At 44.2% G+C, this 70,963-nt stretch overlaps 3 protein-coding genes across 3 annotated transcripts in view; 1 reads left to right on the top strand and 2 right to left on the bottom strand.

Annotated features, from left to right (window-relative positions):
- Positions 1-5,786, bottom strand: part of LOC309676961 (uncharacterized protein) — a gene marked incomplete at its 5' end in the record, with an annotated part of 10,991 nt that extends 5,205 nt beyond the window's left edge. The window contains 5 exons of the mRNA XM_082489627.1: positions 658-771; positions 1,262-1,330; positions 1,646-1,770; positions 3,025-3,159; positions 5,580-5,786. Coding sequence (XP_082345753.1) covers positions 658-771; positions 1,262-1,330; positions 1,646-1,770; positions 3,025-3,159; positions 5,580-5,786 — 650 coding nt within the window. The remainder of the gene's footprint in view (positions 1-657; positions 772-1,261; positions 1,331-1,645; positions 1,771-3,024; positions 3,160-5,579) is intronic.
- Positions 5,787-11,352: 5,566 nt separating this feature from the next.
- ZDHHC7 (zDHHC palmitoyltransferase 7) lies at positions 11,353-34,855 on the top strand. Its single transcript, XM_082489538.1, has 8 exons — positions 11,353-11,485; positions 18,283-18,368; positions 21,644-21,966; positions 24,711-24,835; positions 29,527-29,623; positions 30,089-30,170; positions 31,425-31,555; positions 32,620-34,855. Exons 3-8 carry the CDS (start codon positions 21,661-21,663, stop codon positions 32,794-32,796), a joined length of 918 nt encoding a protein of 305 aa, XP_082345664.1. The 5' UTR covers positions 11,353-11,485; positions 18,283-18,368; positions 21,644-21,660; the 3' UTR covers positions 32,797-34,855.
- Positions 34,856-38,801: 3,946 nt separating this feature from the next.
- LOC309676669 (hepatocyte nuclear factor 4-beta-like) lies at positions 38,802-62,425 on the bottom strand (the record flags this gene model as incomplete). The annotated part of the gene is made up of 11 exons (XM_082489274.1): positions 62,346-62,425; positions 62,119-62,239; positions 55,442-55,613; positions 53,470-53,564; positions 45,609-45,715; positions 44,358-44,513; positions 43,724-43,811; positions 42,766-42,918; positions 40,788-41,024; positions 40,014-40,127; positions 38,802-38,938 (listed from the first exon to the last, which is right to left on the bottom strand). The coding sequence occupies exons 2-11, from the start codon at positions 62,231-62,233 to the stop codon at positions 38,802-38,804; spliced, it is 1,374 nt and encodes a 457-aa protein (XP_082345400.1). The 5' UTR covers positions 62,234-62,239; positions 62,346-62,425.
- Between the last annotated feature and the right edge of the window lie 8,538 nt (positions 62,426-70,963).

Genomic DNA, 70,963 nt, shown 5'->3' with positions numbered 1-70,963 from the left:
TACTGCTACATCATGTCTATGAGACACCTGAGAATGAAACGGCAACAAATTCCCACCCTGACAGCCTATAAAAATGCCCTCTGTTTGAAAACACACCGTACTACCACAGTTGCTGCTTAGAAGTCGGCAGGTGTCACCAAAGACAACACGCTACCGGTACACGTTTTCTGCTGGTATTTAGACAACACGCTACTGAGACTCATTTTTTTTTCTTCCCGCGTTTTCAGCCGTCCGAAGCTCGCGTAGTGACTCAAACACCAAGTTTAGCCCTCCTTTCACATGATTATTACGTCCTTTGCTTAGACATACCTGCACCATTGACTTTGGAAACTGGCTAAATCGGGTTGTTAGCCATGAAAAAAAAGACAGAATAAGAAATATTCCCAATGCTCAAGCTTTTACAGACCCCAACCGTGGGCAGGTCCCTCCACCCACGCACCAGGAAGACCCCGTCTGTGTGCAGGACCCTCCTTAGAGGTTGCCAGGTCTGATGTAGCAATGAACCCAGGAGGCACCTACCAGGAGCCATGTCCTTTATTAGCTCGCTTCAAATTCAACCCACCTTCTAAAATCACCTACAACAACACAGGACAGACTCTGAAGAGATCTGTAGAAAAATTACTGTTAACCCCAGAGGATATTAATCTCGCCTCTCACTTTTTGACCCTCTGGAAGAACTCGATGGTCCACGGTTCCTGGGCAAAAGCACGCGCAAATGTGCCGGGGTGGCTGTCGACGCTAAAGTTAAAGACTTCTGTGAAGTTCTCCCAACTAGGAAAAGAGGGGAAAAAAATAAAAGACATTAGTAGCTTTCAGGTCGTACCAGACCAAGTTGTGCACTCGCTACTCTGACAATGGCAACCTTTGTATTCTGTCGTTATTGGAAAATTGGTATTTTCGCATTATAATATCTTACTACTTTTCAAGGGAGCAAATGAAAGGAATCCGAGATGAGCAACAACGGCCTGAAGGAGTCGACAGATTACGCAGGAAGGGCAGGCGGCAGGGCAGAGCGGCAAGCGAAAGCACGCCGCTCTCTCTCGTGTAGTCCCTTCAGAGGGACAAATGCAGCATTACTCCAGAAACGCTGCGCTGCTTTGACAGCAAACCGTTTTTTACCAGGCAAATCGAGTCCGTCAACAGAAAGCGGAGGCAAGGGCTTCACGTGTTACTTTGGGCACGTGACCCTTTGACAACAGTAACCAAATCTCTAACCGTGAACTCAACTATACATCCCAAAGCAAAAGTGAACTGCTCTTACTGGAAAAAGAATTTAACCGGTACGAGTTCGCCTTCCTCTTCGCTCCACTGCTGTCGGTAGGGTCCTTTTCTGTAAGGCAAAGCACTACAATTTCGTATCGCTCCTAAACAAACAGCAAAACGTTTCTTACGTGTTTGGAAGTGGATGCGATAGGAGACACCACAGAAGAATGACGCTACTGTGTGCTAAGGTAGAACAGTAATGCTATATTACACCCCTACACCGAACACAGATATTACGAGCTGTATTTTCATTCCATAAAAATCAATGCGTGCTGTTGTTACCAAATAGCTTTTGGCTCAAGTCGGTTAAATCTATTGCCAGATAGTGTTCAAACAGCCTTCATCTTAAGTGTAGACAAATGAAATCAGAGTGCCGCAGTACCTGAGTAAGCCATCAAAGCTTATTTTCCAGCATCTTTGGGGCTCCAAGTATTCAATAGTGAGCCCTCCTCCACTCCAAATCTCTTCAGATTCATCACTCACCATCATGTTTGGATGTTGCGGGTGCTAAAAAGACATTTAAGGAAAACATTCGCTTAATTCAACTGTGGGGATGCAACGCGGGTGAATTCCTGCCCTGACGGTCCTCTGCAGGAGGAACGTTCGGTTGAACTGGCGTTTCAGTTCTACCCGCTTCTGGTAATACGATTATTGGAGAAGGGAAATTGCATCTAAACCACCTGAGTTCTAAGATAATACATGATTGTTTCAGGTAACACAATTGAACTACTTGTGCGAAGGGAGGTCACTGCAAGAGCTCAGCTCCTTGCGCTCGTGACTCCGTTGGGTCTACGGCCCAGCTGACGCCAGGGCTCAGGGGGTAAATTTATTTTTAGGCTAAATTTGATGAACGTCTACAATTTCTAGTGCATGCAAGCTCCCCAAACTCTTCAGCTGCTCTTTGAAAAATACATCTTGTGTCGTAAAGCTGCCACTTTTAGAAAAGAGAGCTTCTGCCTGTAGCCGTAGGGAAGGGTCTAAAAAGGTCCTGAACTTGGCTGGGCGTTCGAAATGACAAAGCCGCAAAGTAGTATTGCTATACTAAATATTACTAGAAAACCAAATAATGCGCTTCTCTAACCAATCTGCTCTGGTTTGGTTTTCGGCAAATAGGACGTCTCCTGCTTTTTCTGGTCATGGCCACTCCGCAAAACAAATTTGTGAATGTAAAGATAGTCAGTTGAGTGCAAAGGGGTTTATGTCAGATCTTCCCTCCTTCCTTACTACAGGCTCAGGTATTAACAAAAAAAAAAATCCACAGGCAAAATATATGGTTAATACTGTCTTCCCTTTAGCAAGAATGAAGCAGATGTACATACGACTCTCTAAAAGCTTTCCTTTCTCTTTCAAAAGAGGCGATTCCAGAATGTTTTTTATAGCATTGACTCATTAGAAAAGGGGGAAAATCAACCATGACCACACAACGTACCTTATTAACCACGTGCTGCACAGTGCCAGAAAGACTGAATGCTCAAATTCCTTCCGGGAGACTTACCAAGACATAGTTTAGAAAATACACTATGTTTTGGGCACGTTATGGGAAAAAGGGAATGAGTCTCAGGTGCCTACTCCTAAATTTAGACATCACCAGCAACCCGGCCAGATCTACCACTGTCTGCAGTCACAGCAGCGATGCCCTACTGTTAGGATCGTAACGTAGTGAAGACGCAGAGGACATGAATTTTTGCTGGGCATCCCAAGGCAGGTTGAAGGGAGGAGTTAGGCGCTGCTCTTGAACGTCATCCCGCATCCACCACTTACTTCAAACTCTCCTATTCCGTCCACCCTCAGGAAGAGCCACATCTCACAGACCCCGCGCGGCCGTTTGGCAAGACGAGCAATCACAAAGGTCTTGTTGGTCTCGGCAAAGCCGGTGAAGTAAACCGAATCCAGCGCCTAGGGAAAGGGAAACGGATTTCAGCTCCAGCTGCAGGCAGGAAGGGAGGGGACGAGGGAGGGCGAGTAATTCTTTGTTTTCCATGGGGATCTTCTCGGGAATCAAATTTTACTTTCACTTTTAATATTTAATAGCAGGCACGCCAGTGAGTGAGGAGCCAGGGAGTTTCGCTGGCAGCAGTGAAGCCTCACTCATAACACAGGACGGTCCGTGTGCTCAGAAAACATTCAGTTAATCCGGAATAAAACGCATTCATTGACACAAAACCATTTTTCCGTTCTTGTTTGTCCATTTCCTCATCAGGGCAGACGGAGAAAGCAGAGAGGGAGCAGCTGAGAAGCAGTTTCAGAGAGGAAACCTAATTATTGCGTGATAGCCACAGACAAGGTAAAATATTATCTGAATTAAGATGATTATTTTGCAATGAGAAGTTCCCTTGACCAAAACCCTTATGAAATGTGCCCTCAAAAAGAGCGTCTGCAAGGAAGAAATTGAGCCACGAACATGCTGTTTCCCCCTCCAGCTCCAAATCGCATCTAAGACAACTTATACTTAAGAGAAACACAGAACTAAGAATGAAAAAGGAAGAGAAAGAAAGTCAGAGGAAACCCAACACTTCACTAAGAGGATTAGCAGCTGGGCTGGCGGAGGGCCACTTTACATCTCAAATCTCAAAACCCGTTGGGCACAGAAGTCCGCAACTTCAAATTCAGGTGTATATTTTCATGCATTTGTGCAGAACTTCAAAAGCTGGAAGGTGGAAATTAATATTTACGTACGCGTTTTTTGGGACATGGGTGAAGTTCTTCTAAAAAACTATGCATCGTAAAACGCCAAAAAAAACTCTAAAATGAGATGGTTATTGCCTTTATGCACACAGATAAGAGGGGGATTTTGAGGGCACGGGATCTGGAAATCACGTAGAACGAACCTACTGGATGCCAGTGCAAAAACTCAGAGAGATCATTTCTGGCAGTATTTTCCAGATGTGTTTTTAGACCTCCCTTCGAAGTGCTGCTGCAGCGCGGCTGCTCGGAGGAGCGGAGGGGAAAGCCCAGACCCCTCGGCTGTTACCTCAAACCACCCTGGATGCCAGTTCGATCTGGAAGACGGTGCCACTCCTGCCCTAATAAATTTGGTAGAGATTGGCAAAACACTTCAAAACGCTCCAAGCAGCAGCTTAATTAGCAGAAAGGAAAAGCTAGAGAAAGCAGCCTCTTTTTTTAAAGTCTAAGCAGAAGCCTCTAATGCATTTGTTAAATAAGATGACTTCAAGATTCCCAGAAGGCCCCAGGGAATGTTAGGAAGTTAATTTTTCACAAAAATGACTTAGGATCCAAAATCTCAGCTGGCATATGCAAGCCGAATCGTGATGAGGCGAGGCAAACCCCAGGAAATCCGGTCTCATCAGCCTTTCTGCTTCCCCCCTCTCACCAAATAAATACAGCAACGCCCCCCCAAATCTCCCTGTCGGATGCAGGGAGAGCTTTCACAGGGCGGTACACGAACACGGGCGAGGTACAGGCTGTAGACTGAGGGTTTATTATTAATTAAGCGGACAAGTACACCTGGAAAATTAAGATTCTATCCACTAAGTGCGCTAAAATAAAAGGCATCTGTGTCCCATAGTGTGTCTGCTTTTCCCCACCGCTGTCAGCCTGACTTGAGGCGATCCTTCCCCCTGCAAGGGACAGCCAAGGTGGCATCCCCACCCCGCCCTCCCTGGGATGTGTAGAAGGGGGGAAAAGGATGCGGGTCCTGAGGCGCTACGGGTGAAGCAGTGGGGGTGCCAGGCACCGGGACGCAGGGGATGGGGGTTCCTGAGGGATTTGGGTCCCAGGGGGCCGCCAGGTGCTAGGTTGCAGGGAGGGGTGCAGGTCCCTGAGGGACGTGGGTCCCGCAGATGGAGGTGGTGTGGGTCCATGGGGGTACGGCTCCAAGGGGAGCCCGTGGACACACATCACCTCCATCTGCAGGACCGTATGGCATTGTGGGACAACACGGGTCCCAGGGGATGGGGGTTCCAGGGATTGGGGGGCGGGGGTGCTGGGGAACAGGGTGGGTACCAGGGGTGCAGGGAGATGGGGGTGCTGGGGTCCCTGGGAAACAGGGGGGGGTGCCTGTGGGAACAGGGAGATCAGGGTGCTGGGGTCCCTGGGGAACAGGGGGGTACCAGGGGTGCAGGGAGATGGGGGTGCTGGGGTCCCTGGGGAACAGGGGGGTACCAGGGGTGCAGGGAGATGGGGGTGCTGGGGTCCCTGGGGAACAGGGGGGTGCCAGGGGCGCAGGCTGCCAGGTATGGGGGAGGCAGGGGCGCCAGGGAAGGGGGTGTCACGGAGGGGAGTGCCGGGGATGGAGCTGCCGGGGGAAGTGGGGGTCCCAGGATTAGAGGCGCCAGCGGGGGCGGCGGGACACTCACGTGGGGGTCGTGGCGGAGCGGTCGCGGCCGCCGTGGCTCGGCGGGACCTCCGCCGGCCGCCCGCTGCCTGCAGGCGCCGTGGAAGAGCAGGAGGCAGCCCAGCACCCAGCGCTTCAGCGGCACCCAGGCGCCGGGGGCGGCCGCCCGCCGCGCCCCGAGCAGCGCCAGCAGCGCCGCCGCCGCCAGCAGCGCCACCAGCCCCGGCATGGCTCCCGCGGAGCGGCGCGGAGCGGCGCGGGGGGCGCGCGGAGCGGGGCGCGGAGCGGGGCGGTGCAGCGGAGACGATCGCCGCCGCCGCCGCCGCCGCCAGACGCCGCCGCGGTGCCCCGGGGCCGGTGGCGGTCATTTCCGCGAGCGGTTTGTCCCGGCTGGCGGCGCGCTGAGGCCACTCGGGGAAGTTGCAGCTGCTCCTCTTTTTTATTTTACTTTATTTTATTTTACTTTATTTTATTTTATTTTATTTTATTTTATTTTATTTTATTTTATTTTATTTTATTTTTTCTTTTCTTTATCTTTTCTTTTCTTTTCTTTTCTTTTCTTTTCTTTTCTTTTCCTTCCTTTCCTTTCCTTTCCTTTCCTTTCCTTTCCTTTCCTTTCCTTTCCTTTCCTTTCCTTTCCTTTCCTTTCCTTTCCTTTCCTTTCCTTTCCTTTCCTTTCCTTTCTTTCCTTTCCTTTCCTTTCCTTTCCTTTCCTTTCCTTTCCTTTCCTTTCCTTTCCTTTCCTCCCCTCCCCTCCCCTCCCCTCCCCTCCCCTCCATTTCCTTTTCCTTTTCCTTTTCCTTTTCCTTTTCCTTTTCCTTTTCCTTTTCCTTTTCCTTTTCCTTTTCCTTTTCCTTTTCCTTTTCCTTTTTATTTTCTTTTTCCTTTTCCTTTTCCTTTTCCTTTTCCTTTTCCTTTTCCTTTTCCTTTTTATTTTCTTTTTTTCCACCAAGAAACGCAAACTCTGACAGTTCCCCAGGAAAAGCACAGCCAAGTTTCTACAGGAAATCCTCCAGGATAAGCATTGTGGGGTAGAAGAGGTGGGATTTGGGGTTTCCCCCCTGCGGCTACCGCAGGGGCGAGGGGCATGATGATTTGTATCGCAGTTCCCGTTTTAGATTTCTGACCCTGTTTCATTGGGCTCTCAGTGTCAGCGGGTCCTCCGCTTGCTCCCGCTGCCAGCTCAGGCCAATGGGCAGGGAAAAGGCTCGGCAGCCCGTTTCCGCCGAGGCACCAAAAAGAAAATCGCAGCGGGCATCCCTTCAGTGTGTCTTGTAGGTACCATTTCTAGAAGCTGTATTTTTGAAGGCTTTTGGCTGGCTGCACAACAGGCTTTTTCATTCCTTTTGCTATTAGCGAGAATTTAGTCTCGTTTCCATACACTGAAATAAACCCAACCTCTCAGGAGTGGTTGAAGCGTAGTGGATCTCGCTTTGGAGAAGGATGGGGCTCTCGGAACCCGTGCTTTCCTTTGTCTTCCGAGTGGTTTGACTCCCCGTTAGCTTCACAGGCTTCTCAGTGGAATTCCTGTTCCTTGAAAAAGCATGTATTGTACATATTGATGCCCTGCCTCAACTGTCCCTCAGTTTGGTTTTATGACCACCTCTGCTGTGGTTTGTGTTTAACGGATCAGCGCTTACGGTTCTTTCGATTTTCTTCTCTGAATGCAACTTGTTTTTAATAACCCCCTTGGATCTGCTGCTTCTTTCTGCCCTTTATCTACTCTTTTCTGGTACTGATATGCACTTACTCTGCCTCTCTGATCATGTTTCTATCTATCCTTCAAAAGCCTTTAGTGCCTTAGATGTTCCTTTTACCTTCTTCTTAAAAAGCTTCCTGATTTTTACGCAGTTCCCCTTTTCTGAGACCGGGCACAACTGTTCTGTATTGCTTCCTTGCTATCCACAGGCCACAGCAAATCAAAGGTAGAAAGGAACTAAAAAGCAGAAGGCAATAGAATTAAGACAATGAGGTTCAGAAATTTATTTCTGTAAATCACCATTGCTTCAGTTAATATTCAAGGGGTACGTCTTAAAGTTAGCCACATAGAGTAGGCAGAGAGCCAGAGAGCTAATAAAGTTATTTTCTTACTTCAGATTGTGTCGTGGAGGGACTGAAAAGGGTCTAAAAATAGGAGACGTGTCACAATGTTCTCACCCTGCACCTGCAGCACAGCAGATACGGTGCAGTATAGAGAAAGGCTGCAAAGGGAATGGATTATGAAAAACAGCTTTTATTTTTAGTTAAAATTTAAACACGGTATCGACACGAAGCAATATTCAACGGGGAGAAATCCACACAAATGACAAACCTTTGGGACTTTACAAAGAGGCGCATAATTAAACCCTAACAGCACTAGTCTGCTTGAGACGTAAGGGCTGATGGTGAATGACGTATTCTCGTAAACTCTTCCTTTTTTCTCTGATGCAATCCGCGAGCAGCTTTACCGCCCTTCGCCAAACCGTTGGAATCCTTACACAAAATCATTTGAATTTCAGCGTTTGCGTTTCTGAGGGCAGGATAAATGGGGCACGAATATTTCATATGTTCCTCCAACACGCGAAGCATTCAAAAACTCCCGTAGCCTGAACAACGCATCTGTTCAGGTATCGTGGCTGTCTCTACGGAATCTATAACAGAGATAAGCTCCCTTCCTTCCTATGAGGACAGGAAACATGGAAACAATTTGCTTCGCGCAGCATTATGTTTCAACATTTCTTAGGTAATTTGTTTGAGGACTTGACGTTATCTCTGGCAAACAATTTATCTTGGCAATATCGTTTGCTGTGGAAATGGGTTCCAAACCAGCAGGACTCGCAGAAGAACCAAAGTCCTGACATGTCTGGTAATGTTTTTAGCATGGCAAAAAACAACGCTCTGCATATTAAAACAGGTCTAAGATCTGCTCCACACGCTTAGCAGAAATGTGGGGAGGAGAATATTCGACTGATTTGTTTAAGTTCAGGAGGAAATGAGAAACCTGCGACTGATGCACGGCGCTAAAAATACAGAGAACAAAATAAGCTGAATTTTAGAATTTCTGCTAACTTGCTCTTAAGCATCTGCAATGTTGACCATCAAACTTCTCATCGCGTTGTGAACATTTCCAACAGCACTGCCTCTTTTAAATCCCGCTGCCTGGCAAAGGAAATTGGTATGTTGAGACTATATTCCATCAGAAAAAAATACTTCAGCACCCTCAGAAATGAAGGGCCTGAAGAACCAGGTTAAGTGTTAAGCGTAGCTCTGAGATCCAAACTGGTTCTCAGGATCTTTGTGGTGCAGTGAGCAGTATTTGCTGTGCAAAGCTATCCAGCCTCTCTAGCTGTGTTTGAGCAGAAAGAAAAGCCAAGAGGAAAAAAAAATGCATCACGGACTCTTCTCCTCAAACTGCTGCCAGCGTAACTGGATTTTCTGAGCTACATCCAGAAATAATGGGTAGAGTCACATCTGTAGTAGGAGACCCAGACATGCCTGTGCTTCAAGAAAGCTCAGATCTGGGAGAGAATTTCCCAGTTTTGGCCTGTATTTAAGTTACATGTCATTATATGTGATTTTTCTTCAAAAATTTGTCAAATAAGTGTCCTGTCTATACACCTTTTCTCCCTGCATTTGTATCTGGAGATACGCTGTTTGCCAACGTCATATGGTCAGTATGACCAATGCTGTTCAGGGCTGCAAAAATAAGTGATGCACCATCCAGTGGACAAACGCACTAGTTACACTGCGGGGACAAGTTGTTAAACAGCAGTTCCACCGAAATCGATTGCAAAACTTCCACTGAATTAGAAACTCTCACAGATAAAGCATGTGTGGGAACTGCTGAAGTACACAACCTCCCGGGTGTGACAACATGCCGAGTCCTGTCTAGTTGATATCGCTAAAAAAAAACCCCAACACAGTACCTAACTTTTTTCTAACTTCTGGGTAACAGTGATGTATCGGCCATCCCGAGATAAAAGCATAAGAACAGCAACGCCCTTCAGTTTTCTCAGGGGTTAAGTTCACTATAATCAGCACTGTGCTCCCATAATACGTACCCAAGAAAAAATGCTTTTTCTTCATTTTGTTTTTATTTCTGGATAAATGACATCATAGTTATAGTAAGGATGAACATGGAGGGAGAAGGAAGTTTTAGAAAAAGAGCAGCTCTTATGATTTTGTGTCTATAGATGTTTACATACTTTGAGTAGCACAGATGTTGGCATTGACTAATTTCTTTTAGTGTGTGAAACGCAGCTGTTGGGAAATAGAAGACTACACACAAACCCAAGCTTTTCTGAGGTCCTTAGTATTTCAGCACAGAAGCATAAGGAAATGCAAAAAAAAAAAAAAAAAAACCCAAACCAAACCAAAACCACACATAACACATGTGGGCAGCTGTATTTTATTGTACTTATCAGCATACACACCCCTTACGCGCTTGCAGCCCATGTCCCACTAGATGGTGTTCATGCTACAAGAAAAAAACAGCATGCAGAAGTGTGGCCCAGCTGCCCTAACTTCTGTCATCTTTCAGCTTTTTTATGTTTTAAATGTACCCTCAGCTCACACACTACAAAATTTGCTATTTTCCATCTAATTTTTTAAAGGTACCAGGTATCTATTTTTCCTAACAGGCAGTGGAAAATACTAAATCATTATCATGAAGCAGCATTTCCATATTAAAAAAAAATAATTGTCTAACTACTGATGTTGAAGGCTAGGTTCACCAGATTTCGTAAACAGCCACAGAACAGGCTCTCAACTTGGGTGCCAAATCCTGAGACGCCCTGAAGTAACGAGGGACCATAGTGAAGTATCATAGAATCACAGGATGGTTTGGGTTGGAAGGGACCTTAAAGACCATCTAGTTCCAGCCCCCCTGCCATGGGCAGGGACACTTCCCACCAGACCAGGCTGCTCAAAGCCTTGTCCAACCTGGCCTTGGACACCTCCAGGGATGGGGCAGCCACAGCTTCTCTGGGCAACCTGGGCCAGTGCCTCAGCACCCTCACAGTGAAAAATGTCTTCTTTATATCTAGTCTAAATCTACCTTCTTCCAGTTTGAAGCCATTCCCCCTTGTCCTGTCACTACATGCCCTTGTAAAAAGTCCCTCTCCAGCTCTCTTGTACCCCTTTTAGGTACTGGAAGTCCGCAATACCGTCTCCCCCGAGCCTTCTCTTCTCCAGGCTGAACAGCCCCAACTCTTTCAGCCTCTCCTCATAGGAGAGGGGCTCCAGCCCTTGGATCATCTTCGCGGCCTCCTCTGGACCATGTCCTTCTTACGTCGGTGGCCCCAGCGCTGGAGGCAGCACTGCAGGTGGGGTCTCACCAGAGCGGAGTAGAGGGGCAGAACCACGTATCAGCTCCAAAACCGCCCCTCGCGACCCAGGTGTCACCTCAGAACCCTACCAATACCGTTTCAGCCTCAAATCACGATTATTTGAAAAACCTGAGGGGGGCGAAGGCCCGGCCACAGCGGCCGCGGCCACCGAACGGCAGCGACTTCCCCCCGCGGGGCGGTGCTGGGCGCCGCGTGCCGCACGCATGCGCACCGCCGCGCCTTTCCCCCGCCCGCCGGGCAGCCTGCGCCAAGGACGTCCCGCTCGGCGTGCGCATGCGCACAGGAGGACGCGCACTCCCCTCGTCCCCGCACTCCCTTCCCCGTTCGTGGGCGCCTGCGCTGCCCGGCCAGGGGCGAGCCCCGCCCGAGGCGGCGCCTGCGCAGTGCGGCGCGCCCGGCTTCCGCCTCCTGCGGCGCTGCCCTTGCCGCTTCCGGGAGTCCTCGGCTCCGCGGAGCGCCCGGCGGCGGGCACGGTGGCGGCGGCAGCAGAAGCAGCAGCGACGGCGGTCCAGCGGCGGGGGCTCGGCCCCGGCTCGCCCCACCGCGCCGCCGGCACGGCGCCGGCCGCAGCTCTGAGGGCAGCGGGGCCGCCGCCGCTGAGGTAAATCCACCCCCCGGTTCCCTCCCCGGGCCACCTTCCCCTCAGGGCACCCGCCGCCCTCGCCGAGGCTCAGCCCCGCGGGGAAGGAGCGCGGCGGGCCGGTGAAGCGGGGAAGGAGAGGGGAAGGTTGGCGGGGCTCAGCGTCCTCTGCCGGGGCAGGTCGGGCCGAGGGCTGAGCGCCCCGTCGGTCTCCGTCCCGGCCGGTGCGGGGTGTCGCTCCTTCCACGGGGCGTTCGTAGGTCTTGGCTGCGCCCTTGCCTCTTTTCGGGTCATTTAAGCGAAAATAAAAACCGGCAGCCATGGAAACGCGTGCGTGGAAGTGTCCCTGCGCCCCAGCACGGCTGTGTTGTGGAGTCGCCGCTGCCGCCGTGGGAAGGAGAGGGAGCAGCAACCGTGTGACACGGCGCGGACGCGCCGCGCGTGTCGGGAGCCCCCGAGCACTCGCTGCAGGGAGTTTGGCTGGTTCCTGTGGTCCCAGTTGTCCCTATTTCCAGGAGGGAAGAACAGCGCTGGCAGGAAGCGGGAATGCAAATAGTTCACGCTCTGAAAAACGAGAGGGCAGATTCGTGCAGGACGGCGCGTTCTGTGGTCCGCGCCCTCAGAAAAAGGATTGGGAAATCGTTGTCTATTTTCTGCTCTACATATGCAGTTGTATAATGGTATCAGGATGCTGAATTACAGCGATGTAACTTTGCTCTGATGAAGACATAATGAGGTTGAAGTCACTGTGACTGTTCACATTAGCAGACTTAAATTAGATCTTTTGAAGTGGATGCTCTCTGACTTTGAAAATTTACAGATAAAGTAGAGCTGTACTGATTCATTAGTAGATGAAATTGATGTAAAATTTTAGCGGTTTTAGATTAGAATTAAATAGCTGAACGCTCTTTGTGGCTGAAAGAAATTGATAATACTTTTCATCTCTCTAAAACTTCCTTGGTTTTTCTCTAAAGCATTGTATTTTGAATTGTATACATCTGATGGATTTCTTTTTTATGCCTTTTATGAAGACGTAGAACTTTTAAGGAAAGTAACTTGATAGGATTCTGTAGCAGTTGAAAGGCTGAAGATTAAGAATATAGAGGAAATGTGAGGTTTTATGTCTCTGATACCATTGAAACAAAGGCTTTAACACTCCTTTAAATGGTATTGAAAATTGCTAGTGAAAATAGTTCAGCTTTGATCTCTGACATTACTTTTTGGAACCTGGAAGGAAGGATCACGTGTGGATATGGATATAACAACTGACAGAAGAATGTGCTTGCCAGCCTGATATTGCAGTGTGATCAGTAAATGTGATACCCAAGCTATTTTTAATTGAGTGTGAGGATATAGCATATGTTGATAAATGCAAAAATTAGAATAAAAAATGATATGCTAAAGTAGAATATGATTCATCCAATTGCCATTCGCAAAGGAGTAAAACTTTCCACATAACAATACTGATACTGCTTTAAGCATCTAGCTTTCTGGAGTCTAATCTGAACTTGAGTTTGTGGCCCTGTTCCAAAATAGGTAAGATATAAAGCCCAGCCATTACTCACATAGATTGTGTTCGTGTCCTTCTCTCAGTTAAAGGTTGTTCTTTAATCCAGAAGCGTTCTGTCCTTGCTGTTGTAGCTCAGTGAACTCTTGGTGTATCGGATAGTGTATATCTTCGCTGGGCACGAGAGTCTCGTGAAATATATTTTCTTTGCCTTTCACATCTGTGGGCGAAATAAATCTGTTTTCTTAAAGGTACCTTGCTGAACATCTCAGATGTTTATTTGGTACTTACGGAAAAGTTAATTGGTATCATAGGTCTTACCGGCTTTATTGCTGATAGAAAAGCTCTTTAATACTTTTTATAAATATGTATTCTGAAGAAATGTATAGGTTTTTTTCTTTCATTTTGCATAACTTGGTTTACCCCGAATTCTCATTGCTGGGTTTTGAAGGTACTTACAAAGATGCCATTGGAATAAGGACATAAGTAATTCGATGACCGTCTTCCCAGTTAAACATCTGTACTTGTGCTTAAGTACTTCTTCTATATAACCTCTTTCTGAGATTATTTAGAAGAAGCATATCCCCTTTTCAGAGCTGAAAAGAAACAATTCAGTGTCTTTCTATGGCCTGGCACTTCTTGTTTAGTAAGAGACAGGCATAAGGAGAATCATTACAATTGCTTAAAACTTGGCTGTGTTCAATACATACTTACTGAAGATTGTCTCTTGAAGATTGTTCATATGTAAACAGCATCACGTTATTTATGTGTTTCCACTGTAAAGTGTCACTATATGCCTGCAGTAAAGCAGATATACGCGTCAGTACTCGGGAGGGCTACAGGGCATAAACAAGAAATTAATGAGATAAATATGGTACAAAATATATTAAGTTAGAGCAAAAGCACTAAGGATTTAGAGAGATGATGTGCTGGTTCACTGAGGGTATGAGATAGATTTGGGGCTATGTTGATAATAACACTTTGGGGGTTGTATCATGGGTTGCCATCACAAACTAGTTCAGTTGCTGTTTTCCAGAGTTGTGTGTGCACTGTGTTACCTATGTCCCGATTGTTGAAAATGGGCATATCTCTTTGTAATTACAGATAGCAAAAGTTGAGTCTGGTAGGGCTAAATTGGGGTAGTAGTTGACAGACTGGTTTTTCTGAATACTTGCTACTCTGGCAGTTCTTATACATGTTACGGTTGGTGAGAAACTTCAGCCTTGAAGCCCTGGTACCTAGCAGAGTTTCCTTGTACAGAGCTAACCCGTTGTTGGGGCTGAGCTAAAGGGTTTTCAGTACAGTTACTGATTGATGTAGTTATTGGAGTAGTTTTATTTGTTTGCTGTGAAGTTGATTGCTAGACCAGTCACTGGGAAGTTGAAACAAGCCACAGTTTACTTACTAAATGGCTTTGCAGTTTGGATTGCAGGTATCTGTAATAAAAAGTAGGTTACTCACTTGAATTAGGCATGATTGTGTCTAGACATTATCTGATGGATATTTAGTTGTCCGCCATGAATCGTCCTAATTGCCCATGGAATTGGATGCTCTAGTAGGTGTGCCCATTTGGTTTACTTAAAATTTTTGCAGTTAAATATTTAAGTTAATGTTTACACTGTAACCTTTTCAAAAGACTACAGTTCTGTGATTTTGATTTGCCATCAATGCTGTGCTTTCTAGGTAGGATTTAAATCCGTCGTATGTAAGCACTGCGGGATTGTTACTCTAGTGTGCAATGTCTGTTAGTGTCCCTACAACTATTGACTTACCAGTACGCAATCAGAAATTTTGAAATGAAAGCATTCTCTTTACTGTCTTGTAGCTGAAATATGAGGAATCTTAGGAACTGTTCATTGTACAGGTTGAAGGAAAAAGCGACCAAAAAAGATTTAGGCTTTCACAGCTGATGGATTTTTAGCATGTATATAAATTCTTACCTGTATATCTGTTTTTAAAAAAAAAAAAAAAAAAAAAAAAAAAGAAAGAAGAATTAGATATTTTTCCTACAACAATGTTTTTCCTTTCTTCCTCAAAAAAAGACAGGGAAAAGGACTGTGCTTAACCCTGAAATGCCCTTTTTTCATTGACAGTGCAGGGGCCTCATGATACAATAGTTGTATTGTGTCATCTGTCTTCCTAATGCCCTTGGTAACCTTCTTCTAGTAAACTTAGAGAAGGGAGATTTGCTGTTGCAGTGGATTTTCTTTAGCCCCATTAGAAAACTAAAAACATCTTAGGCACAGTCATTTTACAATACCATCTTTCCAGTGATCATAACTTTGTAATATAACTGCTTCAAAAATTCTTTTTATTCCAATAATAAGTCTGCATTTGGGGCCTACATTTTATTAATAATGAGGTGCAGGTCAGATGAGACATTCTCAACCTGAGAATTTCAAATAACATCTAAGAGTAGAATGGCAGCAAATTAGGCTTAATGTAATGACCTATGCAAACAGATGACATCTTGCATGAAACATTAAATAATTTAGTTTTATCTTCCAGTGCTAGATAAAGATTTTTAAACTCTTAAATTAAAAAGTGTTGCTTGGCATATTAGAGATTAAAGCGTCATGCTTTGTCCTGGAGTTCTGTGCTTTAAGCATGCAACAAAGACTCAATGTAAATTTGGTTAGGACAGGCACTGAAGCAAATAAATTAATAGCCTAGAGGAAAGCTGTGAGCATCTCAGTGGGGATGCTTAGCTCTTCATAAAGTCTAAGTGCTTTTCAAACATTGATCCTCTTCCTCTTGAAGGGGACCAAGGTGGGGGATAATGGTGTAGGCAGCTGGAGAGGAGAACAACATAGAGGAGCAGGGGAGATGGAAGGGGAGGGAGAAATCACGTGAGAGTGACTAAATCTATTATTCTCGCAAGAGCTGAACTGTGGTGGCACTTCTCTAAACCCGTAACTGATAAGGCTACGATAAACACTGAAATTTTGCACAGAATTGCATTAAGGATGAGAGAACTGACTAAACAAGTAATGTTACTGTCTTGTCAATGAATTTTCTGTTAACAATTTCAAATGATTACTCCGACTTTAACACTTCACCTGCAGAGGCTTAGCATGTCGTCTTCTATTGCTTGTCATCTTCGACTCAGAGAATGGGTGGGTGACACCGCAAATTAATGCGATACACTCAACCTGTCTTCCTCTTATGTGTTTCTACTTAGCTTCCACAAAACGCCATGTCAATGACAACTTAATGATTGTGGATTTCACAATATTGTGAAAACTTAACAAAAGTAGAAAAGCTTATTTATAAAGGAAAACAGAAAACAATCATTAGCTTCATGTAGTTATATGTGGGTAATAAGCATTGCATTACCTTTTAGGCTTGCAATAGAATATATGAGTTTGTTTAAATAAGACAAGAGGCTTCTCATTCTCAGGGGAGGTCTGCGTTAGTATAATTCTTCTTGAATTGGGAAAATTTGGAATTGTATACTGAAGAACTCCATCAGTAATGTTGTATATGGAGTATTTTTTTGTAACAAGCTAGTTTCAGTTTTCCTTTAGAAGTAAGTGACTAGTATTTTCTATAGCAGTTAAATGTCAGAATCCTTACATTACTCTCAAAATATAGTAGTTCAAATTAGCCTTCTAAACAAAAGAGTGCAGCTTCTGTGTCACAAAGCTTATTTTAAATACTAAAAACAACTGAAGAAATAAACTCGGGTACTTCTTTAATCAACTTTAATCAGACACAAATTTGAAATTCCTACTCCAAGCTAGTAAATTTATTTTGTACTATATAAAACAAAGCAAGAAAATCTTCCTTGATCACGTGTTGGGGATTTAATTGCCAGACAGATGTTATAGTTTGCAGCAGTAGGACTGGGTGAGACAATGGCAGTCAACGTTGAGGGGATCTCATCAATGCTTATAAATATCTAAAGTGAGATTGTCAAGAGGATGGGGCCAGACGCTTTTCAGTGGTGCCCAGCGACAGGACAAAGGGCAATGGGCACAAACTGGAACACAGGAATTTCCACCTCTTTACATTGAGGGTGGCAGAGCACTGGAACAGGCTGCCCAGAGGGGTTGTGGCGTCTCCTTCTCTGCAGATATTCAAAACCTGCCTGGATGCGTTCCTGTCCAGCCTGCTCTAGGTGACCCTGCTTTGGCAGGGGGGGTGGATTGGGTGACCTCTGAAGGTCCCTTCCAACCCCGATCATTCTGTGATTCTATTGTTGTGCAGAACAGGGCTCCCAACTTAATTTGCCAGAAACCAGTGCAGCAGTACTTTCTGTGCAGCGTGCATGTGGTCACTAACCTTTCCACTCAGAAATTCAGGCCCACATCTCTTCTGTTCTCTTCCCCAACTAGACATCTAACTCAAGGCTTTGTGCTGCAGTCCTCCTGCAAATGCCGTGTGGTGATTTCCAAAAATTAATTGCTAAAATTTTCAAGCTTTGAAGTGTGGTCGAAGTACCTGGTTTTCTAAATAAAATAAGTTCTTCCTCCTCTTCTTTCATTATGAAAAAGGAAATCTTCTACACTTTTAAAACTACTGATGCTCTCTTACTTTGCACAGTCTGTGTTGGATTTGAATATTATGTCCTTGTGAAAACGAAGGAATGGGATTCAACATCGTGGAACATTCTTATTATAAAATGAAGCATGGTTAGAATGGCTTATCCTAGCATTTTGTCCTTATACTGATTTATATATCATAAGTTGTATGGTAATTATTTGCCTATATGGCATAATTCTAGCAAAGAGGACTTTTTAAGTGCATATTCCCTTTGGGATAGTTGTAGGCCATTTTCTTTTATATACAGATTCTAGAATAAGTAGCTTCTTTATTTTAAATTGGCCATAGCTTGGTCTAAATCAGAGTTAAACCAATTTTTTTCCTATCTTTTCTTACAGTTATAAAAATAATGGTAGGCATGCATGCTTGTTATTAATAATCTGCTACCAAAATCCTTGCTGTAAACTCTGAAGACAATCAAGTAAGATGATTATTTTTTGCATACTCTATCTCCCAGTCATACAGGAGTGGCAAACAGGAAAAAGAAGTCTTTGGATCATTAGTTTGTAATGCTAAAATCTGGATATCCAACTCATCTTAAAAAACAATAAACGAGACAGATATGTTACTTGAAACGCTGTTTCGAGTTTTATAGTTTGTTCTCTGATAGTGTAATCTAAAAGTTTTTTTTCTCTTAATCAGAACCATGTTTGCCTTAAGTACATGCAATGTATTTCAAAGTACTGCTATCTATGTATATTATTTAGCACTATGTTTCTGATGAAGCAAGAGCGCTTTACTAATCAGTTTGATGATGTCTTTTCAGATTACATCAGATATGACTATGTGAATAGCCTAGGATAGCCCAAAGGAAGGACATGATGTCAGAATAACACACAAAACATTTGTGAGGTATGTGTTTTATTTCTGTTGTGCTAAAAAATTTCTTTATTGTCTTTTATACAGTTAAACCAATTTAATACAGTAATTTTATGCCATTTCATTGTTATGCTGAGTTGCTTGCAGAATTGGCCTAAAATTCACATTTGTCATGTCATACACAGATACTGATATTTTTTTTCAGCATCTTGATGTCTGTTCTGATTTAAGGTAACTTGTCAGTTTCAGCAGCTGAAAACTTACCTTGATTGAAAAATAATTGTATATTTCTTCTTCTGAGGTACTGCACCTTAGCTGGAAGGAATTCCAAATTTCTGTTCTATAGGAAGATTCAGAAGTGGGAGATTGGTTTTGATTCGTTGATTGCTGTCAGATACTTCAAAATATCTATGCAGCATAAGATCTTGAAGGAGTGTGGTTTCTAAGCTGTCCTTTAGTGACGAAAAAAAGAGAAAGACCTTTTGCTTGAAAAAATGTTGCAAATGACTTTTTTTTTTTTTTTTAAAGATAAAATTGGGGAAAAAAGGAATGCTAAAAAAAATGGGAAAAGCTAGTATTTTTGCCATTGTTAATTTGGTTGAATTTATCCTAAATTTAAGTTAACAAAACCAGGATTTGCCAGTGAAAAAATATTTTGACAAAATAGTAACATGTGAATGCACTGTATTTGACTGTTTCTACAGTCCTCTTTAGAAGTTTGCCTCTTTAGAGCATTTGTTGGATATTTCGTGTGCGTAATAACTTTTCTTGGCTGTCAGCTCTTCATATACTTCAAGACTTAGTTGAAAGTTTATTGTACGTACTTTTTTGTGGGTCCTTTTTTTGAGAGACAGAAAGTTAGACAATATTTCTTAAAAGTTTTATATTTGATGAAATAATAACTGATTTGTCTAGTTATCTTCATGTTCCAGCTACTAATTATGTAGTCTTTGTGAAACTTGACTTTTCTTTTACAAGTCTTCATAGAATCATAGAATGGTTTAGGTTGGAAAGGACCTTGAAGATCGAGTTCCAATCCCCCTGCCATAGGCAGGGACACCTCCCACTAGACCAGGTTGCCCAAGGCCACGTCCAGTCTGGCCTTCAACACCTCCAGGGATGGGGCCTCAACAACCTCTCTGGGCAACCTGTGCCAGTGCCTTACCACCCTTAAAGTGAAAAACTTCTTCCTAATGTTCAATCTGAACCTGCTCTCTTCTAGTTTAAAGCCATTCCCCCTCGTCCTATTGCTACATGCCCTAGGGAAAAGTCCTTCCCCAGCTCTCCTGTAGGACCCCTTTAGGTACTGGAAGGCCGCAATAAGATCTCCCCGGAGCCTTCTCTTCTCCAGGCTGAACAGCCCCAACTCTTTCAGCCTCTCCTCGTAGGAGAGGTGCTCCAGCCCTCGGATCATCCTTGTGACTCTCCTCTGGACACTCTCCAGCAGGTCCATGTCCTTCTTATGTTGGGGACTCCAGAGCTGGATGCAGTACTCCAGGTGGGGTCTCACAAGAGTGGAGTAGAGGGGCAGAATCACCTCCTTTGACCTGCTGGCCACACTTGACCACAAGGAGTGGTTGATGAAATTAATTGGCATAGATTGTAATTTTAACTGTAAACATTTAGAAAGGTTAGAATTACTTCAAGTAGCCAAAAAGAGAGGACCTTTACTTATCTAGGTTAAGTTGTTTGAATTGCTTTTAAGGGATGTGAAGTTTATTCTTTTCTAAGGTATTTTTCTAGTGTGCGGCCACCTTCATCCCTGGCTTAATAGCTGCATTCTGGTAGGAGAGGTGACTTTTGTGTAAAAAAAAAAAAAAAAAAAAAAAAAAAATACAAACCAGACCAAAAAACCCCAACATGTGGATAGAAAACACAATTTCTAGTAGTTACATTGTAATATTGCGTTGTTAGCGACTAGATTCAAGCACCAGAGGTATATTTCAGTTTGCTGTTTCACACCCAGAGAATGTAGCCCGCACTTAGCTGTCTCCTATGAGTATCCCCGCTAGCTATTTTAACTGTTACTCTGGGATTCCTACACTGCATATACTTGTTTTCATTTCTAGTCTCTTGGATTATTCCTGCCTGGTTCTAGCATTAAGAGTTTAGAATCAGAAAGATTTACTAGGCAGAATATGTTTATCAAGGTCCTGGCATATAAGGTATATAGTCAAGGTCTCGGGATGGACACTGAAGTGCCATAATTCCTACCAGTCATATATAGGCTACCATTAATAAGGGGGAAAAACGGAGATTTCTTCGTGACTGTCATCGATCAATATAAATGCTTTCAAGTTTCCCTCGGACATGCCCTTTAATAGCATGAATCAATATGATTTTTAGAACACTATACTTTTAAAGTAGCAGGCTATTTTGATGCGTAATGTTTAAGCTTTAATTTGTCTCCTGTTTGTTGATACCGCTTCAGTTCTGCCATTTGGTATAGTTGCTTGTTAGAGATGTCTGGAAAATAATTCTGTTTTCATGAAAATTATTAAGGTTTCAAGTCTTGTTTTTGTTCCACATTGGAACAACAACAAAGCCCTAAAAGAGTTTTCATGAAATTAGATGAATTAATGTGTTCTTTGAAAATCTGATTCATGTAATCCATTGCCGTGCTGATTTAACCACTACCATTTGTTTCCCTTAAGTTTGGCCTGATCTGAGACCATTACAATATATTTGTAACAATTTGTGGTTTTTTTCAACACAATAGTACTTTTGTCAACAAAGTTAACTGGTTTCTAACTTGCTCTGTATTTTGTCATGGGCAATGTACTAGAACAGCCTTGTTTCCATTTTGTTTTTTCCTTCTGCTCTTCCCTGGGTTGCTGGAGCAGTATTAAAAGTCAACAGTCTGGTGCCATAATTTGCTGTTTTCTGAGACATGATCTGTGGTTTAATGAAGACTTTGCCATTTTAATTTGAGATAAAAGGAAGAGGTTGCATTTTTGACAAAAGGGGAAGAATGGATTACAGATGCAGCAAGATGGAAATGAAACCATTCTAAAATACCTTTGTCAAGCATTGAAGTTGCGTGATTAAAAGAAGTTATGGGATTATAAAACTCAGTAAATGGCTTACAAAATTGTTGATGAAACTTTGCAAGTTATTATCTTATGATTACAGAAATATTTCATCTTTATGTAGTCATAGAATTGTTCAGGTTTTGATTAAAAAAAAAATAAAATCTCAGTAATCTAGTTTGAACCTGGATAGGTTTTATCTGACCAAAAAAAAAAACTGAGAGCCACCTGTATTTTTAATTTCCTCATGCATAATAATGGTATCTTTGTTTCCTGCAGGGCAAGGCCAGAAAACCATGCAGTCATCAGGGCACAGGTTCCGTGATGTTGAGCACCACCCACTTCTTGCTGAAAATGACAGCTACGATTCCTCTTCCTCAGAGGCTGACATGGCAGAGAGGGTTTGGTTCATCCGAGATGGCTGTGGTATGGTCTGTGCTATAATGACATGGCTTCTGGTTGTCTATGCAGACTTCGTAGTGACTTTTGTCATGTTGCTGCCTTCCAAAGACTTTTGGTACTCTGTGATCAACGGTGTTCTCTTTAACTGCTTGGCAGTACTAGCTTTGTCATCGCATCTGAGAACTATGCTAACGGATCCAGTAAGTATGCGATCGTTCCTTGACATTGGATTGTTCTCTCCTGTAGCTCATCGTCTGCAGAGAAACTTGGAGAAGTGGTATCAGTCTCTTCCTGCTAGGAAAAGTAGTGTTAGATGCAGAACCCTCAAATTGAAGGGTTGCTGTCTGTACTTTTCCCGTTGCTCTTAATGCATCCATAAATAATTTTTAACTTGAGGAGCAGGCAGTAAAAAATTAATTTATAAGGGAGTGGTAGGCTCATGAGAAATACAGTTTATTTGTTAAATATAACCCAGGTTCTGAAGAAGCTAGTAAACCTTTAGTCTTTTCTGTCCTTTCTTTCCTTTCTTTTTTTGTCAGATGTATTTTCAAAACTTCGTAAGAAGTTGTAGCTTCATCCTGTTGTATCATTTGGAATGTATCTTCCATTTATGGCACATGAAAGAACTTTTAGAGAGAGAAAAATCTCAGGCACGTATTGACATAAAGAAAGAACTGTGGTCCTACATGATTCGTGCATTGTTGTGTTTAGGTATTTGTAGTCAGCGGGAAGAGAGATTTAAGTTGAACCTTGAACCCACGTTGGAACAGTGTAGGTGGTCTTGAAAGTACTAATTTCTTAGGACTTTTCAATTCAAGAGTTCAAGAGATTAAATTGTTTATTTTGTACTAAAATCTATTACTCTTCTTAGGGAATAAATCTGGGGAGAGAGGGGTGAGAGGAAAAACATCTATTTAGTCCAGGTTTTTGAGGCAGTAACAGTGTATATAGAAGTTATGGGAGTGTTCAAAAAACCAGCAGGGTGTTGTAGTTAATGGTTTTCTAGGTCTTTGATTTACTTCTGAGCCCACACCCAATGATGAAATGTTGACTTCTACAGCCTGTGACAGCTATTAAAGTTAATGGTTTAAGGATAGATTGCTTAAAAATATGTCCTGGTAAAACTGTGTGTCTTTCTAGACCTATGTTGTTCTTTATGGATAAAACATGATAGAAATAGAGATGAATCACTACCTTTTTTTCTCCAATCCTTTCCTGCTGACTCCCAGAATGGAAGATGTGACTGTGTGATAGAAACTAAGATTGAAGGAAAAAAGGAATGAACTGCCTCAAAACATATGTGAATCAAATTTACTCTTATAACTATAAAAATAGATTTTTTTCAATGAAAGGAATTGGTGACTGTTGGAGGCTATGAAAGATGTTTTTGAAATAGAGCATATTTTTATCAGCAAAATGCTGAAAGCATGGCCCGAAGTTATCATCCTTAGTGGCAGGTGAATAGGTGAATGCGAGATCTCTTTTTATAGGCATAAATTTACCTGGAACAAGATAAATTTGTGCTTTAGGAGTCCTCTCTGAGATAATTCACCTTGTTTACACCAAAGTATTAACTTCAGTGAGAACATTCGTATTGCAAAAAAAACCACTTCAGCAGTTAAGAAAGTCTCTTTCAGCTCACATCCCTGCGAAAGCCAGCTGGCTCAAGTTCGAAGCAGCACTTAGCCAAAGAGTTCAGCTGGGGCAGAACTTGGGCTGTGTCTCGGGCAATACAAACACGAGATTGTTATTCCGGGCAAGAGGCAACAAAAACTTTCTGCCTAAGTAGAGGGGTGTTTTGCAATTGAATTTGAAGTGCCTGCTGGTGTGTTAATTCTGTCCCAAAAACTTCCTTAAGGTGTCTGTGTAAAGTGGTGATGTTGCCAGTGGGCTTTTTTTTGAATGAGAAGTAAGGCTATCCCTGTGTGAAGTGAGCTGGCCTGCAGGAGTTGCTACAGAAAGGCCATTGCACTTCTATTTCACATCCTGGTTTATTTCACAATTGCTTCCTGTCACAGGCAAGCCTTTAGCTCTATAAATAAACGAGGTGACGGTGGTACTTTCCATTATTTTCTTCTTACTAATCCAAATTTAGATTCTGATCTCGCGAGGCTTTAGATTAATGTTGTTACTGGAAGAAGCAATCCTGCCTTCTATTCCTGTCCGTTCCCCATCTTCCTTATTGTGTTGAAACTGCTCCCAATGCAGCTCTGTGGCGAACAGCTCAGAGAACTGATCACTAAAAACTAATTTCTTTTCCTGATGGATTATTTTTCTTCTGCATCAGTTCCTTCAGCTGTTTACCGTGTAGCTACACAAACTTTGACAGTAGCAGAAGGCGACGGGGGATACTAGTTGTAGAATAAAGAAGCCAGTGGTGGTTCATGGTGATAGTGTCCAAGCTAAAAGCTTAAGTATAAAGGAAAAAGGAATGACTGCTGGTTCTCAAAAACTTGTGTGCGATGGGGAAAGTGGCTAAATCTTGGATTCGGAGAGTTGAAATGACATCTTTCAAGTAGTTGTTGCTGATTCAACTTATGTGGATGTCTTGGCCTAATAATGGCACTTTGCAAAAATTAACATATGCTGCTGTAAGAAAGCACCTTGGTTTTAGTAGTGCTCATTCTCAGCAAATAGTATACCTGTAGTGCTTCTATCAGCATGTAAAGATGTGTCTTCCTCTTGATTTTATGTATGCTGGTGACAGCAGATTCTATCAGAATTATGCTAATACTTGGCTATAGATGAGTCTTGCCAAAATTACCTTGCAGAGGTAATTTATTCATTTGAAAATGATTCTGGTTTATGGCAGACTAGCTTTGAGTAAATGAACTTATTTCAGCAGTTTTCCCGAGATTACCGGTATGAAGTCTCTAAAATGTGTTTTTAAACACTCTCATACCATTTAAGAAGCTTTCTCTCCTTTTAACTGAAATGATTTCAGGGGGCTGTACCCAAAGGAAATGCCACTAAAGAATACATGGATAATTTGCAACTGAAACCAGGAGAAGTGATCTACAAATGTCCGAAGTGCTGTAGTATCAAACCTGAGCGTGCACACCATTGCAGGTATGCCGTAGTTTCCTTTAATGCAGTTAGGCCTAGTGAGTCTTGCAATAATGTTCCTGATATTTGTGTGTTAATTTTTTTCCCACAAATTTCTTCTGATATCCAGTAAACATTCAAATCCATACATTGCAGAGTATTTGTAAATATTATCCACTGTGGCCAAAAGTGAACGTGAACGTGGGGAAAGAAGCAAGAGACTCGAGAGTTTTTGAAAATATTCATACTGTGGTGTCTAATTATTGTGCCTTACTGTTGATAATGCAGGTTAAAGGGAAGAATCACAAGGAAATTTCTGATAAAAGCTTATTTAGGAAATGACGCCTGCGATCTTAAATTAAGAAAATACAGATTAGTTTTAAACTATCACTTTAATTTGTGTCTTCTTGTCTTCGTACTGCTTCATTTGAAATTATATGTGAATAGGCAGATTATTTTCCCAAAGTTGTACGCATAATTGGTTAAATGCACTTCTGCTTGTTGAAGATTTATTTTTGTAAGGACAGAATTGATGATAACTTGAACTTAACATGCTGTGGAAGAGATAGTAAATGTATCCATTTTTAATTAATTCTCAGTCTTTTGAGTTTTCAGGCACTGTGGATATGTGTTTGTAGTGTTTATTGTGTGAGAGTTGAAAATAGATATGCCTGCATAATTAAGACTTACATAAATATGTAAATGATCCTGGTGGCTCTGTCTAGGTGTGAGGAGTGATGTGTATTGAATTGTGTGGTGTATTAAATTCAAGTCTCTGAGTTAGTTCCCATCAAAAGAACGGAGTGAAGCCTTGTCAGGGCTCTCAAATTATTCTGTAAATTTGTGGTTTCTAAATTAAATGTCTTGGTGTATGTCACTTATCTGTGTGAAAGTTATGGCTGAGAAGCTATTTCCATTATAAATACTCTGCCTTGGCACTGAAATCTTGCTCTTCTCTCAGATGTGAGTGGGTTTTTGTATCTGGAGTGTGAAGGGAAAAGTTTCATGTATAGTCAAGTGTAGAATTATCTTCGCTTCGTTTATCTGTGTTGTATGTTAGCTTTTGCAGGGATGCAGATACCAGGCCTGCCTTCATGTGCAATGAGTTTGGTTCCGAGTGGCTTTATTAACTCGAGTAGAGCATCACATGAACGCAACCGTACCGATTGCTCGCTGGGCCTGGGGGTAGAAGCAGTGCAGCTGCTTTCTTGTGGCAGAATATAAGCTGTTAATCTCTGGGGATCCAAAACAGCTTTGCGCAGTCTGTTCAAATGTCCTGGCACTGTGTTTGTGGGATGCAGTAAAGGGACACCTGAGAGCCTCTGCTGAGTGGGGGTTGGATCTTGCTAATTTTCTCATCTCAGATTTAGGCTGGCTGCTACGGAGACTTTGCAGGTATCTTTGTAAAGCATTTCCCACATACGCAGTCCCGATAGGATTTACTAATTTGGAAGCAGGCCTAAGTGAAGACATCTTATGTTGAGCTCTATATATGAGTAAAGAAGCTGGAGTATTGGAGAGCCCAGAGTCGCTGCAGCTCTGTGCCCTGCAGAGTCCCGATGTCCATCGTCCTCAACAGGCACTATATTGTCTCGGATGTTCCAGTAGCCTGTGATTACAGAAAAGGCGGTGTTGATTGAAAAATTATTATTTCTTCGTGGAAGAAGAATAAAAATAAGCTAAGTAGGGACTTCAGATACATTGTTTATAGCAAGAATTTGAGTAGCATTTATTGTTAAAGCAGAGCAAGAATGGGTAGTGTCTACAGTGAAGGAAATCTGATACTTTGAAAGGGTTTATTTTCACTAGCCACTGGTTCAGGGACCTAGCTTTGTACATCTTGTGAATTGTTTTACTTCTCTATGCCTTGGTAAAATATGCTGTGAGATGTTCCGCCTAAGGGCAAAGGATGCGTTTTAATGCTTGCACAGTACATAACAGGCTTCACAGAACATCTGAAAGAGAAAGCTAGAGCCTGAAAGTGTATCCTTTTGTAAGCCTGCTGTCATGTTTTTCTCAGCAGTTGGATATCTGGTTTAATTGCCTTTGTTTCTGTTACTCCTAAAATACACACTACTAATAGTTGTTATTAACTTTTCTTAAGTAAAACGAATGATCCTTCTGTGATTTTTTTTTTTTTGAGTGTTGAACACATACTGCATAGACCAGCTACCAGAATCTGATTCTTTGCCATAGATTTAGCACTGCAGAAGTGTACCGAATAGAAAAAAGGTTTTTTTGATTATACTGCCAAAAGTTTATTGGCTTACAAACCCATTCCAACGACATTAAAAGGATGGTCTAGTCCCAAGTAGTCAAAGTGGCAATTTGCTGATAGAAGAGACTTGAAAATGGAAATTGAAGTTGGTTCCTGTTGGGAAGTAGTTACACTCAAAGCCACAGTGCATGTTTTGAGTAGTAAATTATTAACAGAAGAGGCTCTTACGGTGTAGTTATGAAAATTGTTGTGCAACACTGCAGCAGAAGTTCTTTTGAGGAAGAAAAATAGTTTCATAATACACATTAGTGATGGGAAAAAGAACAAGAAACCTTTATTTACGGCTAAGTATCTAGCCTCAGTGAAATACATTAAACTGAGATTTTATTAAGCAGTTAACATTTTCAGCGTAAGGAACAGTCTTATCCTGAGTGAATGCTATTTCATTTTCACTGAAGGAGCAGAGCTGTCATTATTTCGAGCCTATCCTGAGTGCCTGCATTTGTGTGTGGGGAACTGTTATTCAGAATCAAGTCACTGAGATGTTTGCATCAGTCCTCCTGTGAATTTCTGTTCTCCAGACCAATTTCTCTTAAGCCATTAGCTTTGTCTTTCTGAATGTTATCTTTGGCATTCAAAACTGTAATTGCACCTGCGGTTGCCTGAGTGCATTCAGCAGCAGTGCCAAGCTGGAGAAGACCTTCCCTTGTCCACAGCTGTTTGTTCTCACTAACATATTGCTCCTTTCTCTTGTGTAGGCATGAGTGTTTATGCGCAGTGAAATGACCCAGGTTGCAGCTAATGGGGTGACTTCCCAAAACTCTTGCCACGTGAACATCTGTGCTTGGACAGGGGAAGGAAAGAATAGAATACGAGTGACGGGGTGGGAAGAAGGCAGAACCACTGTTTTAAGCATTGCTGCGAGTTTGTTGGCTGGAAGTGTTCGTTGAATTTTGGTGTGAGATTAGAAATGAAGGCAGGGTTCCAGACATCTGATGTCTTGGAGAGCTCTGCGTGGGCTTGTGAGAAATACTGAATGAGCAAAAGTGTGTCCTGCCCACCTCACATCCTCCAGTGTTTGGCTCGATTGAGTCTGGATATGATTTTTATTCAGTACTTCACATTAATATTCTTTTTAGAGTGACAGTATATATTCTGTGTTACATTAGGAGGCTTGCACGGTTGTGGTGACTGGAGTTAGCTCACCTACCCACAGAGCTCGGGGAAATTAATGAGAGGCTGAACAGGCAGCAGGCTGTGAAATGAAAATCTTTTGGAGAGCCTTTTTGAATGCCTTCTCGTGAATGATACCTGTTTCTTCTGCACTAGAGAATGGCTGCAGTGTTTAGTTATGGTATTGGGATTTTCATGTGTAACTGGTAGTATTTAAAAAGTAATTTGCATTAGAGGATGATTGGAGGCAATGGGAACATAAGGGCTGGGTTATGATAGCTGAGGGCAGAGGGAGCTTCAGAGGAGCAATGAAAGATTTGGGATTCTCTCATACAACCTGTATAGGAGTATGTTCTGCCTCTTGCTGAATTGCCTTATAATCAAGCATATACGATGACTTAAAAATTATTTTATGCCTTGGAGCATTGATTTTCCCCCCCGACACACCCTCCTTTCTTCACTTTAGTTACAATCATCCAGCTTTACTTTGTGGCTTGTCATTGCAGTCCTCATAAATACAATACATAAATAAGCATGCGTTAAAAACAAAGGATTTTGAATCATAGTGCCTGTGTTTTTTTAGGCTCATTTGGTTTATAACTGCTGAAATGAAAATGTTTAATATTTCAGATGTTCTGCAGGAAAATCTGAAACACTTTGAGTGTGTTGCTATCTTAAGTACAAAGCTAAGAAAATGAAATATCAGCTTTACTTAAGCTACTGATTTACAGAAGAACTTCAACACATGTTGCAACTCTTCTGTTTCTGATGTATAACTGTTCATGTTTGGCTGCAGATGGACCTGAATGTAAGAGAAATGAGCCCTCTGGTGCTGTATGGCCTGGCAGATGTAAAATGGACTTACTGAAATATTTGACTTTTCTTTTTGGAAATAACCTTGACTTAAAACTAGGCAGAAACTAAGCGATTACTTGCAGAACTAGCAAATGACAGTAACATTTAAGGATTCGTTAACAAATATGCAAAGAATGTGTGCTGCTTATAGTCTCAATATTTTTGGTTTACGTTGAGGAAGTGAGGTGTGACATGGTTACTGGGTTCGCTTGATTGTGTATTTGGATAGGTAATGATTCTCATTATTAATACCATTTTTCTTATGTGAAGAGTATCTTACCTACGCAGTTTTATACCAAGCAAAAGCTTAGCTTTAAGTGAGCAAATAAAACGTTAGTAAAATCAGTTTGCAGTTTTTCAAAAAAGTTAGATTTCAGTACATCATCTTATGACCACCGGATACCCTTGTTTATACATTAAAATGCGAAGTATTGTTTCTCAACAGAAGTCTTTCTTCCCTTCCTTTTAGTATTTGCAAACGATGTATTCGAAAGATGGATCACCACTGTCCATGGGTGAATAATTGCGTGGGGGAGAAAAATCAGAGATTTTTTGTTCTGTTTACGGTAAGTGAAAATCAAGAGCAGCTTGATCTCAGTATGAATCTACCTTGATTACAACAATTTTGCTTGTGCTTAGTAGTGAGTAATGGCTTAAGGTCACAATTGTTTTGTATTGTGTTTTTTTTTTATTTCTATGCAAGATATTCTCCAAGCAGGAAAATATTTCTACTCATACTCATTTTAATCTTGTAAAGTGCTGTTACTTTAAACTATCGTAATTTTGCTGTGTTTTATATAGTAACGATTAGTGAAATGGTTCTGTTATTTAGGGAGCTAATCCTTAAACTTTCATTGTTGCCCACATTTTTAGTTTCAAACTTAATTAAAATTTCTTTTTACATCATTGTATTGAATTAAAAATTGAAATCGGAAAGTATATTCACTGTGCAGTGGTGAAGGCTGGCTGAAAGGAAGGTCTGCTTTACTACCTGGCAGCAGTCAAAAGTAAGCACTCTCTCTTATTTCCAGATGTATATAGCCCTAATTTCAGCTCATGCGCTCATACTGTGTGGGTTTCAGTTTTTCTCCTGTGTCCGAGGACAGTGGACTGGTAAGCAAATACTTAACTTTCACTCTCATAATCTAGTAGATATTAAGGGAAAGTCATAGTGTTCCACCTATTTCTGTCCCGTGTATGAAATATTACGGGACTTCGATCTTTTTAAAGTGAGGTCCTGAAAATGTTTCATATCTGTTTACCATCTGGTTTTTTTTATTATTATTTTTTCCCCTCTCTTTCCTTTAGTCAGTCACTGCCAGAGCTGTGGCTGTCGAGGGCATTCTCACTCCCTTTCCACATAGTAAAAATTTACCACCCCTGTAATAGGAAGGAAGCAGATTGCTGGTCTTCAACCACCTTGGCAATATATTACCTGAAACTGCCAGCTGGGCTTTGTGTGTCCCACCAGAGTCTTGTGAAGGACAGCTGAAACTTAAACAAATTTCTCCCTCGTTCTGTTACTGGAGCCAGCTGTGGGGCTCCTGTAGAAAAGAAACGCCCTAAACTGTCCTAGTTGTTTGTTTTGGGCTCTGACTTGCATTTCTTAATGTTCTAGTGTGCCAGAGCTCATTCTGATCTTGTTTTTGACAGAAGATCGTTGATCGTACGTTCTTCCTGGTACCTGAAGCAACAGGGAAAACCCATGTGACTGTTTTTTGCTGAATATTCCATTAAATGGGTGGAATCTTAGCCCATTTTTACTTGAAACATTCTGCTTCCTGTATACTATCCCATTTCTTCTTTGTTTAGCTATAGTTGAGTTAATCAGTTGGTCAGAGGATTTCCAGAGATATGACTGTAAGTGTCAGAACCTGATTACTTTGTGTGGTGAATTAAAAAAAAAATAATAGAGCAATCACAGCAAAATGGAACATCTGGATTAACTAGCAAGTCAGAGCTGACAGTGGTGAGAGTTTTTACAGCATTTGTCATGCACAAAACTTCAAGCTGCTCTCATCTTTATATATGTGAATTTCTGAGTACTTAAATCCTCTCATGTGCAAACATTTATTTGATAACCTTGGAATATTGAGGCAGGATTGCAGTAATACAGTATGCATGTGCTTTATAGGAAGCCAAAAGTGATACTTTCTTAAAATTCTTTATTTCCTTGGGCAGCAAATAAAGCTGCTGCAGTGCTAGAAATTAGAAGTTACTATAATTGTGAAATGTTGTTTCAAGCGTCAGATATTTAGCTTTTGCTGCTGTTTTTTGAAGAGGGGATGTCTCAGTATAAACATGCTCTATAGATTTTTAAAGTTTTGTTGGTTTTTTTTTTTATAACTACATGTGTCATTTTCACAGAATGCAGTGACTTCTCCCCACCTGTAACTGTGATCCTGATGATCTTCTTGTGCCTTGAGGGTTTTCTGTTTCTCACTTTCACTGCAGTTATGTTTGGCACCCAAATCCACTCAATATGCAATGATGAAACGGTAAAGACCTCTACTTTTGTGTTTGCTTTAACAATTATTCTAAGAAGATGTGATTAGATGTTGGTTTATTTGCGTGAGGGGAGGCTCATATTTTGGAGAAAACCTCAAATCTGAAATAGCTCATCATTTCTATTTTCTGCCATTGTAAGGATTGAAATATTTTCCTCGGGGTTGCTTTCTAATAGAAGTTCTTGCAGTATTTGCTTTTCTGACGTAAATTTTGTAATTAGGTTTTCAGTTGCAAAGATTGCACAGCTTTTGACTTCAGATTGGACTTGCACTTCTCAACTATCGCAAACTCCCAATACGCGCTATGAGAAATGACTGCTTTTCTCAGATTTACACTTAAACTAGCTATCTTATATCAACCCTTCACACTTTCCTCTACTTTGATATACTTTGTTAGAATATAGCCATACTTTGGACATTTGGCTCCCTTGCCCTTAGATCTGCACCGTTAAGCTTTGAGAGGATGTCTTGTGACGGATAATTGACTGGAAACATAAGGAATTTTAATCTTGTGGCTGTTCAGAATTTTCTGATATGAGGCTGTTTAAAAGCGTACTTTTGTACTGAAGAGTAACAATTGGTAAATATCCAGCCTTCATTAGTGGGAAGTGCAAAAAATGATCATCAAAATAATGCATTTGGGAGAGCAAGCCTAGCTCCAGTAATTGCAGTACAAGAGCCTTCTTGGAAGCCTTATTGCCTGGTTTCATTAACTGGGTAAACAACTTCTAGTGTAGGTATATTGTGTGCAGATCCTCTACGTCACCATCAGCTTTTCTGGTCTTTTAGTTTGGGGACGGGGTCGGGGGGAAGACGTAGAGGTAGACCAACCTTCTGGTACACACTGTATGTTTTAAGTCTTCTGCCCTGTACCCACAGGGCTAAGTCAGCCATTCTTATTTCCTCCTTACTAAATAAATAATAGTAAGAAACTAATCTGCTCACTAGCTGTACATTAAAAGAATGCAAAATAGTCATCAGTTTTGATAACTGCTATTAGATTTTACTAATCTCTGGACTTAACAGCGCATCACTGCGTGTCTGTTTATATACAGGAGATTGAAAGACTGAAGAGTGAAAAGCCAACATGGGAGCGGAGACTACGTTGGGAGGGAATGAAATCTGTCTTTGGGGGTCAGCCTTCCCTCCTGTGGATCAATCCTTTTGCAGGATTTCGAATCAGGCGACTTCTACTCAGAGCAAAGAAAGGAGGACCCGAGTTTTCTGTTTGAGTCTAATTATGCTGGAACTTGCAAGAATACTATATAATATTTATTTGGGGCCAGAAAAGGCTGTCTACATATAATCTGTGACCAGGTGAAACTGATATCAGACATTTGCTTGTAGCAAGCAGAGTTTTATACGTTTATCGTCACAGACATCTCATTAACTTTCAGAGACGTGAACTGGATCTGTAATGGTCTTAACAGCAAGATAACAAAGGAAAAGCACGTGGTCACACTAAAGAAGCCAAATGTTGTCATGCTACTGTAATTTATTTTATGAGACTAATTATCCATTTTTGTTAAACCCTTTTTATTTGATAAATGTTTGGGGAATTACCTGTGGTTTTTTATAAAAAGTATATACTTAGGTGCAGTTGTCAATCATAAGGAGGAGCATTATGGTGAAAGATGATCTCAAATGAGACCTAGCCTTCTAAATCCAGTTTTCAGGGAATAGTGGTTTGTTCGGTTTTAATTTATATTTCAGCTTGTCCTAATAAACAGAGCTGTACTTTTGTGTCCCACTTCAGGCACACATTCCTCATATGCAAGCGATTCAAAGGACTGGTGCACACAACAGCATAACACATCAGAGGCACTGTTACACCCCTGCCAAATGTCTTCCCAGGCTCACAAAAGCATGTCTTGTGTTTGGCAGTATTAATCTCATAAGGCATTTAGGTAGATTCTAAATCTTCAGTAAACAACACTTTTAACTAACTTTTAACTGCGGGCCAAATTCCGCCCTCAGGAATGCGTCTCCAATTCTTAATGCATTGATTCTAGAGGAACTTAAGTGTAGGTGTTTGAGGATTTTGTCTAGTCCTCTGTGCAGGGGTAAGCGGGACCAGTTGACTGTATCCTCCTGTGTGAGATTAAGAGGAATGTACTGCAGATTGGAGTAAATTAACTGAAAACAGTTGTCTTTGTAGGGTCTTGCTTTGCCCCTTTTTTTGTCGTACGGACTTTTTATAGAAGGAAAGCTGTTAACTTTTAATGATCCCTTGAACAAAGGCATCAGAGGAATGAGGGAGGTTGCCTCTTTCTCGAGTACAACAGACCTGGAATGTAGAAAGATCTGCAAGACAAGGGATTATTTTGAATTTAACTGTTTTCCAAGCAAAATTACTTTCAAGAAATGAGAGCAATACCGTTTTAGAACTGCTTTATGTGGGCCTGACAAACAACAGTAGTGCTAAGAAATGTTTATAAATCTGCAAGTAATGAAATGCAAGCTGCAAGTAATGAAATTCAGCTCAAAGTGGATTCCTTAAAAATTCATTTTAGATTATTTTTTGTATTATTGTTAATCAGTTCTATAAATTACTGACAGTATAAAGGATAAAGCAGGAGCCTTGATGCATAGCTTGAAATTGTGCCTAGAAAGTAAATAGCTCCCTGTTCTGGGACTTGCCTTAAAATTGTCCTGTTCGTGCTTTTGCTTTGCCAGTAGCACTGATGATCTGTCCCACCTCAAGCAGTTCAACGTGCTGAAGAATCTTGCATTATAAAGTTTACGTATACAGAAGCTATCCTTTCTTTTCTCAGTGACCCACTTCTCCATTTCTTTGTGACTGTTTGTGGCATCTTGATTCCGGCTTCATCAGGTTTTATACCATTGGGTGGGTGAAATTACTAAGGGATCCATTCGTTGTCCGTGGCCCTGCGAACAAAACTGTGCAATACTATGTAATATGTTCACTTTGCTTGGGGGAGGTGATGTGTAACACTGGACAATTTCTAGGTGGACACATCTAATGAAATTGCAGTCAAATGAACAAAACTACATCTCGCGTAACTGAGGGGGGAGTTGGAAGTTCCACAGGAATCTTTGCATATTCAGTTGCACATCTTCAAGATTGGGAAAAAATGTGTCTGGCTTTGTCATGAGGCTCTTCGTGTGTATATTGTTTAATAAAATATCCTGATGAAAATCAGAAAATATCACTTCAAGCGGTTGAACCCTGTGACTTAGCAAGTGCGTGCGTGTGTGAAATCAGGTTTACTTGGCTTTTCAAACCCTTGTTATGTTGTAATTTTTTTAATGTAAAAAAAATAAAAGTAATGAATTGAAGTCTTAGTTGATTAACTTCTGCTCTGTACGTCACTTTTTTTGCACATATGCATGCATATTCACATATATTTAGCAGATTACAGCAACTTCAGGGTAATGGTCTTGCATCCTTTGGCTTGTAATTTATATGTACATGTATATCAAGTAACAGATGACACTGTTCCAAATTAAAGATGCTGCTCTGCTTATTAAGGGTTTTAAGCTATGCCAACTGCTAGTTTGCGCAAATGTTTACTTTTTCCACTAGTTCTGTAGCTTCAGACACAAAGACGGCCAATTATGCAGCCTAGAAAGTGGGAGTTCAGGGAGTTGTCAACAGAACAACTGACCCAACGAGGGTGAGGGGCAAACAAAGTTTGCAAAGGTGGTAAAGGATGGAGAGACTGGAAGCAGTTTATTTCCCGTTTGCAACAATTCTAAAAAAATACTTTGGTACGTTTCCTGGGTATAATATTACACTTTCGTACACTGCTGTTTCTATGGAGAAAATAGCTCCAAATACATTCATATAAACTGTGTGCCACTGCTGCTTGTATTTTTAAGCAGGTTAATGATTTGATTATATTTGTATGCCACAACAGTTAGGCTGTTCTGTGTTTACATATATTTTAGGGAAGAGCTTGTTTACTCTCCAAATGGAACAGACGTCCCTGCAGATGGATCCTGCTAATTTATCTCCTTTTTGTTTTTGCGTTTAATTTCTAGTAGTAATGTCAGGTTGTTTCATGAACCCCTTCTGAAGTCCTAGACGGCAGTGGTGACAAGCGAGAATTTATTTATGGACTTCTTTATGCCTACCCTGTGCAGAAATGTTGCTTTTCTATGATTGTTCTCACTTCTTTCTATTGGCACTGTGTTAATATGTGAATGTATTCAATGCTATTGGAGAAAGAAAAGTGGCGTAAGAGGTTTTGGAATACAGAAATTGGACTGAAAATGATTCTTGAATCTGTTAATAACACTAAATGAAATGCACCAGCATTACAGTTCTGTATATTTTTAAGTGTTATTCCTGTGAACAGAGTAACAGTTCGGTTCATGCAGTGTACTTTGTGGTTGAATACGGATCGGTGCTTCTTGATTGATGAGATTGTTAGATGATTTTTTTTTTTTTTTTTGCTTGTGTCACTTATTCGTTCTTTTTTTTGTGTGTTCTGAATTTCGTTGTGGAGTAATGCTATCATTCAGGTTTTGCAGTGTTTCCTGACTGTGTTGCGGTAGCGTGTGTGCTACTGTAATGCCCGTTACCCTTGTCACACGCAAACAGAGCTCTGGAAAATAGCCAGCATGCATCAAAGCGATCCCAGTCGTAGTTCCTTAATAACGTAAGTGTAACTTCGCACCTCCGAAATATTTCTGCAGTTTCTCTTAGCGCTGTAGTGCAGGATGAAGTTAGAATAAGACCTTGATTCGATGTTAATAAAGCCAAATGTTATAATTGGCAAGGAAATGGGTAACTCTCGGAGAAATAGGTAAGGCTTTATTACCTTATTATCCGCGTTGTTCTGACAGAGCAGCTGGCATCTTGCCAGACAATTAAAAATATGTTTTAAATGATGGCTTAGAACTTCTTTTGTTAACAAAATCATGATTCCAATAAAGCAGAAATCTTAATAAAGTAGTCAGTTCCAAGGTGTGTTTGCATAAGAATATTGGTTTAATTTAGAGTGGGGTTTGACACAGGGAAGCCAGAAAAATTTTTGCCGTGAGTCTGTTCTGGCCCTTAATACAGTCCCCTTATAGACAGTAAATTATTCTTGCTGTAAACCTTCACCAGACTAGCTGAACACTGGAGGCTGAGCCTGATATCTACTTGTTCCTGGACAATTTCGTTTTCTTCTGTCAGATAATATCTTAGATTGTTAATTACATGAGTCTCAACTGAAAGCTGGGCTTTGCAGCCATAGCCGATTCTCTTTTATGAAAAAGAAATTCCCAAGGTGAAAATCCCTAAGGTATTTGTGTTGGGGAAATCAGTAGAGAAACTTGAAGACTCGGTTTTGAATTAAAGAAAAAAGGCAAACTGTGCATATGAAATACGAGAATATGAAATTTATTTCCCCCATAGATTTTTTTTTTCCTTACCATTAATAAGTATAAATGTACATTTAATTTCTAGAAAAGTAATGTAATCTACGTGATGGAGGAGCTGGAAGCAATGCTAGGTAAGTACAGTCGTGCCTGTCGCGCAGCAGGAATGCCTGCAGTGGAGCCTGCTTTCCAGGTATAGCTGTTTCAAATCAAAGTTATCAGCATACGATGTCAGATCAAATTCATCGCAGACAGTAGAAAAATAAAACATTGTGATCCTAGGTGAAATTCAACCCACTCCTCAGTGGTTTTCGGATCTCTCTTGTGCTGTAGAACAGCAGCTCTAAAATATCTCCCCAAGGAATGAAAGGTAGCCCGAGTACAGAGGATTCCCCTTTTGATGAAGGTTCAGATGCTCTTCCCAACTTCTCCTTCAGTCAGTATCGTTGCGTTTCCATAGCGTCCTCCACCGGAGGATCTCAAAGTGCTTCACGAGCGTTTGTGAAACAAACCTCACAAAGCTGTAGCTGGGCCCCGGCCTCTCGTTTTTGCCATGAAGAGGGATGCACGCGGGTTGAGAGATTGTGCGATGTGGCGGAACTAAGAATTCTCCATCGTGTCCTACTGTTCTGTACGGCTGCCCGTAACCTTTCACAAGCTGTCTGACGGAGGTCATAGGACTTCTGTGCAGATGAGCATAAGTCTTGTAGAATTCCGGCTTTCTAATGCGGTTCAATTTATGCAAAAGAAACACTGTACCCCAGTGCCCGCGCTTTAGGGAAGTTTAAGGTTGTGTAGTCATCTATTGGGATCATTTTAAATAGCTGTAACATGGCTAATAGTTGGTCACCTGCTGCAGACTAAGGTTTACATTAAGTGCAGAAGTACCTTATTGTTTAAATACAAATGTTTTTTAAAGTCCATGCCTCACAGGAGCTCTGCCTCTCCCTTTTTTTTTGTGAATTTAGAGCTTTGAAGTTTAGGTTACAGCCATTACGAAGATATACAAAACTACAGCAAAATCGTATCTGTGTGCTGGGAAAAGGGTTTTTTGGGGGCATTTTTGTTACGACTGTTGCTTCTTCCAAATACGTTTGCAGAAGACACAAAGCGGTGGCTTGGTAGGTCAATAGCTTTGTGAGCCCTCTGCCAGCTGTGGGCTTTACCAGACCCAGTGGCCGCGGTCTGATGCAGAGATCCTTGCTGCCGTCTTGGAGCTGCGGTAGATGCGCACGCGGTGCAGAGGCTGCCTCGAACGACTCGCAACTGGACTCTAGCTATACTGTAAATTATGGAAAACAACCAAATGTTGGCATTCCTGACCACAAAGAATAACTGACCGGCATTAAATGTTAGCTGGCCTATGTGGAACAAGGCACATCTTTGTGGAAGAAGAAAGCGTTGAGCTGCTAAGGGTTATTGAGATATTCTTCCTAAAGCTTCACGTGCAGCAGGAGAAATGGGAGTGTAATAAATTTTTAATGGGAATAGACCTTTTCATGCTGACAATTCAAGACACGCTGTACTCATTAACAATTACCAGGAGCGGCGTAAGGCATTTGGTTTTATGAAGATAGCGGCCGAAGGCTTTAAAAGCATTGTGATCGCACCGAGGTAGGTGATAACGAAAGCAATCAGAAGCCCTGCTCCAAAGAGCTTACAGTCTTGGTCCTACTGAGGAGAGCATCAACCCCAATCACTTGGGAAACGATGGGTGGGAAGAGGCGCGGTGAGGCTCCTGCTGCAGTCTGGTACCCGGTGCTCGACTCACGGACGGGAGAGAGCGTGACCGACAGATCCGGCTACGGGCAGGGGGTTGCTGGGCTTTGCCTCTGCAAAGAGAAAGGGCCCATTTCACTTTCAGCACGGTTTCCGCATTGCTCCCAGCTTCTCCTTCCACCTCTCCCTATAAAATCTCCTGCTTGGGTATCACTGTCTGAGGCAAGAGCTGCGCTACGGTGCTGGGTCCTGCGCTAGAGCCTAGTTTATAGTCTTCACTGCCTGTGCTTGTAGAAGGAGATGGAAGGGATGTTTCAGGAGATGCTGTAGGAGAGAAAAGAAACAGAATTAACACGGACCTGGGTGCTGTTCCAATAGAGCAGTGCCCAAATAAAACCAGCAAACCAAGGAGCAGGAGCTTGGGAGGTGGCACAGGGGCATCCATCCCAAATTCAGGCATGATCGGGTATATTCTTCCTTCCGGGTTTGTGATGAGGCACAGAGTGGACCGATAGGCATGGACCAGCTCCTCCCAGTGTTTTGTACTTGGGAAGCGCCCCCGAACTGCTTTTTAATCCTTCCTTTCCTCGTTGGAGGAGAGCTCAACTATACTTCCACTATACTTCATTTACAGAACACAGCGTCTCTAAAATCTCCCTCACTGCAAGGCGGCTTGGAAAAAAAAAAAAAAGGCAAGAAAAAAAAAAAAAAGCAAGCTAAAATCCATGATGCCAATGATGCCAACATTTATGTGGCTGAGAAACAGCAAAATATGCTTCAAGAGGTAGATGACCGTAACCGGCAGAAGGAGACTGTGTGTGCAAGACATTGTGATTACATGGCAGAGGTTGTTAAATTGCAACTCGGGTTCTACTTTTTTTTTTTTTTTTTTTAATAACATGGTCCGTTTGCTGCTACAGTGGGTAAATGCCTTAACAAACAGCCATTGCCCGGCAGCAGTGCCCAGAGTGGTTGAAGGCGGTCTTGTATTCAGGTTGTATTGTGTTCTGGTTGACAGCAACCAAGACGCTTTACGTAGGGAAACTCTTGCCACTAATAGCTGTGTACGCTTCTGTGTGGTGTTTCCCAGTGCTGCCTACGTTCATAGAAACACGCCGTCACCAATCTTGATTTCTTTTTTTTTTTTTTTTTTAATCTTGTGGTGTTAAATAACATCTCAAAATCCCTCTCGATCGTGCTATTATGTGAAAGCTTCTCTTTTGGAAGCATGTTTCCAGACTTTGTAGTAAAGAATTCAGCGAGAGAGGCTGTGAACTCTGATTCAAGTGTAATGCTTAAATGCATAAATAAACCTAAAGGTTGCTTTTTTTTTTTAACTGCGTCTCAAATTCAGTCCCTTCATTATGCTGACACTAATAGCGTAAAAATGGACACGTACGGTTTGGAACGGTGTGAATCACAGAGCTCATGTTGCTTGGGAGGACGTGTCCTGGCAGCGGTTCCAGGTTGAGGTTGGGAGGTCCCGACTGGTACTGGAGATCAACGGTGGTTCCTGCAGTGAAAGTGGGAAAAGTCATCATTCTTCGCATAGTTACCGAGAAACCAGATGCTCTGGGCCAAGTCTCTTCTTTGCAGAGACTGTGGGAGACCTCTGTGGGTGGGGGTTAATGTCCTGGCTCGTCTTCGCTTCCGTCCTTCTCCGCTGTCCTCTTTGCTCTCAGCCTTCTCACTGTCTAGGGACAACCTCCCAGGATGGCTGAGGTTTCAGCTAGTATCCGACTGCACTCTTCATCTGTCTCTGTGTGTGTCCCAATTACTGCTCTTTTCAGGGTTTCCCATATAGTTATAACTTTTGCATATCGCTAACCAAAAAAACACGTTGTCTTCTTGCAAACTGCATCAGTTTGGTAGGTTGCCTAAAATTTGAGTGCCCCACTGGTGTGAAGCACCACAGAGTGTACCCATTTCTATAAAACTGTCCCTGGGTCAGATTTTCAGAGATCAGCTGGAAAGATTTGCCTTGGGGATTGGACTGGAGTGAGAAGAACCCATGTTCAAGCTGCAATTCAACCTGGACCTTCACCTCCCTCCTCCCAAGACCAAGTTCTCGCTACCATACATCCTCCAGAGAAGGACTTGAACCCAGACATGAAGCCCCATAATGGTTTTGAAATAAAATAACTTTGCTGTCCTTTCTCAGCAGGGTTCATACCTCCCAGCAGCATCTCCTGCAGCAAGCTGTCGATCCTGGCCACACCGAAGAGCTTCACGAACTGGACTTGCTCTATCATCTGCCAGGTGATGCTCTGCAGCGGGGGCAGCAGGAGGAGGATGTCGCTGAACCGGCCTCGGGAGTCGTACTGGCGATCGTTGATGTAGTCCTCCAGGTTGACCTGGACCTGGAAGCGCATGTTCTTCACCTTCCCAGGCTCGCTCAGGCCTTTGCAGTCTGGGAGGGGAAAAAAATGAGGTTAATTGCTGGCCTGCGTACCCTGTCGGTCAGGCTCTGTAGAGGGAAAAGGATGAGATGTCAGCGATCCTCTGACAATTATCTCTCAGAATCTCCAAGTTTATCTGGCAGATTAGCGTTGAGCTGCCACTATTTCATATCTCATACGGAATAGGGAAACATTAAGGGGAATTGGAGGGGAAACAGTAAGAAAATAAGAGCTTGCTTCAGATGGATATGTCTGGCTACTGCCATTAGTGAAGAGGAAGCATTTAGAAAGTGAACCTTATTTGTCCTTCCAAAGAATTTTCCCCTGAAAACTTTGAATCCCAACTACTGCCACTAAATCCATGCAGGTTTAGTGCCTCTCTGTTGCAAATACACCCACTGCAGCATCAGATTCTTGTCTTGATTTCCTGTCTTTGACATGTGGTCCATCCATTTTTCATGGATCACTGGTCCAGCTTTGCTTAATCATCGAGTAAACGTGCACTCTGGGTAGGATGAAGTGCAGGGATTTACAGCTTTCTACTCCTGCCTCTCCTGCTACCTAAAACTGAGATTTCTGGCTCACTGGACCATTTCTTTCACTGTCTGCAAAGAATCCACAAGCACCACATTTTAGAGACAAAGATTAGACAAAGTGGTTAACAAATTATTGTACGTTAGTGTGTAACTCCATGGACATGCCTACTTGTTAGCATGAATGAGTTTCACATCTGTAGAGCTTCACACTTTTTCATTTTAGATAAAATCCCAGCGCCTCACTGTCACAATGATCTAAAGCTTCACGGAGATACTCATCAGCGGAGAAGGTAATTTGTCAAACTCAATTTAATAACGTGGTCCTTATTCAGATTTGCAGCAGGCTCTTTTTGGGCGAGCTGAAGTTCATGATGTTTGTAAAACTCCTGTGTCAAATCAGCAAACAGCAAAAAATAAGCCATGGAAGGTGCTCTAATTTCTCCGTGCTAATAGATGCCAAAGACAAAAGGGCATTGTTCTGGACTTGGGATTGTTCCCCCATCTCTTCTCCAAGCTACAAGGCAATACACGCTAAAAGCACTCGGGTGTCATACCGCGGGGGGGTGCGTGTGTGCTGTAGGCGCGTAGAAACAGGAGTGTTTGGGGGGAACCCGGGCTGAGAGAGAAACCCGCGCGTGTGTGGAATAAGAATACGGCAAAGGTTCAAAACGAGCTTTTGTTTCCCTCCTTGTGTTTCCCTGCTCTCCTCTCCATCCTGTGCCGCTCAGCCCTGCCCTGGGTCAGCACCGGCTGCCCGCAGGATCCATTAACAGACATCCTTGAGATTTCTGGGTACCCTGAACGCTCCAGCTCTCTGTGGTTTTTAATGCTGCTTTCTGAACCCTGACGGGATGCTCCACGCTGCTGCTCGGTTGACTCACTTCACTTACGCATAATTCACTGTAGGCATATATGTCTTTAATAGTCATGTCCTTCATTGGGGGCTGATGGGCTTTCCTGAAGCCAAGCTACAGGAGCAGCAAAACTCCTCCAGGGTCTGCAGAGTCTTGCACGTCAGTCTGGCTGGAGATAATACTTGCTAAATAGTGTTCAGGAATAGGTCGCTTCCAACATGTCCTTGCTGCACTGCTAAGGACTTCTCCCTACAGCAGCGGCAGGGGGAATGTAGAGCTGCTGCCAAGGGGTTCTGCTGGTGACTGGAGAGCCCTCAACTCCTTTCCAAGCCCCATGCTCGGCAATCAGGAAGGAAGCTTACCTGGATCAAAGAAGATGATGGCTTTAAGGCAAGCGTACTCATTGTCATCGATCTGGATGTCCCGCAAGGGCTTCACCAACTCGTCCAAGATTCTGGTGGCCACACGAGCGATTTCCAGTTCTGGGCAGTGCATTGGGATGATGAAATCATTCCCTGGGGACACAAGAGAAATTCACTGTCAGATTTTCACTCTAGCCCTGTGGCTGTGGTCTCCTCCAGAAGTTACCCCGAGGCATGTTGCCAGATAGTCCCACCGCCCGCGTGCAGCAGATTTCCAGTGTGCGGCTTCGTACTCAGATTCCCGATTGAGAAGCAAGCTGTGGGGCTCATTCTTTGGTCCTTCGTTATCCCATTTGCCCCCACACTGTACACAAAGCCTGCTCCACGTTCTGCTCTGGTTTACCCTCTGTTATACCTAGCATCTGTTTGCAAGGGGCGTTGCGTCTATTTTTGGTGTGATTTTGTTTTTTAAACAATGTTCTCCTTCCCTCTTTTCTTTAATATGTGGCTTTCAAGGTCAGTACTGTCATTTTTTTGAAGAATGATCCCACCCGTGTTTTTGGTGGCAGAGAGCTACATGAAAAAGAAATACCTGTTTGCACTATAATTTTTAATAGGCGTTTCTGCTAAGTTTTTAAGCACCGATACCCAAATACCTCATTGCCCGTGTCCTGGCAATTTCGGTTACAAACACAAGGCAACGCAGCTTGAGACGCCATTTAAATATTGGTGGTTTTCTCATCCACAATTTCAAAGCACTAAGGGAACAATTGTAAAAGTGCCAGCGAATTTGCCTGCTCCTTTTTACGCTTCTCCAGAGACCTTCTCAAGCCCTTAGTCTCGAGCCAGATGCGCAGACCGTGCCCAGGAGCGCAGAGAGGATTTCAGGCAGGCAGGATACGTGGCAGTGACTCGGGTGTGCGAATTATAAAAGCGGGAGCGTATTTCCCTGCTTTACCTAATAACAGAAAATCGGTGTATGGTATGGACCGCTTGGCCACCCCGAGGAGCAGGTGCTCCCCTGCGTGGGCTCTGAGCAAGGCAACCTGGAGAGGGCACAGAAAGAAGAAAAAAATGATATTACGTTTGAAAAGCAGAGAACAGAAAGGTGAGCTGTTGCTGTTTGGATTAAGCCAAATTGGATGTTTGTTTAGATATGTCAGATCCACAAATAAAGTACTGTTAAGAGCTAGAAATTATTACTATATCTTCGCTTTTCAGAAGGGCTGTGCTCATGGCAAATCAGATAAAAAGTTGTTTTCAACTGAAAGAGCAAAGATGGGTTTGAGTAGCTTGAGTTCTTAAGAAATAAATAGCTTTTATAATCAACTACCAGGTACCAACAAAAGGAAAGCAGTCCTTTTTGACTGGATCCTTGCGCATACTGAAGTGACCGGCTCTATTGCTGGGGATTTTGGCTGCTGGACTAGTTTTGATTGATCCCTTGTCATTTATTATTCTTTCTCTCCTGATAGTTCATTGCTCTGCACAGGGTGAGCCGTATGTTAATGTCGGATTCCCCTGTGGAAAGGTATGGCTGGGAATCCCTATGGAAGGCGGCGGATTTGCAGGGAAAGCCATTTGCACTTTACCTGGTCGTCAAGTGGGAGCTCACAAAACGCCGGGATGTATTTTGCCCATTCAACCAGCACCAGAAGCTGCTGTTTCATGGATTCACACACGTCATTGATGGTTGCAACCTTCTTCATTGCAATGTCCGCGCTGTGCACCGGACTCAGCGATGAATACTGGAAGACAAACAACCCGGTTGCACTGGGACCAGATCTGTGCTGTTTTCTCATCCTCAGTAGCAAAGATTCATTGATAGCGCGGAGTGCCTTCACAGCCGTTAAGCTTATCAGGTCATTGAGAAGACGCACGCTGTTGTGGTTGCACGCTTATTGGCTCAGAGGTGTATAGTATCCATCGAAGAGCCCATGGCAAAGCCTCCACGAGGTGGTGCTCGGTCCCAACAGACACCCCTCCCTCCTCCGCCTCCTTCCCCACTCTCCAGGCTGGCTCAGGACAAAATCTGATTAACATTCCCGTTCCCAGCAGTAGCCAGCAGCACTGGGGCTCAGCTTCCCATCAATCTCCTAAGCCAGCCAAATGCACGAGATGCATCCAGCCTTTCTCCCCCGAGTAGCTGTCTGGGACACAAACCCCCCATTTCCATCTCTAAAGAGCTGCGTGGGGGGAGAGGGTTAAAACATAATAATTTTTGAAAAGGAAGGGGGACGCATCGCTGCATGTAATATGCAACATCTGGACCGTATGTTTCAGTGGAGAAAGGACATTTGCATAAGAATTTAAAGGATGTGCAGGGTGAAATTCATTGTGGAGCATGGAATAAGACAGAAATCAGTGTTAGCCAAAGCCCAGCGATGTTATTAGCTTTATTTTTCTCCCCTAAAATTGTTGTACAAGAAAAGGTCCAATCGACCGTGACGGGAACATCACGTGCTGAGCAGGACAGAGTGTGCTGCAAGGAGGGATAAACTTCTGCATGAAATGCAATGAGTTTTTAGGGCTGCAGCAACAATTTAGGCTGGGGGCAGAGGGGACCCAGGCTCTGTAACATCCCTCAGCCCTTGGAATTTCGGCTTTGCATCTCACACGCCAACGGCTGCATCTGCTCCTTGCAGGACACATTGTCTTGATAAAGCACTAAGGATTTTTACTGTCTGCTTTTGGATAGCTTTAATGCCTTTTCTCCCCTGTGGCTTTGTGCGAGAGCCATCCAAGGGCAGAAAAAGATCCGGCCCTGGCTGGTTTAGTGAGTTCGTAACCCCGCGCGGCATAGCTGAAGGCCACATTTGGAGGGTTGTCCCCGCATTTCATACCTGCTGCGCCATGGCCTCAGCCTGAGTGAGCACGTTGATGGAGAGAGAGCCGTTGTCCTCGTAGCTGCTCCTGCGGATGCTGATCCTGTCGCGCTCATTCTGCACGGCTGAAACGACAGCGAGCAGTGGTTGCCTTAGCCAGAAACTCTCCACACAACCGATGGCTGCTGTTACCTGTGCTCCCCAAACAGGAGCGGACAGGACTTTGGTGCCTGCAAGATCCTCCACCCTCCTTGGATGCTGTAATAGGATTAAACAGATCCCTGGGGAGAGGAAAAGGCTACCAGAATTGGAGAAGACAAAGCACAGGAGCAATGGAGGGAGATAGGGCCGTTTGGCAGTCAGAGCAGCATCTGTAGGGTGTTAGCTGGTCCCTCTGGGTTTGATGCAGCTCAGGGGGAGTTTGGGCATTTTCACCCGCGCTGCTGCAGCTCTGGCCTCTGATACCCTTTTTGCCACATCTGCACTGAGGACTCCCTGCCGGAGCTCCCGGTGCAGCAGGGTGCTCTTGAGGTTGCACCTCATCTTATGGCACCACTGGAGAAACCATCCTCTGATCCCACCTCAGAGCAGCCTTGAAGTGTCCCCTGCCCTTGAGCCATCACAGGTGGTGATCCCCAGGGGGCATCTCCACCACACATGGGGAGCAGGAAGCTCCAAATTTGCTAATCCCACCTTAAAACCATTCCCTCAGCCTTGCCCATCACACTGCTGATTTCAAAGAGCCTGTAAGGCTGACGGCACTGCTGGCACACAGCTAAGGGAACGAACCGGGCCAGAGTTTATCTCCAGCTCTGCTGGCACCCTCTGCAAATCACTGCTGCAAATCAGTTCAGAGCGTCCTGTTTGATAACAGTGATACACCGCCCCTTGGACGCACTATAGCGACCACAGCAGTGTGAAGATCAGCCCTGGGCTTTTTGCAAAGAGGAAGGTATGGCCAAGCCGCGGCAAATTAGGAAAAACCCCACTGATTTTCTGAGGTCCATTCACCCTTTAAACCAGCCTTTTCCCCGAAGCACAAGCCACATCTAACCCCACGCTCCATCAACCCTACGCATTGAACATACGGGATTTATTGCACTTCAGCAGCTTATATTTTGCAACGCAGGCTCCAAGAACTGACTCGCCTCCACTGCAGCCATCAAGTAAAACAGCAGCAGAAAAGAAAAGCAGAATTTAGGCTTCGTCCAACCTTGGCTTCAGTGTCAGTTTCTCCCCAGAGCCCTGCCTCCGTCCAGCAGCAAACAAGCCCCCGAGGGGCTGGAGGAGGGAGCCTGAACGCAGACTCGGCGCTTTCCTGACAGCTCGTACATCTTGGCTACGTACAGCTCGGAAAGGCAACTGTCAAGTCTTTAAAGCAGAGGAAGCGGGAAGATTTAGCATGTGGGGATAATGCAGCACATCCCTCCTCCTTCATACAGCAATTCCACACTCCTTTTGGTTTTATTTAGGGGGAATGACTCAGACATAGCTGTCAAAGCGCGACTCACTCCGTGCTTTAACCCCGTGGATGTGAAGCAGTGCGGTTTTGTCTCGAAAGTGGCCACTGAAGAAGATTTTTCCAGCGAAGATTTTTTTTTTATTTTTGCCGAGTCAGCAAAATCACTCCGCCATCACTCTTTCGAGACTTTACCTCGCAGCTGGGCCTTGCTTTAGAGGAAGCATCGCTCTTTGCGCGGGGCACGTTTCTCCGAATTCATGCGTAGGAGAAGACGTGAGCACCATTTCACACGCAGGGTGGGAAGGGTGAGGGTTTTTTTTTTGTCAACTCAGGTCCAACCGCTGCTCTGTTTTCCTAACCGGCCTCTGATGAGAGGCCAACAAAGTGAAAGGGCAGAAAACAAGCAACAGCGACAAGAATCAATATCTCCCGTTATCGGAAGGAGCGTGGTATTTATTTTCCAGGCTTTGGGGCTCAGCGTCGCTGTCAGTCGGGACCCTCTCGCTGCGGAGCTGGCTGTGTTTTGGGGGGGCTCTGTTGGGGTCCGGCCGCCTAAAGCATTCCGCACCCCGGAGCCTGCCTTTCCTGAATGGCTGCAAGGGGCTGGATGGGTCCATCGGTTTGGAAAAGGTGCAACATGCACACAGGTTACTGCAGCCTTTTCGGGCTACGGGTATTACGTAGAGGCAATTAGACATCAATTTAGAGAAAAAGCAACTACAGCCCTTGGGAGGCTCTGCTAACCCACCTTAGACAGCAGCACACGTTACCCTATGCATGGGGCGGGGGGTGATGGAAAAGGCTGTTCAGCCGGGGATCCCCACCAGTCCGAAGGTGAAAGTGGTTATAGGAACCATAATCTGTGATTAATCTTCAGAATAGATTAACCCTTCATGGCTTTTTTCGGTACAACAGAAAGCCAAGCGGCAGCATCCAGCGCTGGGTAGAAAAAAGCCCACCCGAATTCATGTCATCGCTGACGTCCTTGGAAAGTCCCCACCCAACCTTCTACACCGTACATCATATCAGATGCTCTCCCGTGTAGATCTCTGGGGGTGATGGGGCTCTTTTTGCTCACTTCTAAGAAAAAGTACAAATTTTGCCTTTCCATCCGAGTTACACATCTTACTTCACATACGTCCTACAAACCTAGTCCTGGTCCCAGTCCCTGATGACAGACTCCTTTAAGAATCTTCAGCCTGTTTTTCTCCCGGGTCCTTTTATGGCACATATTTCAGTGCTTCCCTCATGCTCTGATAAGCTCAATCTTCAAGTGTAAGTGGATGGTACAGACCGACTTTCTCAAGGTGATTTGGGTGTTATCGCTGAAAGTACCCAAGATGCGATGGAATTAGATACAAAAGGGAGTTAATGTTTTACCTGCCACAAAATTAATCTATTACTGTGTGGTAATTATATTGCTATATTTATTGTGCTTGTAAAAGGGAAGGGATAGGTCACCTGTGGTGAGGCATCGGGAGCGCTCGAGGGGTGGGATGGCGCTGAGGGTGCTCGGGGTCGGATGTCGTCGTGGCTTTGCAGCCCATAAAACTCAGCAAACTGGCAGGAAGGTCTAAAATCCCAGTGCGGGATCCCACTGTCTCCCAGGGACTACTGTTTCTAGTATATGCCTGGCAAAAGCTTTGTTTGTCCGTTTTTTTTCTCTAATCCTGTCCTCTACACAGCATTCCGGTTCACAAAGCCAGTAAAGACTGGGAAGGGCCACTGCAGCCCCGCACAAGGGGATGTCGGTGGGAGGGAGTCCCCACGACACTGCTGGATACGGACGGCACAGCCCCGACCCGGGTTCTTCCTCGGGGAAAGCAGAGAGAGGGCTGGATGGTGCCCGCATCTCCCCCCGGGGAGATGTCCACAGCTACGGCACGTCCTGACTGTGGGAAGCGGGACGGGAAAACAAACGTATTCTCCACGTGCCGCAGAGGAGCCGTCAGAGGGGGGTTGTCATTCGGAGCAAGCCGGTGTCCTTCCACCGCGAGCACGTGAAGGATGCGGGCAGCCGGGCCGGCTGCGGGGCACGCGTGGCGGCCCGTGAGCAAACAGCGGCGGCGTGTTTGCGAGATTGCAACAAAGCCCCGTTTCCCAAACATTTTGTCCTTGCTGCCTTGCCACATAGGCACAGGGCATGTGGCGGGGACCCGCCGGGGAGGCCAGTAAATCCGGGCACAGGCGTTGGGTGGAAGGGGACAGCAGCAAAACAATAACTTTCCAAGGTAACTGCAGAGGTTAAAGCCCTGCCTACGTGGGAGTTACCGTTTCCATTATTATTCCACTAAAAACATCCTCATTTACTGCCGATGGGGTTTGAAACGTATTAATAAATGGTACAAAGAGGGAGCGGGAGGAGGGAGGCGCGAGTGCCCCAGCGCAGTGCTGGCCGTCACCAGCGCTCACAGCGTTTCTGTCTCCACCGGTAGATTTACCCCTTCTGCTGCCTGGTTAATTTGTGCGCACAAATAACTTTTTTTTTTTTTTTTTCCCCAAGCTACTTCTGATTTTGCAGGTGTGGTACATTTTATTTGCAAATAAAGCCCGATGGTACATGCACGTTTAATCCTTCCATGGGCTTTTGGCCTGATTTACGACTACAGCAAAGCAGGGAAGATCCTTTAACTTTTCCATCCACCTTTGCAATAAACTGCAGCCCTAACCTAAAAACTGGCCGAAGAGATGTGCAAACAAAAGGTATGAAACAAGATAGAGGTCCCGTGAAACACTAATAAAACTGTCCTATAAACCCATCCAATTTAACAAATATAAAGAAAAAATAACTTCTGATCCTCCCACTGTGTTGTTGCTGTAAGTGATACAATAACTCTTTTTACATCTGCCTAAAACTAAAGGAGTTCTTGTACATTCATAAAGTACTTTAAAGGAGATGAGAGGTTAAATATTAACCCCTCTTTTTTTCACTGGCAAACTGAATCCTGACAGCGCAGTGCTGGCATTTCAAAAGGTTTCCAGGTTTTCAGACGCTCAAGTCCATGTGAGCAGATGACCTGGCTCACTTGAAAAATCACACCCTGCTAATTTATTCAAGGTTAAACATGATCTCAGTAAGATGCTAAAAATAGTACCCTGGCTGTTTTCTTTGGGTGTTTAAGTATCTGGTGCACTCCTCATCCACTGATGCTGTAACGACCAAAAACCTGCCCGGTAGCGTTGTGCAAAACAATAGAAATCGAACCTTCTCCTGTGCAAAGAGAGAAAAGCAGAAAGAATAGCCAGAAAATCCCTGAAACACCCAGACCACCCTGCAGTACAGCCCCAGCCTTAAACACAACACAAGAATAAAGGAGTGAATCTCCTGTAAAACTCTTAAATCCTGGTCATAGTGGTGTTTCAGGAGACAAGAAGAGGTTTGCGTTCAAGTGAGCCTTTTCCTTTCCCCTCATCCCAACTTTAATGATTGTTTTCTTGTTGTTATTAAATTGAATTATTGATACCAAAAATGTAACTGGGGTAGGAGTATTTCTGAATGAGCTAATTTCTAGGAAATCTGGGGACTGGACTTTCCACGAGACTCAAGTTTTGGCCCTTTCTTCCTCTCGCTGGCGCCGATGAAACCTGGATCCCATCTCAACGCACAAGCCTGGCGGCGTAGGGCTGATGTGTCCAGTTCTGGTCCTTTCCGAAAGCGGGATCAAATTGAGAGTGTACAAACAAGACAATCTGAAGGACCCTACTGATGCTTTTCTCAACCTCTGCCCGGCTGCCCCAAACCCATAGTCAACCTATGGCCCGACCGCACTGCGCTCTCAGGACCAGCCCATGCCGAGACCCTCAGCCCTGCACCTACACTGCTGCCCCTATAGACAGCCGGTTTAAAACTAGCTCGGGTATTCACATCATATGGCTTTTTCTTTAGATAGAAATTTCCCTTCAACCAGGCTAGATAACATAGCTGCTCGCAATTTCTTATCCACTAGAATTGTTTCCAAAATGGAAAAGAAGAGAAAAAGAAAGATCCAAATGTGTCACATCATGTCTTACAGCACAAGACGACTGGAAAAAAACCCAACGCTCTGGATCCAAAATTACAGTTTGTCATTTAGTTGTGCCGATATTGTTTAGTTTTCGATACTGCACACACCCTCGTCGAGCAGTGGGTCAGCGGGGCGCCGGCGGTGGGGAGCAGGCGAGGGTGACACATCCCTGCTAACCCCACCCCAGGTGTATTGTCACAGACAGGCTGGGGAAAGGCTCGTTTCCAGCTTCTTCCCCTCTACTGCGAATAAACAATGCTCTTACCCCACCCTGGAAAGTCTGATTGCTATTATATGGGCTGGCTGAAAAGCGGTGTGCCAGAGAAAGCGAGTGACAAACTCTTGCGTGCCAGCGCTGGGACGACCGGACACACTGAGCGTGAAGACTGTGGTCTCCCGACACGAATCGGTGCACGCCACCAAAAAATTATGCACAAACGTTTGCATCATCCTCCTACTGCGCCATCCCAAGATGTGGCTTCTCTTTTTCCCTAATGCTTCGCAATACTGTTTAATATTAATCTAGAACCACCCTAAAGCAAATAACTGTGTTCTTTTTGTGCACACAATTGTGCAAGAAAGTTTCTTTCACAGTCCTGCACACATGCTTTAGATACAGCACTGGTCAGCTAAGCTAATTTCTGCAAAGCCGTTGCTCAAGGTGCTTTAAAATCTTCCTTACCAAACACACGAGCAGTTTGTGAGCACGCAACCTGACTGTGCACTCATAAAAAAGTTTCTAAGAATGTGACTATGTGGAACTTGAAATGAGTCATCTTCCATCAAGCTGCAATCAATAATGAAGGCATGAGCCAAGGTTTTATAACTTTTACCGTAATACCAATAAAAAAAAAATCATGCTTCAGCTCAAAGAATGGAGCTGATAACCAGATTTCAGCCTTTCCAAGCTGCAGAGCTCGCTGCATCGGCAATTGGCTCCATCCGCATCTAGAACTGACCAGATATGCTTCGGTTTGGTCTTTACGACTTTGAGGGCTATTTTTTTTCCGTCTGCTGTATTTACTCCATTTCTCCTAAATTAAACCATCAGGCGTTTTGCTACATCCATGACCTATGCCAAATTGCGAGACACCCTTGTTCTCCAGGAAAACATATGGTCAGAAGGTTGGAAAGATTTTTTTCATCACCGGTGAAATCTTATGAATTACCAGAAATCAGTGAAAAATTTCCCCTTGGTTTCAGTGGGACCGTGATTTCACCCCTTGGGTGAGGGGTGTTTAACTCAGGGCCATGGAAAGAAACTCCCAAGTTCCTTTCTAGCCCCCTCACCCTTTAGCTCTCTGTGGGCTGGAAAACAGCACAAGTGAAGGGTGAAGAGTGCTGAAACCACCACCCAACCACCTGCACGCCAGGGGGGTGTTCCATCTCTTGTGGGTTGGGCCCCCACTTTGCTAAGCACGCAGTGTACAAACAGAGCCTCCATCCAGAAAGCTTGGACTGAGTAAAACAGCATCATGCGTGCTCTCCCACTACCCAAACACTGAAGATCAGAAGTGCTATGAGAGGTCCCAGACTTCCCCAGGGAAGCTGGCTGTAGGGGGGTAAGGCATCCCTTAGCAGAAGTGTTTCTTCTCTTGCGTAGCATTAGGCATTGTAACACTTAGTATTTCCTTTGGTGCCGTGGAAGGGCACTTCCTAATGGTCACTGGTACCCAAATGTTCTACAACGCCCCACCTCCCTCTTCATACAGCCAATGTGAAGTGCAACAAAAGGCATCAGCCAGCACTGGATTGGCCCTTCAGTACTGGTGCTGACGGTGGCTCTATAGTCGTGCTGCAGCCACCGCGAGGACAGCACAGCCGAAGGGTTTCACTCTGACTCGGGTCCCAGCTCGGGGGACACAGGAGTCGGCTGCCTCTGTGCCCTGTGCCACGGAGGAGCAGCTCTCACGCCGTACAGCGCCGTCTTCAGGCTGTACCTTGCCCTAAGTCTTGCACCAAGCTACACCAGCATCAGCCAAGTCAACCGCCAAATGCTATTCTGCAGTAGTCAACTGTTGGCATTTATGAGATTGAGGATGACAGGTCCTCACTGAGATTGTCACAGCTGTGTTTAGGAGTCGAACTAGCAGGCATGCAGCAAGGGAATTGCTGTTGTGAAGCACTTAGAGACCAAATAAACTCTGAGGAAGCCCATCCCTTTCCCAGCATAAAAATATCCCAGAGACCAGCATCCCAGGATGGGTGAGTACTGTCACAAGGCTCTAATTGAAAGTCCTACCTGATAAGATAGGAAATGGGGCTTTCAGCTTTGACAACAAGAAATCTCTCACTGCGTTACATGAGCATCACCTCCCCAGGCCGGAGCTGCCGCTGCTCTCCACCACGCTCTGCGGTGGGAGTAGGGTCAGAGGCAGCAGCAGGCAGTTTTGAAATGTCTGTTTGCACCTACCTTCTTTCTTCATGCCAGCCCTGAAACACTTCTTCAGCCTGCAGTACCTGCACTGGTTCCTCTTGTCTTTGTCTATCACACACTGTCGGCTGAACCTGGGAGGAGATGGGAAATAAACCGTGGAGCAACCAGCCCGGGATCTGCACCCCACTCACCCCAAGCAGCCCCAAATACAGTCCCAGACCTCACTGAACTACACGTTGCCTGAACCCAGAGAAGCGCCAAAGGTTTGCAAGAAATGGATTGAATCAACGTTGGCCTGGCCCAGTTCCTCCTCTTCCCCACCGCCGCTCCTGCCAGCTGAGAGCGCAGCGATTTCAGACCACCCACCCTGCGAGGACTGTGATGGTTTTGGCTGTGAAAGCGTGACTGTGACTCAAGTTGTGCCGGTGCCTGGGAGTGTAGGAACTCCATCTCCCACTTTTAGTTACTGGGTGTTGGGCGTTGGAGCTCGTTTGATCCTGCTTGGTAACACTGCCCTGCTTTGTGGAGAATAATTACGCTATGGAGCGCAAGTCCTTCTGTGTCTCCAGCCTAGTTTGGAGGCATGTGGCTTCCCAATTGCTATTCATTTCAGCGGGGGATTTAGGAGCCTATGTGCTGTTCCAGGGGTGGCCCACGTAGACTTGGCAGCTCTCGCCACAGTGGGTGAAGTGAAGGAAGAGGGATCTGCCACGCAGAGAGGAGATGACGTGGGTTGCTCCGGGACCATCATCAGGTTGTAAAAGCTGAGGCAGTTTCTCAGACTGGTAAAAAGCCAAAGGTACAAAGGGCCGAAGACTTTCCAAGGAATTCACATCTGCGATAAACAACAGAGCTCCGAGCTGGGCTAAATACAGTGCAGCTCACCAAATAAGGATTTGTAGACAAGTATTTGCCATTTACTTGGCTTCGATGCCGTGGATCTTCCCCGAACTGCCAAATATCACATCATGGGTTCCTGGGGAGGGGCAACAGCTCTGCTCCCAGGAGACTGAGAGCTGAAATTTCAAAGAAACCAGTAGTAGCTGTTGCCCCATCTCGCAGGGATCCCACGGTTCCCAGGATGGGCACCGTGTGGGTGGACACTGCTGTCAGCCCGGGTGTCTTTCATGGCTGGGGTGTCCTGGAGTGATGAGGACCCCAGTAGCATTTTGAACAAACAGGGTGACTCGTGTTGCAAAAATTTGGAACGCCCTTAAAGGAGGAAGAGCTCTGGGACAGAAAGAAAACTTCCAGGTTTTAATTAGAGATGAAGGGCTTGAGTGTATTTGTTGCCCCCCCCCTTCCTCCTGTGCTAAAATAAACACCATTTTTCTAAGGTCAACCAAGATAGCTGCCGTTTAATTTATAGGCTCCTCCTGGTAAAAAAACGCTCTCAAATGTATACCTGTGTGCCAAAGTAGACGTGAATCATCACTGGTCCATACTAGGTTCTCAGAATGATCGTAAAATCATCAGTGATATAGTTTAATGTATTTCAAAACACAAATGGAGAAGCTGTGGGGGAGGTGAAGGCTCTGGAGGTGACAATTTCTTGGATGCTTGTTGCTATTTACCAGGAAAATCAAGAAAGACTGTGTTTGAGACGAAATCTCTGGAGCTTTGGTCCTTTGCCACCTTGGTTTTCCCTGGCTGGGCTGTGACGAGGTCGTGCTGTCACTCCACACCCAGAATCCATACTAATGTGTTACACGCACCGGTCAAACCTCAGGTCCATAAGTTTCCCTTGATTTACACTGTGGGGAACACAGCGACAGTGAACTTGCCAAATGGATTGCTCAGTGCCACAAAGGGTGTCAGGGTCCAAGATGAGATAGGGCTTAGTTTAATCCTTGGCTTCCTGTGCTCTGGCCATAAACGAAACTGTTAGCAGTCATGGCATGGTAATTCGGCATTTGGGATAGGGGCCCTATTATACAACCTCATCTCCACCCCAAATTATTTACAGCATCAATAAATTGTATTTATTTATTGCAGAAAGGGCAGGTACCTGCAGGAATAGACATGGTTCTTGCGTACACTCCTCCTGAAGAAGCCTTTGCAACCATCACAGCTGGATGCCCCGTAGTGTTTGCCGGTCGCCCGGTCCCCGCAGATGGAGCAGAGGGAGCTGATGCCACTGGTGAGCAGGTTGGTGTTTGCTGATTCAGCTGTGATGGCCTCTGCGGGCAGAAAACAGGGACCATTAGACCCCTCTGTTATGGAAACCAGGATTTTCTGACAGCAAGTTGATTATTTTTTTTAGCAAAGCACGCAGTGACCCAGCCCCCCACACACTCGTGCACACGCAGTACGTGTTGCTAGTAAAGCCTCCAGACCGATGGGTACACGCTCTTCTCAACCTCAGCTGAGAGCAACTCAGTTGCTTTGCTTCTGATATCGGTGTTTCCCTTTGCTTTGGTGAACAGAGAGATTTCAAGCTGCATAACCCAACGTGCTCGTGAGGATTTAACAATTAGCACTACTTTTCTTGACAGATGCAGAGAAACCTTACCTGGATGTGAGATGTATGCTTTTGAGGGATCTAACCTCAGTTAGACACCTGGAGAATGTGGTTCAAAGCTGGTGCCCACAGAAGACAATGGAGAGAACATGATTAACTTGAATAAACAGAAAGCATAGAAGAGACAGCAGAGGCAGGAAGGACGGACTACTTCATGCACGTGACAGAGGTGGTGGTGGTAAGAGGCTGCTCTTGAGAGGTCCTCTGAAACTGGAAGAAAGAGACAGCAGCTCCCACAGGGGTCATTTTAGTTCTCCTGAGTCTGGTTCTTGCTCTGAACTACCCTCTGAAGAGGCTCATTGCTTTCCACTGGAAAGCAAAAGAGGAGCGCAGGAAGATCAACCTTCTAAATTAGGGACCTAAAATTAGGTCATATGAATGCCCTCTGTCAAGTGCTCCATTTGTACCCACTCATTTGGGGCAGGAATAGCTCTGCCCCTGCCTGGCCTGTGTATACACTCCTGAAAATTCCCCTTTAAACTTCTCCCTTGGCCTTAACCACCAGACTTGCTGCCCTCGGAATCCTCCTAATTTGAGGCACAGCTTGGGGAAGAAAAAAAAAAAAAAAAGGAAAATAAATAAAAAAAGAAAATAAAAAAAAAAGGAAAATAAAAAATAAAAAAAGAGAGACACTTGAGAAGACGCAGATGACAGTGTTTACATCTTGCCGAGAGGAGGAATGTTTGTGGAATCTGTCCTGACCTGGGCACTTGCTGCAGGACGGTTTTATGAATTTATCGCACCTCTTGGGAGTGTGTTCTTCGCTCCGGGGGAGCCGATCTCGTGCTACATGACCTCGGCAAAGTCTCTGGGACAAGACGTGTCCTGCCTCGCAGGGGAGAGGGGCGGTGATGAGAAAAGCTCCGCTGCTGTTGTATTGAGCAATGAGAGATCTTAGAGAAGATTACTCAAATTGGCATCTGATCTGGACAGCCTAGAGAAAGTTTTCTAATGCATAATACACAAAAATAGCTTTGGGTAATCCACACACAACGTGTGTATATACAGAAAAAGAGAGAGAGAAGGCTATTTTTGTACATGAACACACATCAAAAATTTATAGTCAAAATATTTGCAATGCAATGAAAATGCAAAGGTCAGAGCTCCTCTCACCCCCTCAAAAACCTTTTAGATCTGTGTTTCACCTTCTAACGTATGGATGAATAAATAAGTAGGTTGTAGCAAGATGAGAGCAACAAGAAAAGAAAGAACGACAGCATCAAAATCATTCTGAGGTCATAACACATTCCCAAAATCCACCTAAGATGCTCCCAGCTCTGACATTTGTCAGTAAGCGTCATGCGGGTCCTTTGCGAACGTTGTCTGCATCAGAGGTGCTTAATGGTAATTTACCCTGATTTTTAGGTTTTTTACATTGATTCTTCGTTTTATTTTGCTTGATAACTTGGTATTAAATGAGCTGTACTAGAATATTCCTTCGAGGGTAACTGTACTGCTAAACATTCGTGCATCTGTTGCTCCATTTATTTTTTTGAAGGAACCATGAACAAATGCGCCGAGTGTGCTGGATTCCATTAAAAAAAAAAAAAAATTGCACAACAAACATAAAGATAAGAAGGCCAATTTTCTCTTCACTCCACTCGTGCTTTCTCTACTGACTTCAGAGGAATCAAGCTGAGGTCATACAGTTTGGGTCTCAAATGGGCCCTTCATCCTTCAGCTGGGTCCAGATTGCAAAATGTTCCCTGACGCTGGAAAGCCTTTTCTCACCAGAGAGGATTTTTTTTTTTTCCTTATGTGAGTAGGATATGCGAGGAGCTGCTTGCTGGTGTAAGGAAGAAATTAATAATTTGGTCTTAAACCAAGTATTACTGGAGGAAGGTCCATCCCCACCGAGCGTGAGAGAGCCCATAGAAGTTGGCAAACCAAATTTTGCCCTCCCTTGTACCCATGAAAGCACAGACAAGCCCACGGGCTCCAGCTGAGTTCGGTGGCTCTATGCTAGAGCAGCTAAACGCAGCTAAAAGTTCAGCCCCTGTTAGGCAGCCACCTGTGCTTTTCAGCTTGATTGGAGGTGAATAGATATTTATTAAAAAAAAAAAAATAAAGAAAAGGAAAGTCCTAAGACAGTATGCACATGTTAATTATGATTAACTTTAATTACAAAACCCTGTCACCAGCTAATGATGAGTTCCAAATGAGAATTAGCTCAGAGAAGAGCAAAGGCACAACTAATACCGCGTGCATCAGAAGATTCTTTCAATGGGGCTACCAAACCTATCCAATTTGGGGGAAGTTCTGGGTTCTCCCTGGACTGGTGACTGCTAGGAAAGGCAGAGGAAAGCCAGGATCCCTGCCAGCACAGTCGCCTGCCTGTGAAATCAGCTGAAAACTGTGGACTGTTTACTTCAGCCCTGCCTGACACAAGGAGATAACCTGCTCAGAGCTTCATTTAACATGCTGTGCCTTCCTGGAGGGGTTGCTACCTGGAGCTCAGCACCGCACTGAGATGGGCTCGAGGGCTGCTAGGATGGATGTGGTCAGAGTCCAGCTGGCTCACAACAACTGAAACAAGCTCACAACTGTCCTCACCACCGTGGAGAGAGACGCTGAGAGACGTGTATCGGTCATAGACACTCATCACCGTGGTGTAACAGAACAGTTCCTAAGCCATATCACGGTGCCTCTGAAATTTCTCCTGGAGAGATGCAATCGATGACGTCCTCCAAGGAGAGACTGTAACCCATCTTGACCTTGGGTGGGCCCCAGGCTGAGCTGAAGACCTGTGGTTGTGACCAGACTCCTTGCTAGGACTGTCCTGGACACTCACTGGCAGAAAAATCTCAAGTTTCAACCACCTTTTGTGAGTTATACATAATCAGCGTGCAGATTGGGAACTGCAGCCTACCTAATGCTGACAAGAGCATCCCAGTGGCTTCAACAGCTTTGGGATCAACCAAGCTCGCAACCGAAATGCATACAAATTTTTGCTACCTACTCTCTCTGTATGCACATCATTACTTAACCAGGGCTGAAATGAAGATGCCAAGTTTTACAGTGATAAGAAATGACAGTAAGGATGGTCTCAGTGAGGGTGCTGCTGGGGAGTGGTACCTGGATTCCATTCAGAGCTGGAGCTCTGCATGATATCTGACCACTGCAGACCTCTTTGCTGCTTTTCCTTTCAGTTTTGTTACTGGCTACACCTCTTCTAAATGCACATTGTATAAGAGAATTACCTTGCAATACTTTCCAGAATGGCTTTTGCTTTTATCTACCCAGAAATCCAAGCCAGTCTTGGCTCATGGCTCTGGTGCACATAATTTGCAGCTAAAGAAAATGCCCGAGTTACACGTGCAGGGCTAGAATGTAAAGACATCATAAATGCAGCTTTTAAGGCATGCACATGCAGTCAAACCTGGTGGCCGAAGCCAGCGTTGCGAAACCTGTGCGTACGAATGTCGGGCCGGACGGGGGCTAGCGCTGAAGCCCCGGCCACGTGCAGGTCAGCCGCTTTCTACATCAGCTTTCAGCAAACAGAAGGGGAGTTTTGGAGATAGAAAACGTAGCTTCGATTTAGCGTTCCCAAATCCTACAGCAACCACGATGAAGAGGCCAGCCAGAAAGGCCAGAGCTCCTCGCACGCGCGCGATGGTCCGGCGCTCCCAAATATCTTTGATGGCTTTTCCACGGTCTGAACTGGGTCAGACTGCTGTGGGGCTGGGAACGGTGTTTTGCCAACGTTGTGCTCGAGTCCCAAGGATCAACGTGGAGTTTGAGTGCTGAGATGGGAAAACGAGCACCACCGCGGGAGAAAGTGTTTGCCGACACTTGACTGAAGAATTAGTGCAATACTTCAATAACGCTTCACATTTTAAGCAAAGTGACAACTCTGACAAGAGCGTGAGGAAATGGGTATTAACAGCACATAAAAACCAAGTGAGAATACGGCTTGCAATGCCAGCCAAGGTAAAGGAAACAAGTTTGTACAGAATGGGAAAGTTTCTGCAGTTACAACACGTATTTTGTAAAGGAAAGATGGGATTAGCATTGATTTCGGTTAATTTCCTTTTGCCATTCTTTCTATTTAAAACCGACAATTTTTTATACTCCTCTTTCACTCCCGTAATCGATTCTAGTCTTTATTTTGAATTACTCTCAAAATATTTGACAAATTACGGGCTGCTTAAAGGTGGAAAATCCAAAATATATGTCTAGGCAAATCTCACAACGGTAGCAGCTTCCTGAAGCAGAAAGCTTAGCACCGGAAGTGCTCCACGTCATTAATCAACCCAAAATGTTGATGAAATAATATTCCAAAGAAGGAAACAGTTGGTTTTAAGAAAGCATGACCTTATTTGAAAATATTCTAATTTTCACGGTAAAAATCGGTCACAATGAAAGAAACAGTCCTGAGTCCAGTAAAATAAATATAGCACCCCTTCCCGGTCATATTTATATGGAGGGCAAAACTGCCATTACGTTTAGTAGGGGAAATATTACAGAATGATCTTGTACAGCGGGAAAGATATTATTTGAAACGATGCAGTATATTTTTTTTAAAAATACCTAAAATGAGATTATTTCTTGATTCTAACAACGCTGAAAATATTTCTGAAACTACAGAGTATCTGGGTGAGCTGTTATTTCGGGTTACCCCCGGGAACTGAACTCAGCTGGTTAGCAATATACTTCCATGCATGGACATTTCAGGTCTTTTTTGAAGTAATTTTTACAAACTGTAGAAGAGGACACTTACCCAAGACAAACAAGCTAATTTCAAAACAGCTAGTTCCTGAGAGAACCGGTTACTCATTAACAGCTAGACAAATAACACAATACCGATCTAGATAAACTTCAGAAAAAACTCAACCTGTCAGTTCCACTGCATGAAACAACAGAGACCCCCCCCAAAGCGGTTTTTGTAGTTAATTTGCAAAATTACATTGAATTTTGAGGAAACTTGTACCACTCCAAAAAGTAAAAAATATCTTGTTGTTCAGCAGCAAGTGACAAAGAGAAACATCTGTGTTAAATAACATTTCTGGAGTAGGATGGCAGATGGAAACCTTTCTGCAAGAATAAGAAATAAGATCCGGTCTATCTGGAGCTGGCAAAAAAAAAATCCATCTATCGAAAATCCTTTATTTGGGGACAGACGGAGCTTTTCTTGAAGTCAAATTAAAATCAAATTTCTTTGGGCCCTTTACCTTTACTTATCTCCTGACGTCCCTCCATGTCCCACAATAATAAGTCTGATCATTTCATATTGCAGACAATAGCCCTACTGAAACTCTGATCTTTTTTGATGAGACAGCTAATGAGCAAACGGGAGACCCTGAAAATCCCATCTTAATTTCACTAAGCTTCTTAACAAATTAAATGAAATGCTGCCAAAACTCTCCAAAGGCATTGCTAACGTTGGAATCTTAGTCGGTTACGTGATTGGTTTCATGTTGTGTGACTAAAATGTCCTTTATTTTTCACACAGCGAACGGTTAATTTCGCAGAACAGTTTTTGCTTATGTCAGAATACTTTCGACTACTCAAAACCTAAATATCACGCAACGCGCCTTATTTCTGTGAACAAAGCGGAAGTCTTTGCGCATAAACGCTCTCACCTCACAGCCAAGTTCTTTGTATGCTGTAAAGGCTTTTAGAGCCCCCTGGTAGCCAGAGAAAAACATAAGCCGAGTCATGATTTGAACATAGCCTCTCTATTTAAGCACCTTTGTTTAAGGAACAAGTTAAATTGGGCACACGGCGTATTGTCTGAGTAACAGACAAATGCTATTTGAGACGGCATTTTTTTCCAAGGATTAAATATGAGCCTAAGTCGTATATGGGGACGAAACGTTTTGAGGAAGAAGTATTAGTACTAACTCCTCTCATAAGTCACACGGGAGGACAAACCTGAGCATGCCATCAAGAGCTCCACCAACATTAACAATACCCTGTGGGCTCTTCAGGACACGATGCTCAGCCCACCAAGGAAAAGAATAACTCAAAATAGGACTGGCAAGTGAAGGGGTCCCATTTCAGCCCAAACATAACTGCAAATGCAATGCAAGTTGACAGGTCAGCTGCCTAAATATCCCCCCTTCCACCCTTTGCCCCATGCCTCCTACCTGCCCCGCCTGGGTTTTCGGCTTTATAACAAAGGTAGTGGAGGTTATTCAAGAGGAAGCAAACAGAAATCTCACCAGTGTTATTTGGGAGCACCCGAAGGTTGTCGAATTCCAGCATGGTATAAGAGGAGTCCAAGGAGTCGACATAATCTGGCATATCCATGTCCATGATGGACTGACAGAGCTTCATTATTACCTGTCAACAGCAAGGGAAGCGGCAAAAAACAGCCCTGCTGTCAATCACGGCCAAGGTTTCCTCCACAAAGAGAGACACCCCAGCCCTTGCGATGACAAATCATTACCCAGCTCTGCCCGCAGTCCCCTCCCCATGCCAGGAGAGAAGGGACGAAGCCGTTCCCTCTCGCGCACGCAGTCCCCTCCCTTCCCGGGGTGCATCTGTGCTCTCTCGGTCCTGATAATATGATGTAGATAAGGCCTAGACTCAAACGACTTGGATTGCATCTTCGGGTCAATACAGCCCGGTTTATGGCTGTTCCTGCACAAACATTTTGAAAAGGGCTGCGAAAAGGCGTTTGCGCACATGCGCGTTCTTCCAGGGCAAAGTGGTGGTCACATCAAATAACACTTGTACAGATGTCACCTTGCTCAGCTACCAGCTCTTGGGAAAAGACCAAATGATATCACTTGAAGCTGGTGAAGACAATGAGTCAGTGTCACCACTGGCTGAAGACTGTCAAGATGGGTCAGCATTGAGAACCTGAGGCATTACCATGGGACACCAACAGTCCTGAACACTGGATCACACCCTGAGTTACTACTGGAAGGGAAAAATGAAGCTTCATTACAGCAGGCTGCATGGTTTCACCCTGCCCACAGATAGAGGGGAGGTGACTTCTCCCACCCAGCACCCAACTCCTGTGACCTGCATCTTCTCCCTCCTGAGTCCGGGCAGCCCGAATCTCCCGGAGCTCCCACTGAGAAAGAGTTCAGTTGTGGTTGAGAGTTGTTAGGGCAGAAGGTTTCAAGCGATGGCAAATGATGAAAATGGAAAAGGCTGGAAGGAACCGGGCAGACTCCCTCACAGATACGCGGTGTTGCATTTCACGCTGACCCATGCTTGGCTTTTCTGGGAAAGGCCCGTATTATGGAAATACAATTCCAGTTTTTCCCCACGGGACTGTGGTTTTGTGTTTGGGGTTGTGTTTTTTTTTTTTTTTTAATTTACTGAATTTTGCACAGAAGTTCTTTCCTTGTTAAGACTCATGAGCTGTACTGCAAAAGCCTGGAAATGAAACACAGCCATGCAAAGCGACGTAGCTTGAAGTGCTTGGTTTATTCTTGGTTTCATCTTCCAGGTGCCTTCCCTGACATTACAGTTCCCTCTCCAGTGACGTTGTTTTGTGTCAGAGGGCCTTTCCTTTCCATGAGCTGTTCTGTGAGATCCAGTTCAACATCCTGTTGAATCTGGAGTAAAAGAAACGTCTTGAGAAATAGGGGGACCTGTTGCCAGAAAACGAGCCTTGGCCAAAAGAAGAGGACTGCCAGACTGCCTGAACTCTCACTGAACCAAGGAGCAGGGCAGCCCCGTGTATCCTAGCAATCTCCAAACAGCGAGAAATGCGCCAAAACTGAGTTTTGAAATGTCTTGAAATACTCATTTTGATTTGATCCCCGTTTTAGTTTTATTTTTAATGGATTTTTCCATATCCTGGGGACTTAGAGTGGATATTGCAAAGGGTTTACTCTAGATAGGCTTTTCCCTATAAAGATCGGGTGCAGGAACACTTAGCTTTATTTTCTTATCATTTCTGGGGCATAAAATAATTTCATGTGCCACAGATATTTTTTTTTTTTCCTTCTTTCCTTTTTTAAGAACATGTTGTAACTCGTGGTGCACAAATGACTCCTTGGTTAGATAAGACGTTATGTTTTTATCCTTGGACTATGCCCCCAGGCTTTCAGTAATGCCAGCATCAGCTAAGTTAGCATCTGATTAGTCGTTCTTGCCTCTTACTCAATGTCAGTCTTGATTATGCCTATTAATCTGGCACATTTTTTTTGAACTGCGCTATAAGCGCAATCCTGCCTGATTCTCAGCGCTCTGCTGCTATCGCAGCTAGGGGGTCTCACATTTCTACAATTCCAGGGGATTTGTACGGGTTTCTCATTCTTCAAATAGCCATATTGGTATTCACCACGCTTTTGGGTAGTTGTAGCCCAGAGAGAAGACATCTGAGCTCCCGCCCTGATATCATTGGCTTTAGAGATCCCTCAGTGTTCTTGGTCTCCCAGTCCAAAGTGAGGGTTAAGACTTATTTCCAAAGAAAGCTGGGCAGTGAGGATGCGCTTGGACGTTTTTCATTCTGGGAATGAGAAAAGGGTATTGGGAACGAGAAAAGGTTGTAGAGAAAATGTCATAGTTCAGGAGCAGATTTCAACATCACATCCATATTGATAATCAGGACTGACTTGTTATGGAAGGCAGTGTTGGAGTGATACTACACGGCATTTCTATCTATTTCAAACAGATGTCAGCACCTTGTTCCAAACCACTCCAGCAAAAAAGCAGCCCTGAAGAGTACCAAAACTTTGCTGAGGGTTGAACAGTTTCTTCTTTTTCCTTTCCTTGCTGTCTTACATCACTTTCTGAGTCACAGCTGCAATTTAACTATAATCTATATTCAAGGCTGAGACAGAGTTTTACTAACACCATGTAGAGAACCAATACCAGATGCGATTTTGTCTTGACATTGCCGCCATGCCGCCATCTTCCGGAAGGACCATCTTCTTCACGGTTTTGGAATTGGATGACTCCGTGTGCCTGCGCAGGGACTAAAGGCACGAAAAGAGCAGAAAGAGGCTTGTAAGGGACCAGCGCTTCCGGTTGCTAGCAAGCCATATATAAGGCTTTTGGCGGGCTCCTTCGCTCTCTTTGTTCTCCTCACCCCCCTGCTGCGCGCATCTCCGGACCCCAGACTCAGCTGAAAACCGTTGGACTCAGGGTGGCAGTAGCGAACTTTCTCCCTTTCCTTCCTTACCCCCCTTTCCTTTCCCCTTTGCCTTCCCTTCCCACCATTCTTTCTTGGTTTTGTTAAGAGAATTCAGCAAAAGGTTGTATGACATTTGACCGACTTCAGCATCTTAATCTTGTCCTTGGGATTTTAACGAAACTTTTCCCGACACTGGATTGGGACGCACCAGGAGAAATCTAGCTCACTTTGAGGTGCCCTCACATCTGCTTAGTACCATTCATTATTGCAGTAAAGCAGACACCTGTCCCAGCCGAGAACCAGAAAATCTCTAGCTGGTTTCTTCATCACCTTACAATGGTTTAACCGGACAGAGCAGACCAGTTGGGGAGCTAGGGAGAGATCTCTCTCCAGTTGACCGCAAGCCAGTATTAGACATACAAATCTGCCCTTAGAAAGCTCCCTTTGACATGGTGTCGTGGTTTGGCCTCAGCCAGTCTCAAAGACCCACGCAGCCGCTCGCTCGACTCCCACAGCCGTGGGAAAAATCGGCAGAAAAAGGCAAAACTCGTGGGTCGAAATAGTGTAATTTAGCAGAACAGCCAAAGGGAAGAAAAAAGAAAAACAATAACACCGATAAAGGAGTATAAGAACGCGATTACAGTACCGCCGCGCAGCGCACCGACCGGACCCGCACCACCTCAGCCCGCCCCCGAGTGGCGACTGCCCCCCCCCGCCCCGGCGAGCGCCTCTTATAGCCGGGCATGGGTCACGTGGGATGGAATACTTGCCTCCCCTGCCGGCTCCTTGGGGAAATTAACCCCATCCTTGCCGGAACCAGGACATGTGGGAAACAGGCTGGTGGCAGGCGGGGAAGGACTGGTATTTGGCTTCAGTGCTTTGGCATCACCCTGAAGGACAGCAAGCCCGCAGTCCCTTTGCTCTTCTCAACAGCATCCCCCAGGGTGTCCACAGGGCACACATCAGCCTTGATTGATCTGTGGTGGAAACATGCATTGAGCACACAAGAGGCACTTTGGGGATAGGAGGAATCTCAATTCCTTCACAGAGGGGCGCAACAGTAAGGTGAGATTTGTGGGGTTGACCAACAGCTCTCCGCTGAGACACTCTTCCCAGGACTTGAGCTCCCCATGGGGCAGAGACATGTTAGCTCTGAAGGAGCTACTCCAGCTACAGCTATGTGCTGCATGCCGATGTTCTGGCCCTCCCTGCAACGTGCCAGTGCTGAGAAAAGCTGACCAGGTCAAACAAGGGCTACCACATTGAATGTGCAAGGCTCTGAGAGAAACTCCTGGCTTCTGGGGTGACAGGAGACCTGGTGGGACCCAAGCCAGGCTTTGATCTTTCCCCACCACCCATTTCTAACCTTCTGTCAGTGCAGAGAGAAGATGGGGTTGCTCAGGTCCTTGCATAGGCCAAGTGCTGACCACAGGTAAAGATAACTCCAACATGGTTCAGAGATATTAACCCCACTAGGTAGACCTATGGGTTTGAAAATCTTTCACCAGAACAGAACAGGGAAGCAAAAAAACCACCTGCCTGTCCCATATTGCTCCTTTTTCTCACCCAGAGGAGGAGGGGAGCATGTGCTAAGCGCAGATGCCCGTGCTGCTGCTGGGGCTGCCGGGGGGGAGCAGCTGCCCAGATGTGGGCCACATGAGAAACCCCACTGGCGACAGCAGCAAATATACACCCTCGGGGTTGCTACGCCCTGCACACAAGTCTTGGCAAGCAGTCTGACAAGAGGGGAAGAACTTCTGTGTAAGAGCACTCCCTCTGGGCTGCAGAACTGATGTCTGCACAGGTGAGTTGACCATAACATATTGCATATGGAGATAAGTGTGGGGTTTTGCAAAACACCTTGGTGGCTTTCCAGCAAGGGGAGAGGACTGGGGCATCTGTCTTTGCCTTTGGTGCTCGGACATTGACTCACCTGCACAGGCATCTTAGGTGTATAGATAACCATGGGCAAAACTGGACGGTATAACGCAGTATTCCCAGTTTGAAAATTGATGTCAATTCTCCTCCATACGGACATGAGCCTCTTTTAAATATGTTTTCCATTTATTCCTTTTTTTGACTCGGTGAGGCTGGCTATAGCTGGAGGGTGCAGGGGAAAGGGGAGAAGGCAGAAAAAGAAACAGAGATATGTTTAATAAAAATAGTATGAATGTTCAAAGATAGTGCTCTGGGAATGAATCAATATAATCTCTCATATGTACCGCGGAGAGGACAGAGGGCAAGCTCCGACGAACACATGGTCCCAATAAGACAACAAGCTTATTCCTAGAAACAAAATTCGGATGCTTTTGGGAATGCTTGTTAGACAAGACGAAGTGCCGAAAAGATAAGAACTCTTTGGTTAATTAAGAGAGAACACAAAGTACCATGAGCAAGCCACCAGAAACAACATTTCTTTGGCGAGGTAAGTGGTGGGAGAAGATGTTTGGGAGCTACGGCAGCTGCACATCGATCTCTGGAGGTCGGTTTTTAAAGTAACACTGCTGCACGTGGGGAGGGGGCTCCGAGACACTAAAACCTAAGGAAAGACTTGTTGCTATGCAAAACACTGAGGCGAACTGAAGCAGCTAACTGTATTTTTGGCACAGAAGTTTTCTTCTTTTATTCTTAGAAGCACATTTCAAAGCCCTACCACCGTTTTGAAGATTTTCACCATCCGAAATGCAGCAATAATTATACTCTTTCCTGGCCTCGCGGGGATTAGTGAGCATAAATCCGCCAGTGTTCAGGTGGTTCTCAGCTACAGAAGCAACTGTAGCTGTAAAATTACCTACTTAGAGGGAGGGTGTTTGGATAAAAACAATAATTGAAAGACAGAAGCCAGTAAGGCTTTTTTTTCTGGGTAATGTATAATTAGAAACAGTATGCTTCTGAGATTATACGCTGTGTGAAATCATATCATTAGCATATAATTACAATGGCAGACATGCCAAATTTATCTAGACCAGATGTCTATTACATCACTTCCCTCCTTTCTTGGGTGCAATTTCTTATGGTATATATCACTGAATGATATCTGTGATACAGTTAGCAGCAAAATCTCTCCTGACTTTTTCAGGTGTCTCTTATTACAATAGATATAACATTTCCACAGTGCTGTGACTTTCACAGTCTAATGAGAGGCAGCTCCTTCTTCCAGCTGTTATCTCCCAAAAACATTTTGTCTGTGTAGCAATTAATCATAGAAAAAAAACAGTTTAAGATATTTCTTCAGTAGTGTCTTTCTATTTTTTTTCAAAAAGCATCAGACCAATTCATTTACTGTGTTTTAAACTCACGGTGTGTTTAAAAAGCAGGACTCCCATTAGGAGTGTCAGTATCGTGGCAGCCCAAGCTGAACGTCGCAGTACTGATCATGGAGGATGCTGATGAGGTTTAACGATGGCATTCAGCATCTCGTGGTGCCGGGAAGCAGCCATATGGACCACCATCAGTTCCAGCGTCATCCACTTTCTGAAAAGGTGGAAACCCACCGGAGGCGAGTTACTCCATCAATGACATCAAAGCAATTTATTTCTTCCAGTCCTGTGGAAGATCGATGTGAACAAGGAAGGGGAAATGAGATGTGGCTCCAGTCTTACCCCCTGTTCATTTTTTTTACAGTCCCCAAAAGGTCCCTCCACTCCCTGCTAATACCATTCCCATTAAAGCTAATGGCAAATGACTAAGAAAAAACATGTCCCCCCCCAAAAAAGAGTTAGCCAAAACGCTCAAGACATCTTGGGTCTGGCTTGGCGGCAGTATTGCATTGGCGCTCATTCCATCCCCTGCTAGAAACCCACCCTTCGGTAGCTGTGCTTCAAATACTTTCAGGAATGACAGAGATCCTTTAGAGTCCAAACCCACCATATCTGGGGTTTTTTGAGACATACCAGATTTCTGGAGTAGTCATGAGTCATATCCGGAGGTGGTGAACATAATTGAGTAAGACATAGGCTTTTCTCTGCAATGACTTGACAGCATCTCCAGCAGGGATGGCACTAACCATACCGCTTTCCTCAAGTCCCATGATGAACATGACACGATGGACAACGGTGTGATGGACATGGGCTAATACCCCTCATCATACAGGAGGATGGAAAGGAGAAAAGCAAAGGACATGAGGATCAGGACTTTCAGTTCCTTTCTCTCCAAACTTATTTTGCTTTACTGCTGCCAAACACGTTCATTTAGCATTCACTCGTTTTGCTTTTAGATCAATTAGATTCAATCTTCCATAGCAACTCTTTGGGGAAAATAGAAAGTTAAGCGAGCTCCAATCACTATGCTGAAAAAATTCCTTTAGGATGATTTTTTTCAAAAACAACAAAACAAAACACCCACCAAATTTTTTTTTCCACCAGGTTTGAATGACAGATTGTGGTCTTTACAACTTGTCAAGCACAAATCACACAAAGACCCTACTGCCTGCAGTGACTTCAGGTTGGTTAATTCATGAAATTCCCAGTTATTTCACTGATGTACTGCCTGTTCAGCGCAGATGAAACCTGAACCGGTTTGGGGGAATAAATCTAAGATGGTCAACATTCTTCTGATGATCAAAGGTCAACCTGGTGGCTTGTTCTTTCTGAGTTCATATAACTTTCGTTCTTGGCTACAGCGTGTTTGGCCAAGGCCAGAATTTCAGAAGTGCTAAGTGCTCAATTTAGGTTTCTAAAAATGAAACAGCCTGAATTTCAGATCTGTTGAGAAACAGGAGCTCCCACTGGGAATAATGACTGGGTTTGCGAAGATATCTTCACGTAGACACAGGTCACCGGTGTTTTAGAAAGAAATCTCCTTTTTTGGACACCTGAGTAAAACCTCATTTCTCAGTCTACGTGCGGTCTCCTGGAGTCCAATGCCCTTAATGAACCCGTCCCTTGCTGGCAAACACCCGACGCTTGCATGCACCAGTCTGAATTTCTCTTCTTTGTTTTCCACAAGCAGGAGTAAGTTCGCAGAAAGAGGAAATGCCTGTAATATTTTTGAAACGGCATGTTCTTCCTCACATCGGCAAATACCTCTATCAGTGGGTATTCCTTGGGCATGTTTCAGAGGACTTCTTATTTCTTTTCCTTTCCTGAAAGAAATCAGCTGATCAACACTTGAAATAATCATGAAAAAAGGGAACAAACTTAATTAAATACTTTTTGGGGAAAAGAATATTTGTTGGTTTCAGAATGATTTCTCATTTTGAAACTTTGAAAGTCAGAAGAAGGGAGGGAAATACTTAGTAATGAACAAAATAAAAAGTATGGAAAGGACAGAACAAAACCATTTTGGTTCTTATTTTTGTTTGCAAGCATCAGCCACGGTACCGACTTCTGACTTAAAGTCGAGACCCTTGGCAACTTGCTTTCTGCCCAGTACATGTGGCTGAGATTTCAAAAGTCACGATCAGCTTTATTTTACTATTTAACTAAGAAGAAAGCTATGTCCCGTCGCAAAACTGACAAATGTGGGGGAACAACACGTTTTGTCTGAAAAGATAAGGATTTCAGAATAGATCATATCTGACACCATCAACTCATGAAAGCATCAACACGTTTGTGAAACTCCAGCTCACTCACCAGAATGAACATGTAACTTATTTCAGTGGACTTATTTTGGTGTCTCACAGGTGCGACGTTTTGCAATGTTTCGTTCTTCGGCAGGGAAATACCCTTTCTCCACCTGCTTCCAACAATGACATCCACTTCTTTTCCACGTGAGTCTTTCCTAGGCTGGGCTTACGTGGGAAAATCCAGACTCAAATAATTACAAAGTTTGGGCTGAGCTCTACTCTATTTTAGACTAATCCAGCCCAAACTTCTCTAAACTGTCAACATATTCAACACTGAATGAAAAGCAGAAAGCACCCACTGGAGCACGCAATACGGAGAACATATGAAGAAAACCAAAGGAGAAGTACCCAACCTGCCAGTTCTTCCCCTCAGGATGAGATTTTCCCCACACGGTAGTCCTGA

The sequence above is a fragment of the Vanellus vanellus genome (assembly GCF_965231255.1).
Source record: "Vanellus vanellus genome assembly, chromosome: 12".
Taxonomy (NCBI): domain Eukaryota; kingdom Metazoa; phylum Chordata; class Aves; order Charadriiformes; family Charadriidae; genus Vanellus; species Vanellus vanellus.
The sequence above is the reverse complement of the archived record's forward strand: the minus strand, read 5'-3'. Positions and strand labels throughout refer to the sequence as shown.

Excerpts from the sequence above, each read along its gene's own strand:
- ZDHHC7 (XM_082489538.1), top strand. The coding sequence starts at position 21,661 with ATGCAGTCATCAGGGCACAGGTTCCGTGATGTTGAGCACCACCCACTT. Across the intron at positions 24,836-29,526 it reads GAGCGTGCACACCATTGCAG|TATTTGCAAACGATGTATTC; the intron begins GTATGCCGTAGT and ends CCTTCCTTTTAG. Across the intron at positions 29,624-30,088 it reads GATTTTTTGTTCTGTTTACG|ATGTATATAGCCCTAATTTC; the intron begins GTAAGTGAAAAT and ends TCTTATTTCCAG.